The following is a 60,948-nucleotide window of genomic DNA, read 5'->3' as shown; positions in this document are numbered from 1 at the left end:
CACAAACTGATCACCTCCATTTATTGGTCTTACGAAGTATTCTAATTTGTTGAGAAAATGAATTGGTGGGTTTTTGTTAAATGTGAGCCAAAATCATCACAATTAAAAGAAACAAAGACTTAAACTACTTCAGTCTTTGTGCATTGAATTTATTTAATACACAAGTTTCACAATTTGAGTTAAATTACTGATATGAACTTTTCCATGACATTCTAATTTATTGAGATGTACCTGTACTACCCTCAGCTCATATTTACCTTAGACTGAACATCGGCATTGTGGTCATTTTGGAGCAGCAGGGAAGCAGATTTGGTGTCATCCTTGCGGGCTGCAATGTGCAAGGCAGGGAGACGTACTTTGCCCTTTGTATCATTCTCTAGAAGGATGGACACCACCTGATTATGGCCTTGTTGCAGTGCAATAGCTAGAGGCGTTTAAGCCATCCTGCAAAAAAATAAAAATAAATTTATAATAAATTAATAAAATAGAAAATAATGCATTTAGCCTTACATCATGCCAATAATTCTGATACCACAGTATTTGGATGCTATCTGGGTATACTTTAAAGGAATAGTTCACGCAAAAATCTAAATTATGTCATTAATAACTCACCATCATGTTGTTCCAAACCAATAAGACCTCCATTTATCTTCAAAACACAGTTTAAGATATTTTAGATTTAGTCCGAGAACTCTCAGTCCCTCTGACTGAAGCTGTGTGAACAGTATACTGTCCATGTCCAGAAAGGAAAGAAAAACATCAAACATCAAAGTAATCCATGTTACATCAGAGGGTCACTTAAAATATTTTGAAGCATCAAAAATACATTTTGGTCCAAAAATAGCAAAAACGACAACTTTATTCAGCATTGTCTTCTCTTCCGTGTCTGTTGTGAAAGAGTTCAAACAAACAGTTTGTCATATCCAGTTCGCGAATGAATCATTCGATGTAACCTGATTTTTTAGAACCAGTTCACCAAATCGAACTGAATCGTTCGCATCTCCAAAATGCATTAATCTACAAATGACTTAAGCTGTTAACTTTTTTAATGTGGCTGACACTCCCTCTGTGTTAAACAAACCAATATCCCGGAGTAATTCATGTACTCAAACAGTACACTGACTGAACTGCTGGGAAGAGAGAACTGAAGACCAACACCAAGCATTGCCAGATAATGAACAAAACATTGACTCGTTCACAAGTCAAGAACCGGTTGCAATGGTTTTCGGATCACTAGTAGTTCTTTCGGACAGTTCGATTCAATAAACCAGTTGAAAAAAACGGTTCACCGGTTCTTTTGTGCTCAACGCAATGGCGTCATTGGCGATGATTGCCCTTGATTCGAGCTTTCGGTTTACCCGCGCTCATAACATTAGCTCAGAATCAGTTCAGAATCAATCACCAAAAGAACCAGTTCGGTTCAGGTGTCGCTCTGCTTCACGCTGAATCACACATGCGCAGTATCATCAGCTTCACGGTTCTCGAATCTGACAGAAACGGTTCTTGACTCGTGAACGAGTTATTATCTGGCTCGGCTCGGTGTTGATCTTCAGTTCTCTCTTCACAGCAGTTCAGTCAGTGTACTGTTTGAGTAAATTAATTACTCCGGGATATTGGTTTGTTTTAACTCAGAGGGAGTATCAGCCACATTAAAAAAGTTAACAGCTTAAGTCATTTGTGGATTAATGCGTATTGGAGATGCGGACCGTTTAAAATGATTCAGTTCTATTGGGTGAACTGGTTCAAAAAGATCTGGTTACATCGAATGATTTGTTCGCGAACCGGATATGAAAAACTGCTTTGTTTTGAACTCTCTCACAGCAGACATGGAAGAGAAGACAATGCTGAATAAAGTCATAGTTTTTGCTATTTTTGGACCAAAATGTATTTTCGATGCTTCAACAAATTCTAACTGACCCTTTGATGTCACATGGACTACTTTGATGATGTTTTTCTTACCTTTCTGGATATGGACAGTATACCGTACACACAGCTTCAATGGAGGGACTGAGAGCTCTCGGACTAAATCTAAAATATCTTAAACTATGTTCCCGAAGATAAATTGAGGTCTTAATGATTTGGAACGACATGAGGGTAAGCTATTAATGACATAATTTAGATTTTTGGGTGAACTATCCCTTTAAGGTTAAGGTTAGGGTGTTGTTTGGGGTTATTATTTGTACAGCATTTAGGCAATCAGCACTATGATTTACATCAGCAGAGTAATCTTTAGGATCAGCTATGGGGCTTTTTATCAATACATTTTTTTTTTTTTTTTTTTAATTGAGCAGCAAATCGACAAATTAAAATGATTTCTTGAGAATCATATGAAACTGTAGACTCTGCTAATGGCTGCTGAAAATTTTATTTTGCCACCAAATGTCATCACAGACATTTTCAAATATATTCAAATAGAAGACATTAAACATCAGGGGGAAAAAAAATTTAATCACAATAATACTGTTTTACTGATATTTAATCAAATAAATTTTGCCTTTGTGAAAACATAAAAAAATCTTCCAAAACTTTGAAAAAGCCAGTGTAAGTGAATTAAAAATGCAAATAGTACTAATTACAAAGCACATCTGGTTGCAATTGTAGTAAAACTCACATTAGGCTAAAGTTTGTCATTCTATACAATTAAAAAAGATACAGAATATACTGTATATATATATATATATATATACTAAATATAAGCACTTGAACTTTTTACCTCTGTTGCTTTACTCTGGTTTCCACCATTCTCCAAAAGATATCGCACTACATCTAAATGGTTTTCTTGAGAAGCCATGTACAGAGGAGTGAATCCATTCTACAAGAGCACAGATTTTAATGTTTTGTTATTTTATTTCATTTATTTATACTTGGAAAACTTTTGCAGGCATAAATGTTAAACTTGTTTCTACCTGAGATTGGGCATTAATGTCTGCTCCCCTCTTGACCAGCATCTTTACAACCTCTCCTTGTCCTGCTAGTGAAGCGATGTGGAGAGATGTATTTCCTTTCTGTGAGCCAAACAAACACATTCATAATTTTTCAGCTTTTAAAAAAATAATTTGACACAAATGATATCAGGGATGTGCCCAAGGCCGATTACCTAATTCAGAAAGGCATGGATAATTGCTTTGTAAAAAAAAAAAAATATATAATAAATGACACTCTATTTAGTGTCCAGATACATCCCCTACATCTTCTGTTAAATTCTATCCATATTTTGAATCAAAGGAAAATGCTTTAGAGATAAACATATACAGGCATACATACATACATAAATAGATAAATAAATGCTCCATTTACTATTGATTAACCCTCCAAAATAGTCATGAATATGACTTTTCTCAATTCTTATGAGGGCACAATGATCTGTCCATTTTTTGTCCTCAATTCTTATGAGATCAAAAACTCCACCATTCATTTAACACTTTAAAGTAGTCCAAACTACAGTACTTTTTTTTCATCTTTTTTTTTTTTTTTGAGTGTGGAAGCTTCTACACAAAATTATAAATAAATAAATAAATAATGTTTTCCATAACAGTTAACAAGGCTTTTCATGTGCACACATGTATTAGCCTAGAGGAGCGTTAATGGTCCTGCCTTTCAGCTCTTGCCATATTGACTGAAGAACTTTCAGTCTGTCAGAGTAGGATAACACACCCTCAAAATTTCTATATTAAAATGACATCTGTACATGCTTGTTATGTATAAACATGAATTGAAGCAGTAGCATAGTCTGAAATCCCAGCATGAATGTCAAGGGGACCCAACAGCATAAGACTGAAATAAGAACTGACATTCAAACTGATATAGCATGATTTCCCCCTATTTATTTTGTGAGTTTACAGGTGTCCGGTGGATGACTGAAAGGTTGTGAAGTGTTATTAATTACCAAGACTATTTTAAGCTTTCAGGAAAAAGATCATCTGTGCATGGGAGCAGGTTTGATCAGCAAATTCACAAAGCTTTTTCCTAAAAAAAATCCCGGAAATTTATCTCATGGACCGCCAGTGTTGCAGAGCTAGAAGTCATTTGTATTTCAAGCAGCTTCACGTGCTTAATAGAAAATTGATTTACAGAGTTGCTAATTTTTTTTTTAAAGCACAGCATAATGTTACACTATTATTTATTTTAAAACTTGAGTTAGCTCCCAGACAGTCTCTGTAAACCTTAACATAAGTACCATTCATATTTTTCTTGAGTAACTCAACCTTGGTTGCAGAATCGACTGAACACCCCTTGTCCAGTAACTCCTGGATCAGCTCCATGTGTCCTTCCTTTGCTGCCAAGTGCAATGCGTTGAGGCCATTCTGTGGAGGTCACAGAGAGAAGTTAGTACTCTATACTCAACCAAAAGCAAACACAAAAGGGAAACATTATTAAAAAAGATGTATAGGTGTAAGAAGACAGGGACATCATCCTTTGGGGAAAAAAAAAATACAAAATTTGTAATTAGCATATTAAAAAAAAAAAAAAAATACTTGCAGAAATTATGCCATTACTATACTGCATGTGATTTTTTTTTTAAACAGATTTTATAACATTTTACAAGTACAAATTCTAGATTAGTTGGAGATGCTTGACTGATTGCACAGACACTACTGGAAGAGAGCTGAACTGGATGATGACATCACTGAATAATCAATGAATTGACTTTAGCTTAAAAAAAAAAAACTGTTTTCTTATTGTCCTCTTGCATTATCGACAAAGTATTTTCCTGTTTAATTATGCTGCTTTGACAACTGTATTGTATAAAGTGCTATATAAATAAAGGAGAACTGACTTGACTATTAAGAACTTTGCTTATCAAACAGGATGATATCACGTAAACCTAAACCAGTGGCTGTGTGGAGTACAAAGGTTTAAAGAGAAGTTAACATCAGTCATTTAAATAATATCTTGGCTTTACAATTTACTCAATATTTGAAAATTAAAAAATTTACATTAACTCTTTCCCCATCAGCAGTTTTCTTTCAATATTAAAATATATCAAAAGATAAAGTATATAAGAAAGTGTCTCTGCTTTTAAATTGAACAAAACATTTTATGCGCAGTTCATGTCACTTCTTTTGCACGTCAAATTTGTTATTACTTCTGATAACTGTTTGTAATGAAAGAGAACTCTATACTCACCAAATACTCCCTTCACCAGATCCTGTGGATCTTCATTCAGGTGGATGCATAGCCCCTTGAGAATGCACTCTTGCTTGGTCTCCATTCTAAGAAAACAGACAAAAGTTTTAAGTTTCTGATATTTATACATTTGACATAACACCCTCCAATACACATCTCTGACACCTTATGCATTACAGAGCACTATATCAATAGCTTGTATTAGAAAGTAATTAAATAAAAAAAAATAATTAAAGTAATAATACAACCTGAGACATTGGCACCATCACATCCCGAATGCTTTTTCTAAACACTCCACCCTTTATGGTAAACACTGTCAAGCTGATCTTCAGAAAACTGATACAGTTGGGACAGGAATTTGGACTGTAAAGTAGGGGTTGTGATCCGACGAAATTCAGCATTAATCTGAAGACATAAATTACAGAGGTCTTGTTTATGGGCAATTCAGCAGAGAAAAGAAAAAAAGTTTAAAATGCTACAAAGAAAAAAAAAGTATTTAGTACAGGGTCAGGCTGCCAAATTATTTATGAAAAATCATTATTGTCGATTATTCCTCTTGATATATTAATCTCAAGTAACAGAATAACATTAATTTACACGTAATGTACAAGCGCTTGGAGAAACATGATGTTATTAGCTGCCTACACAGACATAAGTCGGTCCATGACCATAATTTAGCAAAAGATATGCAAAACTCCACTTACAATTACTAAAGCAGCGAAATTTATCTCGTACTTACGTCGCTAAAATTCTATTTGTTGTTTAAGACGAGAGACTTTGCGAATGCGGTGAATTCAGTCACGAACACGTGACCTCAACAAGCGTGACTAATTTAAAGCCTTGGATTGGCTGCTGCGCGCTTTGATTGGCATCTCAAATCGTTTTTACTAGCGATAAACTATATACAGTTGATGAAGAACTAAAATATACATTTGAAACGTTTTTGTCACCCTAACAACAGCTGAATGCAGAGTAAGAATTTAAAATCCTGTGGGACAGTTTGGCCATTTCTAATGATCGGGGGTGTCTTATGGCACTGGTTTTATACATTAATTTATGGTACTGAATATATATTTCTGTTCTCTCTGTTCTGCGATTCTTCATGCTAACTTTATTTGATACTTTCAGAAGAAAAAAAAAAAAAAAAAAAAGAGAATGATTTAAATATAAGACTGCATCATGTGCTGAGTCCAGAAACCTAACATCAGCTACAAACGACACACTTAAGAGCTATTTTCATGCAATGCTTATAGAAAAATAACTTTCTGGTACGCAACAAGATGTTAACAAAGCATATTTTAATTAATTTGTTAATTAAATAAGATGGATGGTGATAGATTGAAATGGCCACTTACCCATCTCACATGTATGCAGCTGAACAATCTTTTTTTTTTTATTTTTTTTTTTATTTATTTTTATTATTATTTTTTTTTTTTATTGAACACAGAACAAATAACATACATAGTACAGAGCATAGGACAGTCAGTGTAATATACAATTACATTAATTAGTTACAGGGGATCTAAAGAAAACTTCAGAATATTTTAGGCATGTTAATGACTTTTTGTTTTTTATCAATTTCAATGAAGATATAAAACAATCAAATTCAATTAAAAATACTTTAAATATAGGGGATGAGTTTAAACATTTTTGTTTATGTATGTAGAATTTCGCCAGCAATATGAATAAATTAACAATGTATTCAAGACCTTTGTTTACATTATTTTCATAGTACATAATAATATCCTTTAAAGAAAAATAATATTTATCCTTTACAAGAGAAAAAATAAAATCTGCCAATTCTTTCCAAAACTTTTGGGAAATTTTACAATCAAAAAACAAATGTGTTAATACCTCTTTCTCATTTTTACAAAAAGAACATAAATCATCAATATCAGAGTATCTTGAAATTATTGATTTAACAGGGTAGATGGTATGCAAAATTTTAAAATGTATGTCTTTAGTTTTGTTATTAATACAATATTTAAACGGGATTAACCAAGCAGACTTCCAATTAATATTATCAATAATAGAGTTCCAAAAACATTTTCCTCTAGGTGTTATTTTATTTTGTTTTTGGAAAATAGTGTAAATATGCTTGTTATTGCATTTTTTACCAATCAATTCAAGACCGTTTAAAATTAATTTTGGTTTTGTCCTTACTATAGAGTTGTAGTGAATATGACTTTTAACCAGATGTACAAGAGTAGAAGGAATAGCTTTAATGACCAAATTAAATTCCTTAAAATGCACAGGGAAATTGTGGATTCGCATAAATTGTTCATAAGTTAAAAGATTTCCAAAATTATCAAACATATTAATCAGATGATTAATATCCCTGTTAAACCAATTCCTTAAAAATAAAGATCTATTGGCACTCATTATATTGATATTATTCCATATGAAGGCAGTGTGAGGAGAGAAATTGTGTGAGTAGCAAATTTTCCATGCTAAAAGCACTTGCTGGTGGAATTTTGACAATTTAAGAGGGAGTTTAGAAATATTAAAGTCACAAGTTAACAGAAATTCTAAGCCACCTATTTGGTCAAAGAGACTGTGTGGGATGTGGTTCCAAAGGGAGTAACGATCAATCAAACATTTTTTAATCCAATTGATTTTAAAAGTTCTATTAACATCTTCAAAATAGAGTATTTCCAGACCCCCTTCAGCTTTCTTGTTAGTAAGAACTCTTTTCTTCAGTCTTTGGGATTTGTTTTTCCAAATAAAAGAATAAAACAGATTATTGATATCTTTAGAATAAGAATCTTTAACATATAAAGATAAGGCGGGATAGACAAATCGAGATAAGCCTTCTGCTTTACATAATAGGACACGACCATAAACAGAAAGATCACGTTGTAACCAACAGTTTAATAATGCTTTGGTCTTTTTTAATCTAGAGGAGAAATTTAAGCTTTGTCTTTCTGTAACATCCTTTGTTACAAGAATTCCTAGGTATTTGACAGAGGATTTCACTGGAATATCACTTATAACTTTATCATTTAAATTGTGTAAAGGAAGGATTTCACATTTGGATAAATTTAGAATTAGGCCAGAAGCCTTAGAGAAAATGTTGATGAAAGAGATAGCAGTAGGAATAAGAGATGAGCTCTTTAAAAATAAGGTTGTGTCATCCGCCAATTGTGAAATTTTAATTTTTTTACCAAAAATTTTGAGACCTTTAATTTGTTCATTATTAGCAATACCAATGGATAATAACTCGACAACCAACAAAAATAAAAAGGGGGAAATTGGACAACCTTGACGTACTCCTCGGTTAATGTTAAATCTTTTAGAGGTGGAAGTATTAAGTATTACAGAACTATTAATATCATTGTAAAACATTTTAACTACATTCAAAAATGTATTTCCGAATCCAAAAAGTGTTATAGTTTTAAATAAAAATTCATGTTCAATTGTATCGAATGCTTTATAAAAGTCTAAAAAGAAAATAACGGCTCCTTCATCAACATTCTCAGCATAATCCAAAAGGTCAAGCACAAGTCTAATATTGTTAGTTATGTGTCGTCCTTTCAAAAAACCTGATTGACATTCACTAATAATTTTATTCAAACCTTCTCGTAATCTGTTAGCAAATACTAAAGTAATTAATTTATAATCAATTGTTAGAAGAGAGATTGGTCTCCAATTTTCTATCAAATTTGGATCTTTATCCGGTTTAGCAATTAATGAAATTATACCTTGTTTCATAGTATTAGTCATTTCACCACTGTTAATACATTCATTATACATATTATAAAGAGGTATTTCGATCAGTTCCCAAAAATGTAAGTAAAATTCTACTGTCAACCCGTCTATACCTGGTGCTTTCCCTTTTTTCATTCTTAACAGGGCATCTTTAATCTCAGAAGAAGTTATATTGGATTCACAAAAATCATGAAAATCTTTATCAATAATAGGAGAATGTTGATTGACTATTTTAATGAATTCTTCACAATTATATAAATCAAATTTGGAATCATATAGTTCTTTATAAAAAGAGTAAACAAAGTCAGAAATTGTTTTCTGATCCATACAATGATTCCCGTTAATATTTAAAGCAGTTAAAGCATTTCTTTTAACATTTCTTTTTTCAAGTGCGAAAAAATAACTTGTATTTTTTTCTCCCTCTTCAAGCCATTTCGCCCTAGAACGAATAAAAGCACCTTTAGCCAGGTCTAAATAGATCAAGTCTAGCTGGGATTGAATTGCGACCAATTCAGCTTCTTCCTCCTTAGTAAGATTGTGCTTATGTTCCAGTATCCCTAACTTATTAATTAACTCTAACTCATTTTGTTTATTAATTTTTTTTAGTTCTTTACTACGTTTAACTGCAATCCTTCTGACATTATATTTAAAAAATTCCCATTTACATTTAAATCCTTCCTTTACACCTCCCAAAATGTCATTTGCAAATTTTTTAACACTATTATTAAAGTATTCATCCTTAAGAAGATTATTATTAAATTTCCAGTACCCTCTAAGACTAGAATTCTCTTTTGTGCCTATAAGGGTTAAAGAAATAAGCTTATGATCAGTTAAAGGGGCATACTTTTGAACGATTTCCTTGACATATTGCAAGGCAGATGTAGAAATAAAAAACATATCAATTCTAGATTGCAAAGATTTGTCTTTGTTAGACCAAGTATATTCGGATATTCCAGGGTTGTAGAATCGCCAAGCATCAGTAAGAGATAAATTGGCACATAGAGAAGGTAAATTTGATTGTGCATCACGTTGAGAAGAACGAGGTGGATATCTATCACACAGATTATCCACGCATTCATTAAAGTCGCCTGAAAATATAACATATGAAGCTTGGAATGCATCAAATTTGCATTGAATAATATCAGAAACCTTTGCAAATAATGACTTATTCAACGTATTGGAATTGTGACCATAAATATTACAAAGTATAAATATAGTATTGTCTAATTTCACAGTCAAAATAACCCATCTTCCGTTTTCACACGCCACAGAGTTCAGAACGTCTCCTTTAAATCTGTTCAACAAAACCAAAACTCCCGCTGAATGCGAAGTGCCGTGACTGAAAAAAATTGATTTTCCCCATTGAGATTTCCAAAATTTTTCATCCAAATCTGTAGAATGTGTTTCTTGACAAAAAATAAAGTCAGCATCTGTCCGTTTTAAAAAAAGAAATAAAGCCTTTCGCTTCGTAATTTCTCGAACGCCCCTTACATTCAGTGACACTATGCTCAGAGAATTAAACTTAAAGTCCATTCCGAAAGAACTAGAACAAGAAAAAGAAAAAAGAAAGAAAAAATTCACAAATTACCAAGCTTCAAGACCTAATGTCTTGAAGCTGAAATTTACTATTCTAAATTAGAAGCCCCGGAGATGCAACAGGCAGTAAACAATTGTAGGGGAAAAAAATTTATAATTCGCCCGGCAAGTAAGAAAATTTGAAGATGCCTTTAATGGTTTTTCCATCAGAAATCCATCAGTCATTAGTGTCAATCCTTTTCCCCTCGATGTATGCATGTGGACCACGAAATATAGCCCTTTTGCCTTCCTCTCTAGCCTTCTTCACCCTCGGCCACAGTTTTTCTCTTGCCGCTTTGTCTTCAGGCGATAGCAACTCAGAGATGCGTAGCGCATTGTCCAGTAAAAATCTGGAGTTTTTGGCTGCCCTCCAAATCGCGTCCCGGTAACGGCGCATCGAGAAGAGAACGATAATGGGTCGCTTATTTGGTGGCGTTGATTTGCGACCAATACGATGAACTACGTCCACCACCCGATCAAGCTGGTCTTGAACATCTGGAGCAACCTTCGCAAGAGCATCGATAGTTATCCGTCTGACATTTTCACCATCAGCCTCCTTCAAGCCATGCAATTTGAGAGACCAACGTCGAGTGTAACGTTGAGCCTCTGCTATATTAGACTTCAAAGTCGCGTTTTCGTCCTTTAAAGTTTGGATTTCTTTCTCCATCGGGGATAACCGTTCGTCGTGAGAGTTAACTTCGACGATGAGATTTTGTACTGAGGTTGCTAAACTATCCACCTTGGTCGAAGTGAGCTCCGTGGTTTTCTCAATCGCCGAAACCTTTAAGTGCATTTGATCAAGTTTCAAGCCTAGTGCATGAATAGCTTCAAGCACTTCCGAGGTGTTCTCAGAATCAGGTTTTGCACCAACTCGATTCCTTTTTTTGGCCGGAGAATCATTTTTTTGGGGTGTTTCAGGCAGACTAGGGAAATCGGCCAGGCAACAGGTCTCCATAACAGACTCGCAAGGAAGTTCCATCTCGTTTGCAACAGCGTTGTGATGAGAGGAGTGTTTCCTACTTCTCCTTTTGCCCATCCAAAACGTTTATTCCTTCAATACCATTGAGACGTAAGAGGTATCTTCGTATTAAAGAAAGTTAAATAGAAGCTGGGACATAATTTCCAGCTGCAAACTCCGCGTCTACTAAGGACAGAGATAAAGCATGTCTGATTAGAAGGACGCCATCTTGGCCCCCCCAGAGTTCATGCAGCTGAACAATCCATCTGCATCCGTTTCAGCTGATGACGTACATCCGGTTAAGACGAACGAAAAATATTCTTGTTGACTCAATTTAAAAAAATCTTGTAAACCTAATTTTTTGAAAATTACATTGTTTATGTTAAATAAAATTAAGTTGGGATCATTTTTACCAAGAGTTGTGTTGTATGTGCTCATTTTAATTAATTAAATTGGACAAATAGCAAAAATCATTTCTTTGAGTCTACAAGATCAAAACTTTGCATCCAGATTCTCATTCCAGGTCAAAGAAATGCAAGTATCATACATTTAACTACATGAAACAGAGGTTTAAGCTAGACCCGTTATAAACAGCGCTGATGGTTTTACACAGGGAGTTCACTGACTCTTTTCATAGCTTAATTCTCTGGTTTTCCTGATGGTACCATCAAATCCCATTTCCCCTTTCCCCTGTATGAGTGACTGTATTTTTGCTTGTTTGTTAGACTAGTTTGCATAAGTGTTAAGTTAATATAACTCTTGTGCACAAATTACATGAGTTTCTGATTCTGTCTTACAAATCAATGTCCCCTTACGAATCCGATTTTGCTTACATGCTGTAATGCATTAATACTGTATGAAAGTATTTTCTGTTGCCACGAAAATATCCTTTCTTAGAGTTTATATGAAATTATGCTAAATGTTCACTGGACGAACAGATTAGTTGATGGCAAATTAATTCTGCTACAGTTACCACTGGAAGCTCATAGAAATCATTTTAATTAATCATAATTAATTGTAATCATTCATATACATTTCCCTTTTGAGCTTAAATTTGCTACAGATTACTGGACTGCCACAAATACTGCCCTAATAAAATACAGATTTTTTTTGTGCACTTTTTGCTTGTACCAGTATTTTAAATTGTCCTTTGAACATTACCTTGCCAAAGCATTGACAGAACCCATTGATCTAATAGTATTGAAAAGCGCTCCAAATGCAAATCTTTGATACTTATAACATTATATGTGAACAGTAAAGTATCTGTGGTGAAGCTAGCAGCTCTGACCATGTGAACTGAATTGCCGAGATAAACTGTACAAAACTGTAAATAAGCAATTTAATCCACAGCACCACACCTATATACCATGTGGTTACTGACACTGTAGAAATAGGGCATCAATTACATTTATTAATAATATAAAAAAAAATTATAGGATACTTATATTAAATAATGAGTAAAATAAAAGCAATAAGTCACTTTTATAGAGGCTTACTGATACTATAAAGTTAACTCTGAATTCAAGAATTACAGTAGCTGTTCATTAGGACAACCACAAAGATTTTAATACAGCCCAAATTCACATTGTTGTGACATTTTGTAAAGTGTAAGAATCTGTGATTTGTTAATTCTCTTTAACATTTATTGAACTGACAAAGATAGATTTCCAATGTTTTCACTGACCAACTTAATTGTATTTTGTAAATATAAGCAAACTTTAATTTTGATGGCTACAACGTTCTCCAAAAAAGTTGGTACAACATTAAAATTAGTTTACTGTATATTTACAAACTGTCCCAAAAATTTTGGATTTGGGGTTGTAGTTCTACAAAAAAAACAAAAACAAAAAAAAAATCAACCGCATGGTGTGGCCATATGGAAACATATTCTTTGTTTTTTTTTTTTCTTGCCACTGTCTCTTTTAGAGAGCATTATCGTTTGTTTTGGGGTTTTTTTTGGAAAAAGAAAACCTTAGTTTAGCCAATGATGTGCTTTGGTTAAGTCACATGTCATCCAGTTTTTTTCTGTGGGGAGATTTTTCACAGACTGCCTTCTCTTGTCAGTAGTTGCTGAAAGCATACTAAAACGTCAGTAACAAACAAGGACCAGTCAGTATTACTTCCAGAAAAAAAAAAAAATTAATAATTGGATGACAACTCCTTATGTCATCACAACATAACTCATAGTTACCGACAGATAGGGAACTCATTTAATACAACCTGCCTTGGCCCAGACCTTTACATCTTCTTACAGTGCATGCAGTTGCTGGCAAACCCTTATGATTTTTTGTCTTGTATTTCATATCATAGGATAAAGTTTAGAAATATCACACAAGCAAGAGTTCTGTTTTTACCTGAATATCTGCAAAACTGCACATGTAATATTGTTTTTATAAAACAGTTCACTAAACAAATTTATTTTGTGTTTTAGACACAGTCATGTCAGTATTGTTTTTGCTCCTTTCCAAGCAACACACGGCTGTGTGTGTTTTACTGATTGAATCCACGTTTTTGGTCAAACAAAGTTCAGTCAATGGCTTTGTTTTTTTTTTTATGTATCAGCAGTTTGAACTAACTGGTTGAATGCCTGATACTGCATTCTATTCTGAAGGGCACATCCCTTCAAATGGTTTGCTATTCAGAGTAAGAGATTCAAAAGGAAAGAAGGGTATAGAGGACAAAAAAACAGCATTTTTTTTTCTGCGTCATCTTGTAGAGGCAGTTAAAGAGGCGCCATTGTCAAACAATAAGCCAAGTGACCATCAGTTGTTCGCTTCAAAATCCTTAATTCCAAAGTGCCCTTTCAATTTGCCAGTTTGACTGGAACTCTAAAGAACCCCTTTAGAACCCCAAAACCATTCAGGAGCTGACCCTGTTCTAAATTTTATTAGAAATACTTATAGGAAAGCTATACACATATTTGACATAATATACAAGGATTTTATTGAGTATCTAATGGTGCTTGTCCATTGCATGGTACGGCTCTGCTTGGCTCAGCATTGCAAAGTACGGCTCGGCTCAGTTTGCATTTCCATTGCAGTTTAGTACCATTTTAGTGTGAGCAGGATTGTAGACATGGCATTATAGTTTTGCCACCGTGACCTCCTGAAAACTTTTTTAATTCCGGATCGTATCATTAAGCTCTTGCTGGATACACTCCTCTGCAAAATAGGCATTATAAAAAAAAAATAAAAAAAAGTTGCATTTGTTAGAAACTGTTGCTATGTTGCAAAAAAGTGGCTATGATGATATAATCATCATAGTGTGTCAAGTGTCTAGTGTCACGTGTTGCAAATTCAATGATTCAGGTACTGACAATTCTCTCCGGCAAATCAGTGATCAGCAGGGTTTACACATCACATTTGGGCAGTGGTTGATAGTAACGGAGTAGCTTTACTTCGTTACTGTACTTAACTACATTTTTCAAGTATCTGTACTTTACTGGAGTATTTTTATTTTGAGTAACTTTTACTTTTACTTCACTATGTTCCAAAGCATAAGATCGTACTTTTAACTTCACTACATTACATACAACATATTGTTACTCCCTATAATATATCACGTGCTCCGACACGCAGAAGCAGTGTCTAATTCATCATGAGCGAAATTAGTCTTTTCAAAATAAACTTTCAAATCGGATCGTGAATCGCACCAAACGATTCGTTTACGAATTAGAATTAACCGATTGCAGCTGTTCCGGAGTCGATCACTAACTGATTCAAATGAACTGTTTAGTGCGAATATACAGAAGCAAGAACCAGGATATCTTGTGAGCGCGCGTGCGTCTGATGTTGCTAAAACTAAGTTATTAATGTCGAAATTTAGGATTAATTATTGTAACTGAAAATCATATTTAGTTCAAAATTTTCAGTTGTTTGGGAATTAAATCCGCTGTAAAGAGTGATCTATTTAAGCCCACTGAAATGCTCGAGTGCAGACGATTCCCTGCTGCCGTAATATTAACAGTTTTATTTAAATGCTACCATGTCCTATGTGACGTCTGTTTTTATATTGTTTATCAACAGTAATGTTATATTGTTTGGATTAACTAGACGAGTAGACAGACATGAATGTTTATTCATAACCGTACTGAAAATAAGTAAATATTGTTAGCTGATACTAACTGTCTAGCTAACAAGCTTCCTGGTGCTAACTTGAGGTAATTTTTATAAATAATGTCCAAATATTTTTATTCAACCACCTATATATATATATAGATTACATCTGAGGAGAAAAGAAAGTATGTGATGTTCAGAACATGGTAACTACAGTAATTATCAAAGTGGGAAGAGGGTTGGGGGGAGAGATGCACCCCATTTGGCCATGGGTGTTTTTACACCACAGACAAGGTTTGAGAAACATTACATTACATCACAGTGTAAGCTTCACATTGAACATTACTCTCTTCAATGTAGTCTATATCAACAACAAAAATATCTTGACTCCATTTAGTGGTTATTTTGGAGAAAATTCCAGGTATTTTGAGCAGTAGGATTATATATAAAAAAAAATGTGCTAATATAGAATTAAATTAAGTAGCCTATATAAAATTATAAAATCTATCTTTCAGTACTTTTTTTACTTAAGTACATAAAAAATGTAGTACTTTTGTACTTTCACTTGAGTAAAATTGAAAAAGGAGTACTTTTACTTTTACTGGAGTAATATTTTATTATACGTATGTGTACTTTTACTCAAGCACTTGATTTGTGTACTTCGTCCACCACTGCATTTTGATAATGGTACGACTCGCTTTAAACCTCAGCCGAGGTGGTACTGAAAAAAGTATCAGGTACCCAGGTACTGTACACAGAGGAAACCCCCCCAAAAGTGAGACGTGCCATGCAATACCATGCAGTGCAAAAGCACCAAATAAGAAAGAGAAACCTACCTGATTACAAGTGCTGATGTCTACTCCGCTCTTCAAATACTCCAGAACCTTGTCCATATTTCCTGCTCTTGCTGCTCAAAGGAAACTGGTGTTGCTGTCCGACTAGAAAAATATGAAAATTACATCATTAATACAGGTTAACATGTTTGTTTACATTTATTTATTTATCAGACAGTTTTGTGATTCATCAAGTGATTCATCTTAAGGAGACTATAACACAAGTGCTAAGCAATACGTGCTAGAAGTTTCAAATATCTTACAGGATGGTACAAGCCAGAACATGAATGGATATAAGAAATAGTGAATGTATTTTTTTTATTTTATTCAGAATGATACAGTTCCCTTTCAGTCAGGCACTTTCACATCACATCACATTGGCAGGCAATGATTGCATCCATCTGCAGCTGATCACAGTGCGAGTATAAATACGCAGTAGATACACTGCATAATAGCTTTTCGCTTAGGAGCTGAGCAATATCATCATTCTGCTCCTGTAAAGGAAAGTGAATGGACAAGTTCAGTGCACGTTCTGGCAGTTTCTTGTGTTGGCTGAACAGCCCTACAGTGGTGGTCGTTTTTCCTGTGTTGAGTGGGTTGTACAGTACACATCAGGCTGCACTACAGATATGCTTTCCCCCAAATGAACCTTCTTGCACAGACACTGGATGAGGATAAGGAGCAGTTCCTACTTGTGGCACCCTACTGGCCCACTCTGACCTTGTTCATATAACTGATACTCCTTGTGATACATGTTTCCACCGCAGGAACTTTACCCAGGAACCTAGGGACTTTGGCCTGGTACTCAGTACGTTTCCACCGCAGGAACCAGGAACTAAGTAAAGTTCTGGGTAAAAAAAATGCCCCTCAGAAAGTCCCTGCTGGCGAGGTGGTACTTTTTCAAAGTTCTGGAACTTTCGGGGGGCGAGTCTTGGACGCTAAACATCCTGATTGGTTGAGTTCACGCAGCATTGTTTGGGTTCAACCACCATTTATTCGGATCATTTTCAAAATATTACTGTTATTGTGTCATGAAATGTAATTTTAAAAGTATTTCAGGCAAGAATGTAGTTGTTTAAAACTAAAATATGTGGTTTATTTATAAAGACAGAGCCTATTTAAAAATGTGTTTCACCGATCCCGGAGACGGTGAGCTCCACGCGATCAGCGGGAGCTCAGTGCTTATGTATCCGCCGAGAGCAGCCTCACCTCGGCTAGACCTTCTGATGTGTGCCGCTGGCTTTGATGTCTCTTTAGTGGTTAAACATAAAATATAATTCGTTTTGGGTAAATCTAACAGGTTATCTTTGGTCTGTATTTAATTTATCTATATGTTAAAATGAAAATAAAAAAGGCAAATTTATATAATATTTTGTTTCATTGTAATGGCTGTATATACACATATCCCTGAACTAAGTACACTTCTGCAGCTGTTATTATGTTTAAATGAAAACGAAAGGAGGCAGTGGTATTTGATATCCTATTTCGTTTTATTGTAAATATACAGAGAGGAAAATTGCAGTAGCCATGGTCACCTGACGGAAGTTATAAGTACGCTGCTGTTTGCAGAATTACCGGATTTGCATCGTCGCGGACATCACACTACCGAGTCGAATGCACAAAGTCCGAACTACCGAGGACGCGCGTCCAAAATCAGCATACTTTGTATTTAGAAACGCGCGCAGACCTAGGTCACCAGACTATTTGCCTAATCTACCCGGTACTTTACACCGTGGTGGAAACATAGAAAGCAACAGGTCTGGGGGGAAAAAAGTTCCTGGGAAAAAAAGTTCCTGGTACAAATGTTCCGGGTAATTTCGGTGGAATCTCTCTGCTCGCGTGCGGAATATAATGTGGCTGAGCGCGAATCTCTCTGCTCGCACATGGGAACTGGGTGCGTGCTCTCAGATACATGTTGCTCTTGTAAGAATTTTCTCTGGGCTTGCTCAGAGAGTATGCCAGCACTTAAAACATGTTCAGTGCAATCGCGAATCTCTCCTCTTCACTTAAAGTAAGCGTGTGCTTAGACTGTGTCCCGTGCATTCAGCAACGGCAACAACCAATCAGAAATAGGCTTCAATGACTGACCAATGAAAATGCGACATCGTAAATGCAATCTTATTGGTTGATATTGAACCGCACATGGAACACATGGAATAAGTTCACTGAAGTTGGATCTGCCGAATCGACGATCTCATTTAACCAGTTTTATTTGTTTTGAAGTTAAATATGTCAAATGTATCTTAGAAATGTATGGGAAGAGGGTGGTTAGATTTTTTTTTACATATTTACTAGGGGTGTAACGATACGCGTATTCGTATTGAACCGTTCGGTACGACGCTTTCGGTTCGGTACGCGGTACGCATTATGTATACCGAACGGTTCGTTGGAGTAATTAATTATATTTGAAAAAAAAAAAAAAAAGAGAGAGAAAGAAATATAATGATATGCGTTCAACAAGGTAGCCCAATAACCCAAACAACGTAACAGGCAACGCCCCTGACACTCCCGAAGAAGAAAAAAACACCATCTTATATGTTTATGTTAGGCTACTCAGCAGGCGCTCGCTCACTCAGTACACGCTGAAGGCTCGTTGCAAAATAGCCAATGCGTTTAACAGACTAGAAATGAGAAGATCCTCCAATAACCAACAGGTCTGGTGTTTGGGTGCACTTTGGATTCCCTTTAAGCTATAATGGTGATGGCAAGAGAGTGGTGGATAAAAAAACAACGGTATGTCGCATCTGCAACATGACAGGGTACACCAGCGGGATTACAAAAAAAAAAAAAAAAAAAAAAACCAGCGGGAATATCTGGGATATATGCGTCAGTACTATCTGGGAAAAGACGAAAAAAAGGAGAAACATGCACGCAGCAAACTATCCCTGCAGCATTTAGACACTATAGCTTACAGGGAATCCAACCCAAACACCAGACCTGTTGGTTATTTTAGGATCTTATATTTCTGGTCTGTTAAATGCATTAGACATTTTGCAACGAGCCTTCAGCGCGTGCTGAGTGAGCGAGCGCCTTAGGGGCCGTTCACATATCGTGCCTAAAAACGCATGGAAAACGCTAAGCGCGTCTTTCTCCTCCTTTCCAAAGCGCTCGGGCAGAAGCGCTCATGAGGCGTCTGTCTTTGCTAAGCAACAATGACGTGCTCTCTCCATGAGACGCGGAAATTTCAGCGAAGGATAAATGGATTTGCAGCTCTAAAAATCGCTTGCAGTAGCTCTGCTACTGAATTTATTTCAAAATTGCAATCCATATACAACTATGATCAGCTGTTCCTTCATCTTGGCTGAGCTCTCAACGTTGTTACGGGAAAGGATGAAGCTGATTGGTTGGTTCTTGTCACATGACCCGCGGTGCGCTTGCGGCATTCTGAAAAGTTGAGATGTTTTTACATTTTGCTGTATCTAAAACGTATCGAACCGAACCGAACCGAACCGTGACATCAGTGTATCGTATCGAACCGAACCGTGAATTTTGTGAACCGTTACACCCCTAATATTTACAGATGTTAGACATTTAATATAACAGTTACAAATGGTATTTCTTACAATGAATAACAAAATTCCAGAACTACAAGTAATTGTTAGGTTTAAAGACACTATAATGACCAGGGCTGGATTTCCCGATAACGTTGTCTCTTAGCGTGCTACAAAGACTCTAAAGGTATATCTTAAATGAAGATATACCTTTTCTAGACGTGTTGTTGCTTAAAGGGATATTCACCAAAAAATGAAAATTATTAAAGTCATAATTTACTCCCCCTCAAGTAGTTTCAAACTAGTATGATTTTTTTTTTTATCTGCTAAACACAAAGGAATATATTTGGAAGAATGGCAGTAATTAAACAGAATGTTAGTACCCCGCCACCACCACGTACTACTAGTAGAATAGAAAAAATGTGATATCGATGTATGAAATATGACAAGCGTTGAGTGCGTTTGTCTCTGGTTCAGTGCAAAAGCACATCTGAATTTAGCAGTGAACATTTGTATTTATTCTTTGCCATAATCCTAATTGAACACTGGGTGTGTTACAGCTTCAGAATTATATTTGTATATATCAACAGTGATATGGTACAGCTAAGAGTGGTCCAGACCAACCTTACTAATGAATGACTTACAGAAGTTATACTTAACTAAGAACATTTTGGGAAACATGTATTAAGGTTAGATACAGCTTTAGCTTAAGGTATAATTAAAAAACGACGAAGAGTTAAGAAGGTTTTAAGGAAATCCAGCCCTGTAACATTTCCTTTCAGATGATTTTGGAGTCTGGAGTACCAATGTTTACAATACATATTGTGCAGATAGACAGTCTTGGTAATTTATATGTAAAATAATCCAACCGCCCTCTTCCCAGACATTTCTAAGATACATTTGACATATTTAATATCAAAACAAATAAAACTGGTTACCTGAGATCGTCGATTCGGCGGATCCATCTCGGCTTGTCTTGATTGAACTTCAGTGAACTTATTCCATGTGTTCCATTACACCAATAAGAATGCGGCATTAAATTAAGATCTTCTCATGTTATGCCGTATTTTATTTTAGGTGTTCTTACAGTGTTGCGCATTTTAACCAATCACACACAATTCAGTTGAGTTTAGGAATGCAATGGCAAAACAGAAGTTTTCAGATGAGTCCTCGCTGAAACTCACCCATTTTGTTGAGCACATGCACGTTTGCTGACTGAATTCCGGACTCCTGCAGATTCCCTCATCATGAACAACAAAGCGCAGATGTATGTACAAAGTAAGAGATTCATTTCACATTTTATACAGTTTTAGTGATTATAACGATAGTTTTGTTTTGTTTTTTGAGAAAATCACCCGAAACAATAACTATAACAATATCTTGAATCTTGAGAGTGCTTAAACTCACGATAGATCAATTTAAGTGATAATGTATCTGTATAATTTATTCACTGTTTGAATAATCGTGGAAAGGAAACATTACATAATTATACATTTCGGACATTATTATTAAATTGTAATCTCGTTAAATACAAATGATGTCCCATTAAAAAAAAAAAAAAAAATATATATATATATATATATATATATATATATATATATATATATTATTTACCTACATGACACCCTACAAGACACAGTGGCGGAGCCAGGATGTGTTTGATAGGGGTGGCCAGGGAGGCACCAGCAGCCAGTCAGGGGTGGCACAGAAAATCTTCATTATTTCAATGTAAAAATATGTTTGATTATAATGTACTGGACTGTTTTAGTGCCTAAAACACAACTGAGTACAATTAATTTCTACTTAACTGTAATTGAGATATTTGTAAATTAGTTCTAGTGATACAAATTTGAAAAAAGGCCAAAGTCAACATTCATAAATGCCAGAATATAAAATGAGTTATTTTATGCATTTAAATGTTTAATTTTTGCATATTTTCTAGTATAAGCGCACTGTGCTCACATTTATTTTTGCATTAAATTACACATAAAAAATACATATCATCTTGTGCCTTATATGGTAATCTCGAATTGCAGAATATATTTTAGTACATGCATTTGAGAGACTTTCTTGTGTGCTGCATACATGCGGTTTGCAGTTCTAATCGACTTTTTGGTGATTTCATGACTTAGCTGACGACAGAACGAGGTATGTAGCCTATGCTCAAAGATTCTTGTACGGGTTATTTATGATGGTGTGATATAGACTAGAGCGTGCGCCACATATCTGCATACTGTTGAAGAGTGTGCTGGGAGCACAGTAAAACGGCTGACGTGACAGGGAAGTGTGATTTACTGACTAATAGTCCAACAATATCTCATCAGGCCACAGTTCACAGTTGTTCTATTGAAGCTCATTTGGCTGCTGTAGCTCTTCTGCGCTCGTTTGACTCTGAGATGAAGCTGAAGTGTGCGTCTGAAAATTCTCCCATTTGATGTGATCATAGCCAAAAGAGATACGATGGTTCTTCATCTAAATAAATGTATTTCTTGTCAAGAAAAAATGGACAAAAGCTCTCACTAGTGGTGGCCACCCTATTAATACATTTGGATACTTTTAGCCTTACCCTGGAGTTGGTTCACCCTCTGCCTATGATTGTATCTACTTGCCAGGTTTGAGCGACCACGTGGCATTCCCAGCTAGAAATATTTAGTTTGGCCTTTGCATTATAGATTTACAACAATCGTATATGCCTGTGGAATAAATCTGATCAGTTGTTTACTATTTTTGGTTGTCACAACAGGGCTATTGCTGCTATGAAACAAAGGACATTGCAATGGGTCAAACAAGCAATTTATCTTGGTATGTGGGTTAACTATGTACTCTTGCCAGGATTTTTAATTATACAATGACTTGGCTCGTGGTTTCCAGGTTTGATCTGTATGAAGAGTCATCAGTTTATATTATTCGATCAGTCTATGCATACGTTTGCAGACTGATAAACTGGTGCTCACTAAGTGGTATGACACTGTGATAGAGTATCCCAATAGCATCAACTTGTGATGTACAGTAACATCAAGTGAATTGATTTATTGGTAACGTATGTAATCCCAGTTCTCTGAGTAGGGAACAAGATGCTCGGCAGTTCTGCCATACTTTGTTATTACTGCTACAACTCCTTTGAAGAAAAATCTAAGCATGAACCTCAAATGTAGCATAACAAAAAATCGAATTTAACCAAAAATTTTAGCAGTGGGTAGAGTAAAACCATCAAAATGGCATTATTTGAAGCTTTCTGCTGGCATTTTGTGGGTGTAGAGTCTGTGCAGACTACTCACCCACAAGATTAAAACAACAAGCATTTAATTCACCTACTGTTTTGTATCTCCTTCTGGCTCATTCTCGTCACCACCCCCCTCAATACTTCATAAACTAGAAAGGTACAGCAGATCCAACAATAGCTGTTTATCAGTTCAATCTCTGCACAACATGCAGTCTATGTGCAACAGAGTTTTTGACAACATTTGTGGCCTCAGTTAGCCAATAGCTGTATTTGACTCCACAAAATATGTAGCATATCTGCTTTAACTTGACATCACAATTTTTATCCCACTTACATTCAGTCATTCCAGGATTATAGCTGCCATGGAAAGAGCCTTTTTAAAACCTTACAACACAAAGAACAAAAATCCATGTAGTAATCCATAAGCTACTATTGATGAAAACATCGTTGATACATTTATTCAAAAACTCACACGAGTGCCAAAACAAATTAGTCAGTCATTTTATCAACGAGACTTATTTTCAAATTTGACTAAGTGATTAACTAATAAGTTTTGTTATTATATGAAATTCCTAAATACAAATTTTGGGAAAAGTGAAATAAGGCTCAACTTGCTCAAGCATCAGTTGTTTTTGCATTTATCTTGCCAGCCATAATTATCTTAGAAGCATTAGTACCCCCAGGGGTTATATCAGAGTTGCTTCCTTGAGCCCTTCCAGAATGGAAATAAGTTTAAAATCAATAGTTTAACCCTCTGGGGCCTGTTCTTCGTACGCCGCTAACTCAGTTAGCTGGATTTGAATGTTGACGATTTGGCGTGATCTTGGATCATTTGCTTCTTCGAAGCTCATCCCGGAGCTGCTGTCACAGCAACAGGTCCGTAAGCTTAAACCTGCTTGGGAGCAGGCTTATTTCATGTAAACAGGATTAGATAGCTTCTTTTCAACCAGAACTGATACTCAAAATATGTCTGCTACCATCGCTACTTTATTACAAGAGTATCGTACTGATCCAGGGACAATAATTTAAAATAATAATCATTAAAAAAATCATTTAAAAATAATATAAAAATCCTGTGTAGTACATAACAGCCTACTATAGACAGCCAGTTTTACTCACTGAAATATTTATTTGTCATAAAATTATTACTTCATAATTGCATTAGAGTCTTAATTACATGCTATACAGATAATAGAGTCGTGCATTATTTTGAGTGATGACTGCTATTATAAGAGTGGCTTGATGGAGCGCAGGAGATGCAAAAAACATGATATTGACCCTTAAGAAACTTTCATTAATGCTGTCACGTAACAAATCTGTCCAAATATAAAATGAAATGAATAGATAATTTTCTACATTGAAATAAAAATGTAAAGAATGCACAACTTATAAATTGCCAATCTAAATAATTGGGACTCATGAAAAAATAAAATAAAATAAAAAATATTTCTAATAAAATAAAAACATGTATCTATTATCTGTTTCATGTATCTATTATAACATTTATGTAGTTTTGTTTGCTTGGCTGTTTCCTTACAAAAGTCCAGAAATTTGTCAAGTTTTCGTCGGGTGTCATTTTAACTTATATGACGTCATTACATTGCCATCTTGCCACCAGCCAATCACTGCACTGCTGATCATGGTTTCAAGTATCGATACATATCCCCTTTTAAGCCAACACATGAACGCGCAATTATCTCAGATAACTCAATCCAGCCATACTAATCATACACAACAAGTGTGTTGTGAACCCAATTAGCCGGATCAGGATTAGCACGATGATATCATCTTGGATTTGTCATTTGATCTCGGATGTAATAAGCGACGTACGAAGAACGGGCCCCTGGAGTCTAAGGGTATTTTTGGGACATGGAGAAGTTTTGTCATGCCCTGACATTTGTGCTTTTTCAGTTTCTTATAAATATCTAAATGGGTAAAGTCTAATCTCACTGTGATCAGCACAAACTGGGCTATAATAATATGTGAAATGCATGTATGTACATGATTGTATTTTTGAGAAGAAAACAAAATGTTATGCGTTGTTAGTGAAAAACTAAAAATGTTAAAAACTTGAATAAGGCAATAAAACACATACATAACATTGGTTCCCGGGACATTTGAGAACTGGAGCTTGTAGCCTAGAATTTTTATTTCTAAATTATGTGAAAATCATCTTGTTTACTCACTTACAGAAAACAATATATTGATTTAAATTTTCTAAGACACTTTTTGTTGGTAAAAGTCATATGCGAGTAGGCTTCAACTATCATGAATATCATTGTGATTTACACCTGAGAAGACAAAGGCCTGCATAATGAGCTGCATAATGAGCCTTTAAGTCAGCTTGTGTCACTGAGAGGGAGGAGTTACAAGAAAGAATGTGAGAACAAAATAAATGTATATCATTTTATGTTTGTAGTTTATTTAGAATATATTGAATTATCCCACAACATACTTTAATATCCACTTAGGATAGCAGTTAAACAGTTTATCAGGAACAATCAAAGCTGACTTTCAAACTAATTTGTTTGCATCATAACTCCAGTCAATCCTTCAGAAATCCTTTTAACAATCTTATTTTCTACAAAAAACATTTATTGTTATTATTATTATCATTATTATTGTTATCTATCTATATGAGCAAAAACACACATAATAGCATTACAATACATGGTGTTATCAAAATACTGTGTCATCACATTGCTTATAAGAACACTACAATTATTTTTTTTTTGCATGTTTTAAACACCATATATATATGTAAACCATGTAAATCCTGGGCCTCATAAACTGCTGAAGTTTTGCATCATATCAATAAGAATCGCATGATCAACTGTATTAAAGGCATGGAAGATGCATGGCATAAAAGGTTTGAAATAGGGTACCTTAGTCTTCATTGATTTGTCAATAATTTAATAATACCTGCAACTAAACTTTCAGGGAAACATTCAGCATTGTAGAAAAATGTACAATGAACACTAAGGTGCTAATTCTGCACTCCTACAAGATCCAGATTTGCCAACAAAATTCATGTCTGCTCAGTAATAGAATAGAAACACTTTGCAAAAAGCTCCTTCACTGAAACTCTATGAGATAGGTAAGCAAGTATGTATCAAAAATCTTAAATCTTACCAATGCGTTCATGCTGTCAGTTTGACCTGATTCAATATTTATAAACATATCTTGTGAAGGATTTTTGACTCAATGTGCCTTACACATTGCTGCATTGCCCAAGGTGGATATACAAGGATGTATAGAGAAATTCAGAAACAATCAATTAAGACTTTTCCTTTGAGCTCCCATTTCTGAGCCAAACAGAGAAGCACCAGTCTGTCCTACCAGTTTATCTATCATTTAGACAGACAGCTAGTCTCTTCCATGACCATTGGAGCTCTACAGCAGTAGAGTAGATACTCTAACCACTGGATGCTAATGCTTCTCCTTCATTGCTAATTTGAACCCCTGGCTATTTTTACACCCACAACCCCAGCTATGCATGTCAGTGGTGGCATGTTTGAGATGTTGGAACAGGGAGGATGACATGGTCAAAACAGGGTGGTAAGGTGGGAAATTGCAGGTAGGATTGCCACCAGTACCTTAAAATTCAGAATCATCCCGTATTTTAAAGGTAAAATTATGCCTCCCATATCAATTTGATGTGATTTGTCCCTTATTTTACAAAGGACAAAGATTTTGCAGGGTGGATAATTCTAATAGCAATTAGAATAAAATACATTTCATAAGAAGTATTGTAGAAGCTCATTTGCACATGATTGCATTTTGGCGTTTTTGTTTCCATAGTGATGGATCCTTCAGAATGCGTGTGTTAAGGCTCTTTCACATGGAACGCTGCATGCGGGAAACGTGTGGCTCACCTCAACCCTTTGAACACAATAGGCTCTTCAGATGAAGGGCTGAATGGGAAAGTTTTCAACTTGTTTGCAGAGAAGCATTTCAGTTGCTCACGGTGACTGACTTGACAAACAATAATAAAATGATAGGCCAATAGCTTTAGAAGCATGGATGTGTCTTTCACTTTAAAGGTATGGTTCACCCAAACATGAAACTATACCTTTAAAGTGAAAGAGACATCCATGCTTCTAAAGGTATTGGCCTATTGTTTTTTTTTAAATGTGGATAGTCTGTTAAAACAATATTCCATACATTATCAGAACTTGGTAAACATAATTATTATATTATTGGACATTATTAGACAGATTTATTAATACAAACCAGATTCCAGAAAAGTTGGGACACTGTACATTGTGAATACAAACAGAATGCAGTGATGTGGAAGTTTCAAATTTCAATATTTTATTCAGAATACAGTACAACATAGATGACTTATCAAATGTTTAAACTGAGAAAATCAGTATCATTTTAAGGTAAAAATAAGTTGATTTTAAATTTCATGGCATCAACACATCTCAAAAAAGTTGGGCCATGTTTACCACTGTGTAGCATCCCCTCTTCTTTTTATAACAGTCTGCAAATGTCTGGGGATTGAGGAGACAAGTTGCTCAAGTTTAGGAATATGAATGTTGTCCCATTCTTGTCTAATACAGGGTTCTAGTTGCTCAACGGTCTTAGGTCTTCTTTGTCGCATCTTCCTCTTTATGATGCACCAAATGTTTTCTAGGGGTGAAAGATCTGGACTGCAGGCTGGCCATTTCAGTCCCAGGATCCTTCTTCTATGCAGCCATGATGTTGTAATTGATGCAGTATGTGGTCTGGCATTGTCATGTTGGAAAATGCAAGATCTTCCCTGAAAGAGATGACGTCTGGATGGGAGCATATGTTGTTCTAGAACTTGGATATACCTTACAGCATTGATGGTGCCTTTCTAGATGTGTAAGCTGCCCAATGCCACACGCCCCCCTGTACAACCCTATACTGATCTTCTTTCAAAACAGCCAGTAAAAGAGACACGGCATTAGATCTGGCTTTTGTTCACACAGAGCTTGTCTTGGGTTGAACCCGGCAATGTTACTAGGTCCCCGACCCGGGTTCAATGCCGGAATCAATCCCGGGACGTGGTTGCTTTCACACAGAAGGCGACTCGGCAATGTTCCGGCAATTTGCCGGGTCCGACATGCAGTGTGAAAGGGGCTTATGTGATGCAGTGCCGTCTAAGGGCCCGAAAATCATGGGCATCCAGTATGTTTTTCCAGCCTTGACCCTTATGCACAGAGATTGTTCCAGATTCTCTGAATCTCTGGATGATATTATGCACTGTAGATGATGATAACTTCAAACTCTTTGCAATTTTTCTCTGAGAAACTCCTTTCTGATATTGCTCCAGTATTTTTCGCCGCAGCATTGGGGGAATTGGTGATCCTCTGCTCATCTTGATTCTGAGAGACACTGACACTCTGAGAAGCTCTTTTTATACTGTTGCCAATTTACCTAATAAATTGCTCTCATGAAATCCAAAATGAGCCAATATTTGGCATGACATTTCAAAATGTCTCACTTTCAACATTTGATATGTTATCTATATTCTATTGTGAATAAACTATAAGTTTATGAGATTTGTAAATTATTCTATTCCTTTTTTATTCACAATTTGTACAGTGTCCCAATTTTATTTGGAATCGGGTTTGTAGATAATTCAAGTAAGGCCCTATTTATTAATTTACCATTTATATTAATCATAAATCTATACATAATAAATCATCATAATTGTCACATACAATGTAGTCCTAATTTAAGCAAATTTTAAAAAAAAATATAATAATAATAATAATTATCAGCATTCAGTGTTCCAATGTCCACCCCAAGAATTGTGTTAACAAAAGTGGCTCTATCCAATTAACATTAAACAAACATGCCGATTTGAGTATTTCTGATATCAGAGTTGTGGGTGGGATGTAAAGAACATTCAAGTTTATTTGCTCACATTACAATAAGTTACTCAGTATTACTTGTTTATAAAACTTTTGTAAGATAAAAAAAGAGTTACTTATGTGCTTGTATATCTGCTTTTATATGCTTACATACAGTATGTGTGTATTGATCAATTTATTGATTTAACCTTCATGATCAATGATACAATTAATTTGTCATTCTTTTACATGTCCTTTGAGTTGCCATTTCTTGGTGTGCATGTTTGTGTGTGTGTGTGTGTGTGTGTGTGTTTGGAACTTGTGAAAGTTTTCCTATTCTACATAATAGACCAGCTGTTTTGGCTAAAATGTTTCCCATTCAGTGAAATATTTTAGCATGGAGCCCATTCAACAAAGAGCCCATTTGAAGGTCCATCCACTTCAGATAACCACAAACCACATAATAGTGTAGTGTAAAGAGACATTGATTGTCAGATTGTCATCATTATAAACAAAATTTTCCTTACATACAATTTTCATTCTGCTCCCTACATCAAGGTTGATGAAAGGTTACTACCCCAGTAATAGTTTGTAACTTTTTCTTAGAGTGTAGCAACACTTTACTAAGGTTAAGGTTAGGGTGTATGTTAGGATTATTTGTTTTCATTACTGCATAGACAAATTTTAATTTCAAATCCTGCATTTCAGTCAGAGCACCATTAAGCAAAAACTTTACACCATTTCACTTTCCTCAGCACAGTGAAGTACTATATAGTCAATTATGCTGATCACAACTGTGCAGAAAAAAAAAAGTTTGTTCATAGACCAATTACTTTTGCCATATTTCATCAAGACTGATGACCTACACAGTACAATTTTGCTCACAAAACATTTGAAGGACTACAATGCATAGCTGGTCCTAATATGAACATCATTTCTGGACATAATGCTTTCACACTTCTTATAAATTCTATGTTGTGTCTGCTGATACATAAAGGTTTTTATTGCTAAAGTGGCCATGTTTTACAGCATCTCGTTGGAAACAAAGAACAGATTCTCTAGGGGCAGTAATTATTTAAAGACAGTAGGGGTGCTCGATCACAATCGGCCGATCGTTAATGCGCATCTCGTCAGTAAAGCCGGTTCTCTAATCAGCCGTTAATTCCATCAGGTGCGTGATTTCACATAGAGCAGCTGTTACTACACAGAGCTGTTGTTAACTGAGAAGATGCACCAAAAAACGCTGAAAATGAAGTGGATTTGCGCATCTACTCTATTAACAATGGCTATGTGTAGTAACAGCTGCTCTATTTGAAATCACGCACCTGATGGAATTAACCGCTGATTAGAGAACCGGCTTTACTGACTAGATGCGCATAACGATCGGCCAATCGTGATCGGAGCACCCCTAAAAGACAGTGTCAAATACACTCAAATGCTCACATATTAAGATGCATTAACAGACACTCTCTGTGCTTCCACAACAAGAAAGCATGATAGATACACCAAACACACATTGCTTCTAAGTGCCAAGTCTGTTCTATTACACTTCTGTGCTGACTACAGTACTAAGACATGTCTTTGATTTCTCTTTGTTACATGCAGATAAACCATTTTGGTTTCTCACACAACACAGCACTGGGTGGATAGCAGGAGCACTGTAAAGATGCAAAAAATGTGTTGCATCAACAAATAGGCAATGATTATAACTGGATGCAGTGCATTAGAATGCCAGAAAAGTATGTGTGCAGATTCAGAGGGATGTGAAAGAGATTAAAAAAAAAAATGACATACATATTTCTGATGCATGAACTACAGTATTCATAAATATCATGGTTTGGGTGTAACATCTGCCTGAAAATGTAAAAAAAAAAGGCTTTTAAAGAACCGAAAGATGAATACTGTAGTGAACATCATGCATTAGAGAGTTGAAGTGGTATGAATATAAACTACAGGCTTTAACTTATAAATAGTGACAAATGAAAAAGCTATCCATTTAAACTATTAATTAAAGTACTACATGATCACAATCAATAAATAAATAAATGCATCTGCTTTAATTGCAGCCTGCTTGAAAAATAATGTTCTTCTTTCTTAGGCAGGTGCATCTTAAGTCAGACTTGAACGCTGATGGATAGTTGATGAATGGTTGGATGGGAGGATGCAGGAGGTTTTTTGAGGGCCCGTATCCATAGTGCTCTGGTGGAGATAAGGTGAGATGGAAAATGCCGATGCCTGCATTACCTTACACCTGCGTTCGGCCCTTTCACGCGAGTGCCTTCGTTTCTCACAAGCTTTCTCCAATGCTTTCAAATCGTTTGAAATTCTAACACTCATGGGTGCTTTTGAGTGGTTTCAATTAGGTATATCCAAAAACAGGAATGCTGGAGTAATAAAATAAAAATAGGGAACAAGGGTTTGTGAGGATGTCTACTGAAGAACAGTCACCGTGGATAGATGGATTACTCTGCGCCAGGTTAAAAGTAGTACACTGTGATTACATGCACGCACACACACACAAACACTGAGATGCTTGCAGGAAAAAAAAAATCCTTAGAGGATTAAGAGGCTAGAATTAGTGGAGTCTTCAACTGACCCAGAATCAGATCTTAGTACAGGTATGTGACAAAAAAGCCCTAAGGGAAGTACACACACCATCTCAAAAGGCGATGTCCAATGTCCAAACTATCAGTGCAGAGGGGCAAATTCACACCATTTTCTGTTATTCTCTCCAAAAGAAAGGTTCCTCAGTATTAGCTTCTTGTCTAAAACTAGTGCAGATTAAATTTGGACAAGCCTGTTAATCAAAAAGGATTAAGATCCACTGCAGTGGATTTGTGTGGTTTATAGCCCTTAAATCTTACCAACCCTGAGCCAAAATCTCTTTCAGTGATATTATGTCCTATATTATGTTCGAAACAATAGTTGGCTTGACCGAGAGAAGAGAGGGGGGAAAAGCAAGGCAAAGCCCTGTCTGATTTTTTCATTTATTTGCATGTGTGAAATCTCTCTTTTATGAACATTGCTCTAGTTCTTCTAGAGTTTGATTAAAGTTTCTGATTATGAATATGATTTTGACCTGAAGAATGAATGCTGTATTAAATGCTGTTAATCACACTTGCTTAGTCAGTCTCTACCCTACATATTACAAATATGTAAATATCTGAGATACTTTTTCAAATAAGTAGCACATTTGTGCTCCCACACATAGGCATACTGATATTCAGAAAAGTACATTGCTTATGCAACACTGTCAGGGGAATGTTTTGAAATTCTAATAAAGAAAACAAATCATACTTTCTGTTGTCTTAATTCTTTTTAAAGAAATGTAAAATTTGCGCTACCACAACCCTAAACCTACACTTACAGTAATGCAAATACAGTAATTACATGTTATATTCACGTTGTAGCTAGAAGGGATACAGCTACAGGAAACCAACAATAAATATTCTTTTCTACCAATTAGATTCCATTTTTATTAAAGTTTACACCTACCCCAGCCCTACACCTACCCTTACAGTAATGCAGATAAATTAATTATCGTTGTTTAGCATGCGAAAAAGGACGCGATATTGATGTGCACATGCACAGTAAACTCGGGTAGGAAAATCGCTGATTTTGGTCGGAGGCCCCTCCCATGATTTTTTGATTGACAGCAGCGTTTCAGCTCAGATTGGACAGACCCGCCCTGAGTGAGCTGTCATCAGTCCAAGATGCAGACAAGCATGACTCCTAAGTGATTGAGGTGTTTTGTTGTTCGATGTAATAATGAACATAGTAGTAGTCATTTACTAATGACATCTGAGCGACTGAAATCGCTGAGGATTAACTTATGTTTGGATCTGAAAGAAATGCGCCCTTAATCTACTTAAATACATTTATGTTCGCGTGAATCATTCATGATCCAGCCTCATCTACAGAAGCAGTGAGTATAATGTATTTTAATGAATCATTTCAAATCGTCTTTACGAATATGCTAATTAGCTGTACCAGTTTCACTATGAATGTGGCTAAAGAATAACAATCGCTCAAGAGCAGTAAAAGAGGGGCAGGGTCAGCAGAGGTCATTAACATTAAAGGAGAATTCCACAAATCATTGTGTTTTGAAAAGAGCTGTTTTTGACAGTGTAAAAAAAATTTTTACACTACCATTGAGAAATTTTAAACAAACTATGTTACAGACTTTTCATTAAGAGCCTAAAGAATCATAAAACCTGTGAAAAATTGGCATTATATGACCCCTTTAAGGGTCATCTAATTGAACAGGATAAAGCACTAAAATGTGAATTGACAACCGAATGTGTATGTGGCCATTAAGTTGACTCAACATACCCCCAGCTGTGTTTTTGGAACTGATAACTGCGAGTAAGAAAGTTCTTAGTTAATCAACCAGGAGTTTATGGTTTATGTGATGGTAAGTTAAGGTTTTAGTACGTTTTTTCTTTTTTTTTCTTTACAAATGACACTGCAAGTAAGCGACAGCTGTCTGTTGATGTCACTGTTTGTTTTGGTTCAAGATCTTGTGCAGTTGATTATCATGATATATTGTTAGTTCACCAAAATTTTCAGTTGTGCCTGACCAGTCATAAAGTGTGTTATGTAGTGGACTGATTACCGTATTTTTCGGACTATAAATCACACCTGAGTATAAGTCGCATCAGTCAAAAAATACGTCATGATGAGGAAAATAACATATATAAGTCGCACTGGACTATAAGTTGCATTTATTTAGAACCAAAAGAAAACATTGCAGTCTACAGCCGCAAGAGGGCGCTCTATGTCTTCAGTGTAGACTACAGGAGCACTAAGCAGCTGTAGACGGTAATGTTTTCTCTTGGTTCATATCTCTTAGTTCATTTCTCTTAATCAATTAATTAATTTTGATAAATAAGTCGCACCTGACTATAAGTCGCAGGACCAGCCAAACTATGAAAAAAAAGTGGGACTTATAGTCCGGAAAATACGGTAAGTCATTAGATTTGTGATCTTCTCTGAATTTTAAAGACTAGAATCTGTCCCGGTCAATGGAAACAGTCTTTAAATGTGTTGAGCTCAATCTTCTAATGTTTCAGATGGTTGAGTAATGTGTCTCCAGCCTGAACTGTCAACATGAGATTTGATTCTGTGATGAAAGATTTCTCTTTTTTTACAATTTAAAAGGAAGTGAAAGATGGCACAAACTGCAGGCTGAGTCCATCACAAAGCACACACACACACTTAAATAGCGGAAAGGTGTCGGTCTTTATAGGGTTCCAATTTAACTTCATAATAAAAGTCCTTTAACTGCACCATACAAAAAAAGGTCAATGCAATAAAGACTTCATTTATTTGATTTAACAAATTTGTTACAACAGTTCATAATTGTCATCTCAGACCTTATTTCTCAAAGCCACACACAAAGGGAATTCCTCAACAATGCCATGTTACAGTATATTTCCCTATGAAACAAGCATACTGTGTACCATTAAAATTATTGACAATGGGGTGGGACATGATTTTAAGCTCATTTCAATGTGTTTATTTATTATTTTGCAATAAAAGGGATGTGACATTACAGTTTGGAGTTTATTAAGGTCTCTAAAGGGAGTCAATTTCGATGCGCTGTGGGGAAAACCAATGGAAATCCTATACAGAGATCCTCCTACAGATTCTATTAGCCTGTGTCGTTTTGTAAGCTTGGAGCAAAATCAATAACAGCCCAGGGGACGAACTGTGCTGTTGAACAGACCAGAGCCTTATGCAACTCTTTACAGCTTGTTTCCAACTCCATTCCAAATAGCTACATGATGAATTTATTAAACTATATATACAATAATATGTATTATGTGATTATGGACAAATCAAAACTTATTAGCATTATCAATGTGTACAATGTTCTGAAATGCTCTGAACCTTTGTGTGTGGAATAGACAGAATTTAAAGATGTTATTTACTGAAAACCATGCCTGACAGCTGTGTTCACTGTTTACTATCATTGTATAGAAAAGAGCATTCTGCTAAGGTATCAAAAATCATAAGGGTCTGTACATGATGACAGAATTTTTGTTTTGGGGGTAACTATATTCCTTTCTGCCTGCCAAAAAGCAGACAGGTTTGTTTAAAGCATCAGACAGGAAATCACCAAAACTTAGTGAAAGCGAATCACCATCTGAAAAGTATTCAAACGCATTTGTGGAAAATCAATCAGCAAAATGTCATCTGCTCCACCACACAGGTCAGTTCTCTCCCTAACAATCAGACACAAATAGTAAACCAACCGAATTCTCTTTCTCTCATGAATAATTGATAAAATCCTAAAGGGGTAGATTGGTCCATTATTCAGTACAGCCTGAAGCTCACAAAGGCATGGTTCATTAAATTTGGATATTGATTTATATTTTCAACTTTTGTTTTTTATACTGATAACAAGAACATAAAGAACATAAAAAGAAAAAAAAAAATAACTAATGTGGAGACATTGTGTGGCATGGTTGAACAAAAAAGAATATGGAGGGAATGGAAAAGACTTGAGGAGACATTAGGAGAAAGTTTCCAGGATCTTGGTCAAAGATTCCAGTCTGACACTTTTGTAACTGTTTCAGCTTCCATAGCTCTTCCTTAGATAACAGAAAGTTCATAATTGATTATTTAACAGTAAATAGAGTCTCTGTTTATCATACTCTCTCTCTCTCTCTCCTTTCCACCCAACCCCCCAAATCTACATCCTCTCCAAAACTGTTTCATCTTTATTTTTTCCTTATTCACACCCCCATATGCACACATAAACTTGACTGTGTGACTTACATTACCTTTTTAATTAAATTAGTGTATTTTTCCTTTAAGTGAAAGTATCACATTTAAGGCAATACAAATTTACTAGGCCTATCATTGTTGATTCTACTGTGATTTTTGCACAATGTTCACTTTGTCTTTGTTTCTGGGTGGCTTTGATAGGTAACTGGATTTTCCTCTATCTACAAGATTTTGTGGTAAAAGCAGTGGGCTTTCCTGGCCACAGACGGACACAGCGAGAGAACGACACCTGGAAAAGGAGTAAAAATTATGGTGAAGCTGTAGCCAGCTCGACAAATATCTGGTCGTGCCTCCATCTGAACTTTCCATCAGCCAGGCTAGCTTGACATGATTGACAACACATGTTCAAGGCTTGCCAGTTGTTCCAAAAATACTCCTTCATGTGATGTTGTCATCAAACTGCACTTTCCACATGTACACCTTAAAAAAAAAAAAAAAAAAAAAAAAACGACGACATAAAGTGGAGCTTAGTCATTCTCGAAAACCGCTAAGCAAATATATACAGTTTCAATACATACTACATAGAGACGTCCTGCTGTAGTCGTTGCTGCTGCTACACTTGTTCAATTTCAGCCTCTGGATCTGATTCTGGTTCATAAATATACGGCTGAATCTGACTGTTAGCCATGGTTTGTTTTGGACGATGTTTTTTTCCTCACGGTAATGTCACAGCTTCCAGACTTTCAACGCAAAAGCCTACTCGCGCTTGTGATTCTTTAGCTCCGCCCATTCTTTAACTTCCGAGAAAAAACGGTACAGACTTTCTTTCTCTTCTAAATATAATAAAACTAAAGACTTTTTGGAGTTATGAAGGATGCAGTATTACTCTATAGGTACTCAAGATTAACAGGATATTGAGGGAAACGAGCATTTCACCCCCGCTTTAAAATAAGATTTACCCCCCAAAAAAAATCAGTCCAAAACAAAATCTGTCCGGCTCACTCATTAGTATAGTCAGCAAAGAAACAGATGCCTGCTTAACAAATTCCTGCTTAGAATAAACTTCAGTCAGCCTACATCGCTCTTTGCCACCCCATCCAGCACCACCCGAGTGGAGCTGGGTTAGAAGGGGAGACAGTCTATCAATAATGCAAACATCATTGATCTTGCATGAGCCCTCATTGCCTTCCTGAGTTCAAGCATGAAAGCCAAACCACATTGCTGAAGCGCTGCTACTTCAGCTCAAAGGCCCTTTTTGACAGTGCTACAATACCATATTTAACAAAAAAATTCACTGAATTGTGGGTAAATTAAATTTTGTATCATTATTTGCTTTATTTTAACATTATTTAGTATGTTTATTTAGCTATTTTCCTCATGAGGACTATTGATTGGTGCCCCCAATGTAGGTTGTACTTGTGGAGACAAACACACACACACACACTTTCATTTTAAGGTTCGCTAAAAATATTGTGGTAAACAATAATATTGTTTATTTTATTGGACAGATATGTGTAGAGCATACCCAAGCATACACAAAGGGCAGCAGACTCACCCCTCTCTCAATGTCAGACACATGGAACAAAGGTGTTGCTTAATGCTTTTGAAATGATTACACTCACAACAGTTGCACACGATCACTCACAACAGTCTTAATTCTACACTATTTAAAAAGGCCCTCCATATGTTCTGTATGTTGTATTTTTGATAATTTTTGTATGTAATTGTTGTGAGTAGCAATACAACATCTATACTGTATCATTTGGAAATCAAATGTTTTGAAAGTCTGACTAAACATGAACCTGATTCAAAGGAAAATAACAATGGAAGAAACAAAAGACAGATTGGTTGGGCACCTGTCAGTCAAATCACTGTAATCAGCGGATGAGCAGTCCTTGTACGGACTTCTCAAGGAGTGGAGTGAGAGAGAGATTTCCATGTAACAATACAAATCTAGAGGAGAAACCGGCTCAGCACTTCTCTTGAACGCACACACCCATCTTCACCTCAACACACAGACCTCGTAAAATCAAAACCATTCAGCATGCCTTTGCAAAATCAAGGAACCAGCCCACGGGAAAAAACAGACAGACATAAAAACACTATATATGTTACGTAACACAGAGACAGGATGTAATCGCAAGGCATGTTTATCGACCAAGCTCAAAAAGTCAGAAAGTCACAGAAATAAACAGGGTAACACAGGGGCGGACACAAGGCTGATGGCACAGTGACACAGGGACCTCGGTGGGCAACGATGACGGTGCTTGCTTCGGTGATGATCCCTCGAATCCCGGTGAGTGTGCAATCCTCGTGAAGGTGAACGAATAATCCAGAGAAGGTGAAGATCCAAGACGACGACACAGGAAGACTCAGGCAGGAACTAGGACACAGGAAACAGGTACGGGAGCACACCGGGGCGAAACAATGATCTGACAGCATGAAACACCAGTTACTGAACTTATATAGGACACAAACAATTGAAACCAGCTGGCGCTGCTGATTATCGCTGATCAGTGACCAAACCATAGACACACACATAACAACACGATAGACGAGAGAGAGAGAGAGAGTGAATTCATGAACGGTGACAGTACCCCCTCCCCTAAGAACGCCTCTTGGCGTTCCCTGACGATTGTAAACATCGATCAGAGAGTGATCCAGAATGTCTCTAGCAGGAACCCAACTTCTCTCCTCCGGACCGTAACCCTCCCAGTTCACCAGGTACTGAAATCTGCCAAATAAGTGGGTTCCCTATCAACGAGACGCGGTGGGGAAGGAACCGGGACAGGCGGATTAATGGGTGCCCAAAACACAGGCTTGATTTTAGATACATGGAAGGCGGGGTGAATTCTCCTGTACGTTTGAGGCAGACTGCCACCAGACTAATGATCTTGGTGACAGGAAACAGGCCAATAAATTTGGGAGCAAGTTTATTAGAGACGGAGCGGAGAGGAATGTTCTTAGTTGAAAGCCACACTTTTTGACCAACGACGTATACGGGAGGCTTTGACCGGTGGTGATCGGCCTTGGCGCGCGCCCCCACTTGGAGAAGAGTCTCACGGGCTCTAGTCCAAGTGTGGTGACACCTCTGGACGAAGGCGTGAGCGGAGATGACCGCGACTTCGGATTCCGTACTGGCAAAATCTGGTGGCTGGTAACCTAAACTACACTCAAACGGAGTAAGGCCCGTAGCTGACACTGGTAACGAGTTGTGTGCGTACTCCACCATAGAAAGTTGTTGGCTCCAAGAGGAAGGATTCTTGGAAACCAAACATCGCAATACTCTCTCCAGATCTTGGTTGGGCTTCTCTGATTGACCATTGCTTATGGGATAAACCCCGAAGAGAGACTAACCATCGCCCCCAATAATCTACAAAATTCTTGCCAAAATTTGGACACAAATTGGGGACCCCTGTCGGAGACCACGTCCATCGGGAGGCCATGTAAACGAAAGACGTGATCTATGACAGCAACCGCTGTCTCCTTGGCTGACGGTAATTTGGGTAAGGCGATAAAATGAGCCGCCTTCGAGAACCGGTCAACCGTCAAAACGACAGTCTTGCCCTGGGGGGGCGGTAACATAATCTAGAGCGATGTGGGACCAGGGTCTCGAAGGGACTGACAGCGGTTGTAGTAACCCATCAGGGGGTCGGTTGGACATCTTACCAGTGGCACAAACAGAGCAAGCCAAAACAAAACTACGGATATCACGAGCCATTAACGGCCACCAGAATCGTTGCTTAACCAAAAAACTGGTACGATTAACTCCTGGATGACAAGCTATACTGGAGCAATGACCCCACTGAATGACTTCGGACCGATAATCCTCAGGCACAAATAACCGGTTCGGTGGGCAATCGGGCGGAGGCGTTACCCCTTCTAAGGCCTTCATGACCTTCGATTCGATCTCCCATCTGAGAGTGGAGACCACTAATGTCTCAGGTAAAATACATTCGGGAGTGGACGGGCATTCAGAATGGTCAAAAATGCGAGATAAAGAATCGGGTTTGATGTTCTTGGAACCCGGGCGGTACGAAAGAGAAAAGTCAAAACGGCCCAAAAAAAGTGCCCACCGAGCCTGCCTAGAGTTGAGTCTTTTAGCAGTTCTGATATATTCTAAGTTCTTATGATCAGTCCAAATGATAAAAGGTACCCCTGACCCTTCTACCCAGTGCCGCCATTCCTCCAGTGCTAACTTGACTGCCAATAACTCTCTGTTACCAATGTCATAATTGCGTTCAGCAGGTGATAAACGATGAGAAAAGAACACGCAAGGGTGAATCTTATCGTCTGTGGAAGAACGTTGGGAAAGAACTGCTCCTACCCCCACCTCTGACGCATCGACCTCCACCACGAACTGACATGATGGATCAGGGGCAACGAGGATGGGAGCCGAAACGAAGCGACTCTTGAGTTTGGCAAATACAGCCTCCGCTGTATCGGACCACCTGAACGTCGTTCTGGGGGAGGTCAAGGCGGTCAGAGGAGCGACTAGTTGGCTGAAGTTACGAATAAAACCTCGATAAAAATTGGCGAATCCCAGAAACCTCTGTAGGGCCTTACGGGAATCTGGACTTGGCCAATCTATCACAGCCTTAACCTTGTCAGGATCTATACGCACTCCCTCAGATGAGACGATGTACCCTAAAAACGGGACGGACTGTGCATGAAAAACGCATTTCTCCGCCTTGACAAAAAACCCATTCTCTAGCAACCTCTGAAGCACTCGTCTGACATGCTAAATGTGTTCCTGGAGAGAAGAGGAAAAGATCAATATATCATCCAGGTAAACATATATGAATTGATCAACCATATCTCTCAGCACATCATTGACGAGTGCTTGGAAGACCGCGGGCGAGTTGGATAGCCTGAAGGGCATAACCAAGTATTCAAAGTGCCCTCTGGGGGTATTAAATGTAGTCTTCCATTCATCTCCCTTTCTTATGCGGACCAAATGATAAGCGTTATGTAAATCCAGTTTAGTGAAGATGGATGCTCCCTGCAACCGTTCGAAAGCTGAAGACATCAACGGTAATGGATAAGTATTCTTTACCGTGATGTTGTTCAACCCTCGATAATCAATGCACGGTCGCAGAGACCCATCCTTCTTCCCCACAAAAAAGAACCCTGCCCCCGCTGGAGATGGAAGGTCTAATGAATTTGGATGCTAGAGAATCAGAAATATATTTCTCCATAGCCTCCCTCTCTGGAACAGAAAGTGAATATAACTGTCACAGTCATAGGGACGATGAGGAGGAAGAGAAGCAGCACAAGACTTACTGAACACTTCTCTCAGGTCCTGGTACTCCCTGGGCACGTTAGACAAATTCACCTCCTCCTCCTGGAACACAGACACAGGTACAGACGAACAAGCAGACACTAGACAGGACTTATGACAATCGTTACTCCACATGGAGATGGAATTGTGCCCCCAATCAACTCTGGGATTGTGACGTGTAAACCAAGGATGTCTGAGTACAATAGGTGCCAGGGGTGAATGCATGAGTAGGAATGTTATTGTCTCAGTGTGGTTGCCAGACGTGATGAGGGTGATGGGTTCTGTAGTTTGAGTAATGTTAGGAAGTTGTTGTCCATTAAGAGCACTGACAGAAATCTGGTGTGTAAGGGGGGTGATAGGAACGTGGAGGTGGTGAGCCAGTTCAACATCAATAAAATTACCTTCCGCCCCTGAATCCAATAAAGCCCGGGGGTCATGAGTGTTGGTTGCCCACCTTAGTCTTACCGGAAGGAGAGTAGCTGATGATGGTGAGGATGAGGTCTTCCTGTGGAGATCCCACCCGATAGTAGCCTCATTGTTACTACCGGGCTTGGTCCTTTAAACAGGCACGAGTGAACGAAGTGGCCCCCCCCCCCCCCCCCAGTACAGGCATAGTCCTTGGGATCTCTGCTGTTCCTTCTCCTCCCGGGAAAGCCGAGCTCTCCCCACCTGCATGGGCTCCGGATCGTAAGAGGAACTGACCATATCCAGGACTTCAGGACGTCTGGTCTCCATGTCGCGAACCGGAAGGTCTTGTTGGAAACGACCCATCTTGCTAAGGCAAGCATCCACTCGAAGTGCTAATTCAATAAGTCCATTGAGACTAGTAGGAAGGTCCAGCATGTATATCTCCCTCTGGATACGGTCAGCTAACCCATGCAGGAATCTGTCCCACTGCGCCTCCTCGTTCCATCGGCACTCTGCAGCCAGGGTGCGGAACTGGATGGAATATTCCGACACCAAACCGTGACCTTGGCGGAGATCGGCGAGTAGTCTGGCCGCCTCCCTACCCGCCGCCGCCCGATCGAAAACCCTCCTCATCTCCTCGGAGAGTGCCTGGAACGAGGCGCAGCATGGGTCTTGGTTCTCCCACACCGCCGTTCCCCAGAGAGCCGCCCTCCCGGATAATAGCGTTAGTACGAACGCCACCTTGGATCGTTCTTGGTTGAACATAGAGCACAGAGTAAGAAATGCTCTACAAAATTCTGGTTCACCTGAATAACCCTCTGGTGTAGGCAGTCTCGGTTCTCGCCGCGGCTGTGGCTCTGGAGGGGAGGGTGGGCTCGGCAGTGTGGGTGGCGCAGTGGAGACTCGTAGCTGTTGGATCTGCTGGGTGAGCTCGGACACCTGCGTGTCCATCCTTGCGATACTTCGGGCTGCAAACTCGTTCCATGTAGAAGCGCCTGCTACATCCATGATGGGTCAGATCGTTCTGTTACGTAACACAGAGACAGGATGTAATCGCAAGGCATGTTTATCGACCAAGCTCAAAAAGTCAGAAAGTCACAGAAATAAACAGGGTAACACAGGGGCGGACACTGGGCTGATGGCACGGTGACACAGGGACCTCGGTGGGCAACGATGACGGTGCTTGCTTCGGTGATGATCCCTCGAATCCCGGTGAGTGTGCAATCCTCGTGAAGGTGAACGAATAATCCAGAGAAGGTGAAGATCCAAGACGACGACACAGGAAGACTCAGGCAGGAACTAGGACACAGGAAACAGGTACGGGAGCATACCGGGAAGAAACAACGATCTGACAACATGAAACACCAGTTACTGAACTTATATAGGACACAAACAATTGAAACCAGCTGGCGCTGTTGATCATCGCTGATCAGTGACCATGCCCATAGACACACACATAACAACACGATAGACGAGAGAGAGAGTGAATTCATGAACCGTGACAATATACATACACAAGACCTGCCACTTGTCCATTAGCCAGCCTCTTGAAAATTAAGTCATTAAAAACACTAACACCTTTATGTTGTTTTTCAAACGTACTAAAATGCTTGGGTATCTAAGCCGGTTTATTTAAAATAAATCATCAACAACTACAGCTCACTCAATTCCAAACTCTATTTAAGACACACATTTATCAAACAAACTGTATTGAATTAATACTGAAATTTTTACATAAACAGCTCACATCAGGAACTTCCACAAATACTTAAATCCTCTGATACTACATTAAGACAGAGCAGGTCCTTAAAGTGAAGCCCATGTTTACCTTCTTTGGCCGCCTCCTCCTCCCTCCAAGCCCGTTAAGTTTGTCTGTAGCCTCCATCCTAAGATGGGACTAAATGTCTTCATTCATTACCTTTTAAAGAAGTCAGAGTATCCCTCTTGTTGTCTTTTCTTAAAAGTTAAATATTCAATAAGTCCTTGGTTCAACCATCCAAAAGAGATCCCCTCCACTCTCTGTAGTCATCTAGTTCACAGTGATGGTAGTAACAAATAAAGAGCGAGGGACTGGAAAGGGGGAGTGGCCAAGAGAGGGGGAGAGAGAGGGAGAGAGAGAGAGCGACAGAAGCTGGCCCCTAAAATAAGGAGGGTAATGGGTTTGGAGGGAGGACGGAAATACTGTGGTATAACCATGGTAACATCTCCCACCAGTGTTTACTGGGGAGCACAGCAAGTCCCATTTGCCACCCATTTGTGTGTGCATCTCTATTTTTTGTATCTTCATGGCTAGGAATGGAATAATAGGCATTAAAAAGGTAAAGGTCTTAGTTGTACTGTGTTTACTGTATTTTTATTTTAATAAGTCATTATATTACTGAAAACATAGTACATATAAACTTTATTACAGTAAGGTGAATATTACACTACTTCTATTCAAAATAAGACGTACTTCAAAAAAGGGAAAATGTGCAGATGTATTAAACAAAAGCATTTCCACAATAACAAACAGTAAAAACTGTGAAGGGTGGATGTGTAGATAAATATCAACAATTTTTTTTTTTTTTTTTCAATTCAGAACAGTGTAGTTTTAGCATACTGGCTGCAATGTTTTTCTTACCCAGTGAAAAGAGCTGTGTGTGATTCTATACAGAAGAGATGCTACTCATTTTAATGATTGCCCCTGGTCATGTCCCACTGCAACACTACTGACAGAACATCATTACAAATCACAGCTGCTGCTTTAACAACAGTGGTGTTGAGGAAATTATTATATTACAATTCTAAATTCAATTTAAATTAGACCAAAAGTTAAACTGTCATCATACAACACTTTTTGCCACATTTAATTTTTGTAAAAATTAAAAATGATGTAAATAAATAAATAATGCTCATGCGAATGGTTCTGCTCAGCCTGCCTGATCAGGGTTCGACCCCATTTAAACACCAGCAGAGGAGGTAGGTGCTCTAACAAGGAAGTTAAAGACCGCAGCCTCTAGCGTCAGTACTAGCATTCCTCCTCAAGAGGAATTTAGGTTTACATGCACACCTCTTAGCTGGCCTCCGTTATATACATTTTGACTGTTTTCAAATTGAATTAAGTTATACCACACTGGGAATTGGAAACGGATAAAAAAGCCATGTTGTATTTTCTGTCCCCTTCTATTTTCAATATACATGTTGCCCCTTGGTAATATTATTAGAAAATACGGAATTAGCTTCCACTGTTATGCTGATGATACTCAGCTATATATCTCAGCGAGACCAGATGAAACTTCTCAATTATCTAAGCTAACAGAGTGTGTTAAAAATGTAAAAGATTGGATGACAAATAATTTTCAGAGATATTAATTATTGGACCAAAAAACACTAATCTTGTAGATTACAATCTGCAACTAGACGGATGTAGCCTACTGTTACTTCCTCTACAGTCAGAAATCTGGGTGTCATATTAGACAGCAATTTGTCTTTTGAAAATCATGTTTCCAATGTTACAAAAACTGCATTCTTACATTCTTACATCTGTTTCTGATGCAGAAAAGCTAGTTCATGCATTCATGACCTCCAGACTGGACTATTGTAATGCACTTCTAGGTGGTTGTCCTGCTTCTTCAATAAACAAGCTACAGGTAGTCCAAAATGCAGCAGCTAGAGTCCTTGCCAGGTCAAGAAAATATGATCATATTACCCCAATTTTACAGTCTCTGCACTGGCTACCTATTAAGTTCCGTATCAGTTACAAATTATCATTACTTACCTATAAGGTCCTAAATGGTTTAGCTCCTTCGTACCTAACTAGCCTTCTACCACGCTACAACCTATCACCCACCCTAAGGTCACAAAACGCTGGACTTTTGGTAGTTCCTAGGATAGCAAAGTCCACTAAAGGAAGTAGAGCTTTTTCACATTTGGCTCTTAAACTCTGGAATAGCCTTCTTGATAATGTTCAGGATTCAGACACACTCTCTGTTAAAATCTATATTAAAAATGCATCTCTTTCGCCAAGCATTCAAATAATGTATCCCTTAAATTGTGAGTGTAGTTGCATCTGATCAAATGTGCATTTTTATTCATTAGGTTGGGTTAATTTTTAGTTTGTTGGATCAGCAGCTACGCTAATGATGTCTCTATTTTGTTTCTATGTTTTGCCATGGGTTTTACATCCTGTGCTAACTAGGATTTACACAAGCTACAGTCTGGATCCAGAACACCTGAGAAGAGATGATGCTGACCATCAGAGGACCTCAGATGATGCTAACCCTGAATCAACAAACAGAACTAAAAATTATTGCTACATGTGTGACTGCATCATATAATAATTATTAATTAATAATATTAATAATGTTCATCATCTAGCCGACTATGTCTTGTATTCATTTTTTCTAAAAATCCTGTCAAACGTGCACAAACTGACAGTCGTGGTGACAGTCATAAGCTACTACTAAATATTGTAGAAACATAATTTTCTGTAAAGTTGCTTTGTAACGATTTGTATTGTAAAAAGCGCTATACAAATATACTTGAATTGAAAAGTCTGTAAACTTTAAACATTCTGTAAACTAGACAAATTCAGTGAACCGTGGTTTTATGGATCATTAGAATAAAAGTCATATTTATAATGTGTAAATTAAAGCTAAATGAGGGGAAAACATTTATATTTGCCTTTCATTTGGGGGGGGGGGGGGGTGAAATGCTCATTTTCACTCAATCTCCTGTTAATCTTGAGTACCTATAGAGCAGTACTGCATCCTTCATATCTCCAAAAAGTCTTTAGTTTTATTATATTTATGAGAGAAAAATAGTCTGTGCAGATTTTTTTTCGGAAAAACACGAGCTGCTGTAGGCGTGACGTGTGGGCAGAGCTAAAGAATCAAAGCGTTTGGAAGTTGTGACATTACCGTGAGAAAAAAAAAACATCATCCAAAACAAACCATGGTTAACAGTAAGATTCAGCCGTTTATTTATGATCCAGAATCAGATCCCGAGTCTGAAACTGAACGAGAGCAGAAGCAGCAATGACTACAGCAGGACGTCTCTATGTGGTATGTATTGAAACTGTATATATTTATTTAGGGGTTTTGTAAAATTACTAAGTTCCACTTTATGTCGTGTTTTTTTTTTCTTTAAAGGTGAACAAGGTTTACTTGATGTGCTTACGCACCGATAGCTAAGTTAACAACACAGAGATATTTGAAGCAGTTTTACTCACCGCATGTGGTTCCAACACACGATCGTGACCCTTTTTCGTTAGGATTGCATCATCCTTAAGAAATAAACGATACGCCAATCTGGCGTCAAACTCGGCCTTGTTTGTAAAACAAGCATCTTCGAAATGCAGGGAACAAACAAAAACACTTGCACAACTCCGTCGATGCTCTGTAAAAATAAAGTCTGTCCACTGGTCCCTTAATGTTTTTTTTTTTTTTTTTTTTTTGGTAATCTGTGCAGGGTTGTCTTGCCCTCGCAACCAAAATTGTGCAAGTTCTCCAATTTAAGAAGACTAGAGAGGCCTGTAATTGAGTGGAGCCACTGCAGCGGAGCGTGGTCCGAACAGAGGGTGAACTCCTGTCCCAGGAGATAATAGCGGAGGGTGAGGACGGCCCACCTGATGGCCAGGCATTCTTTCTCAATGGTGCTGTACTTAGCCTCTCTCTTTGAGAGCTTGCGGCTAATGTACAGTACCGGCCGTTCCTCCCCCTCTATTTCCTGGGACAGGACCGCCCCCAGCCCCCTGTCCGACGCATCTGTCTGCAACAGAAAAGGGAGAGAAAAATCAGGAGAGTGTAATAACGGCCCGCCACATAGAGCAGCCTTGACCTGGGTTAAAGCCTGCTGACACGGCTCCGTCCACTGGACCGTAACTGGCACCTCCTTTTTAGTAAGGTCAGTCAAGGGGCTGGTGAGGTCCGAATAATAAGGAATAAATCGCCTATAATATCCCGCCAGCCCCAAGAACTGCCTCACCTCCTTTTTGGTCTTGGGACGTGGGCAGGTCGCAATATCGGCTGTCTTATCAATTTGGGGACGCACCTGTCCATGCCCCAAGTGGAAGCCCAGACCTTACCTCCACACGCCCAATCGCACACTTCTTTGGGTTGGCCGTGAGCAACGCTCCCCTCAGCACCTCAGAACAGCCCTCAGATGCTGCATATGCCGCTGCCAATCATTACTGAATATAATGATATCATCCAGGTAGGCAGCCGCATATGCAGCATACAGCTGTTTTTTCTCGGGATAATGGAGACAAGGGGATCTGCCAATAACCCATCGTAAAGTCCAATGTCGAATAGAAGCGAGCCGTGCCTAACCGATCAAGCAACTCGTCAACCCGCGGCATTGGATACTCGTCGAATTTCGACACAGCATTCACCTTGCGATAATCCACACAGAACCGGACTGAGCCGTCCGTTTTCGGAACTAAAACTATCGGGCTCGCCCAGTTACTGTTGGATTCTTCTATTACCCCCATGTCAAGCATAGCACCTAATTCAGCCTGAACTACTTTTTTCTTGTGCTCAGGTAAGCGATACGGCCCACTGCGAACTACCACGCCCGGCTCAGTCTCGATATGGTGCTGAATTAGGTTAGTACGGCCCGGTAGGGGCGAAAAGACATCGGTAAACTCTGCCTGTAATTTCGTTAAATCAGTGAGTTGGCACGGCGAGAGGTGATCTCCACCTGGAGCCAGGGCGAGGGATTGTGGTTTGACATTCGCCTCTGGACCGAGATCATCCTCCCCCCCAATCACCGTTGCCAACATCACTGATTCCGCCTCATTCCATTTTTTAAGGAGATTGAGGTGGTAAACCTGACGAGACCCGTTCCTATCGGACCGTATTACCTCATAACCGAGATCCCCGACTTGGCGTGCGACCTCAAACGGCCCCTGCCACTTAGCCAATAATTTAGAGCTCGACGTTGGGAGTAATACAAGTACTTTCTCTCCCGGTACAAATTTGCGTAACCTAGTTCCCCTGTTATACAGCCGACTCTGGCGGTCCTGGGCTTGTAACAAATTCTCCATGGATAGCCGCCGCAATGTGTGGAGTTTTGTTCTCAAGTCCAGTACGTATTGAATTTCGTTTTTGCCCTGAGATGGTCCCTCCTCCCAAGTTTCTCTCAGAACGTCAAGCACCCCCCGGGGCTGGCGTCCATAGAGAAGCTCGAAGGGGGAAAACCCCGTGGAGGCTTGTGGGACCTCTCGCACAGCGAATAACAAGGGCTCTAGCCACTTATCCCAATTTTTGGCGTCCTCCTGAACGAACTTACGGATCATGGATTTAAGAGTGCGATTAAATCGTTCGACCAGGCCGTCAGTTTGTGGGTGATAGACGCTAGTTCGAATCGATTTAATGCCCAACAATCCGTATAGTTTGCGTAGCGTACGTGACATAAACGCCGTGCCCTGATCAGTAAGGATTTCTTTCGGAACCCCCACCCGGGAGATAAGACGAAACGGGGCATCCGCAACACTTTTAGCGGAAATGTTGCGGAGGGCCTCTGCTTCAGGATATTGTGTTGCATAATCAACTATGACTAATGCAAAGCGATGTCCTCGTGCCGATCGCTCTAATGGCCCGATGAGGTCCATACCAATTCTTTCGAAGGGGGCCTGCATTAATGGGAGAGGGCACAAAGGCACTTTTGGGGCGGCCGGTGGGTTCACCAACTGACATTCCGGACAAGACGCGCACCACCTGCACACGTTGTCATGAATGCCCGGCCAGAAGAATCGGGTCATGAGGCGATTTAGTGTTGCTGCCTGTCCCAAATGGCCTGCCATAGGATTAGAATTAGTATTCTTTGGAATTAACAACTGGGTTGTATTTACTTTTGTCTGAGCGTCTTGGGTCACTCGATACAACCGGTCTTTTAAAATGGCAAAATATGGATAGGAGAGCGGGAGGGCAGGTTGGAGAGACTGTTCTCCAGAGGAAAGTCATCTGGCTCCGAGAGAATTAGTCTCCCAATTCCGCTCGGTTCCCCTGAAGCAGACCTCAGCGGTCCTGGCTCAGTTTCCCCACCTGAATCCGCGCGGTCTCCTTCCGTGCCTTATTTCCCCAAGAGGCATCCGCACATAACGACCCCAATAAAACCGTAAACGCGGGCCAATTCGTCCCCAAAATTATTGGATGCCGGAGGTGGGGACTAACTGCCACCTCCACACTATGCTTTTGTCCCCGAAATTGAATCAAAATTGGGACGACCGGATATTCCACCACATCCCCGTGTACGCACCGCACCTTAACCACGCGGCTTGTATCCAATGCCCCCGGTTGAACCAGGCTTTGATGGATTGAGGTTTGGTTGCATCCTGAATCCACCAAGGCCGGATATGTACCCCCCTTGATACTCACAGGAATTTGGTACTCGCCAGCCTGACCGGGGGTGGCCTGTGGGTCATCCGGGACCCGGATCATCATCTCCACCTCCATCACTGGACACCTGTCCACAAAATGCTCCGGGTCCCCGCAACGCCAACAGGCCAGCCCAGACCTACCCGCCGCCCCAATGGCAGGGAGTGGAGAGGGGAATTGGCGCGGAGAGAGCGGAGAAACGGAAGCACTGTCCCCTCCGGCAGCCACAAGCTTCGCTAAACCACGCCCCCCCTGCCACACAGTGCTTTGGTAAATGAAAGATGGTATGAGACAGACTGTTCATATGTGTATAAGAACTTGTCTAGGCACCTTGATCCCTGCTGGGAAACTTTCAGGTCTCGGGAAGTTGTTGCCATAGAGACACATCTAAGTTAATACCCATAGCAACTGCCATGGAAATGCATGGTCAATGTCATAATATTAGCAATATTAGGGAAATATGGCAGGAAGACCACGACAGCTCTTATGGTAAGTCAAAAGCCAGGGAATAAAAATGTGTTTTTAAACGAGATTTAAAAATGTGGAGGGTGGGCGCAACTTTAATATTCAGTGGTAAATCATTCCACAATTTGGGAGCAACTGCTGAAAAAGAGCACTTGCCTCTGGTCTTTAGCCTGGTCCTGGGCACGTTCAGCCGCAGCTGATCACCAGACCTCAGTGACCTTGACGGGGTGTAAATTTGCAGGAGCTCTGAGATGCACTGAGGTGCTAACCCATTTAGGGACTTAAAAACAAACATTAAAATCTTAAAATGTATTCTAAAATATACAGGTAGCCAGTGGAGCGAGGCCAAAATAGGAGTAATGTGTTTCTTGTTTCCGGGTTCCTGTTAACAGACTAGCACCTGATATTTGGACCAACTGTAGTTGTGGAAGGGAAATTTGGTTCACGCCAATGTAAAGTGCATTACAGTAGTCCAAACGAGTCGAAATAAAAGCATGAATCACTTGCTCAAAAATATTAAAAGATAAAACAGGTTTAATTTTGGATAAAAGCCTCAATTGATAAAAGCAGGATCTAACCACCCTGTTTAGCTGCTTGTCAAGCCTAAATTCACTATCCATTTTAATGCCTAAGTTTGTCATTACTGGCTTTACATATTGCTGCAAGGACCCAAGGTTTACGGATGTAGAGTCACAATCCCTGCTGGGTCCAAACACAATGATCTCAGTTTTTTCTTCATTTAAATAAATTAAAAAAAAGACATCCAGGTTTTAATATCCTTGAGACATTCAAGTAACTGAGTCAGAGAACCGTTTGCATCTCTTCTCAGTGGTAAATAGATTTGCGAGTCATCCGCATAAAAATGGTAAGAAATACCATGTCTTTTAAAAATATTTCCAAGAGGGTGAAGGTACAAAGAAAACAGTAGTGTTCCAAGGACTGAACCTTGAGGGACTCCACAAAGAAGGGGGGCGATAGATGATGTAGAGTCACCAAGTTTTACAAGATCGGTCAGATAATACCTCAAATGCCTACACAGTGCTCTAGTCGAGAGATAAGAATAGCGTGATCAATACACTCTATGCACGAACTCTGCTTACGTATTTCCGGTAGAATCTCAGACCGGGTCTTTACTTCCGTTTAGCACATTCTACAACGAAGTGTACTACCGGCAAAACTCATTCATAATTTTTCATTCATAAAACGGCGATTTATAATTTAAGTATTATGTTATATTATATTATATTAATATTATATTATATTATAGTATCATATAGTTAAGCATTACTAATGGCTTTCAGAAAGTTTAAATATCAACGTCGTGAGGACAGTAGTTCGACTGACCATTGTTGTGTCCCGTTATGTGTGGCCTCCTCAAAGTTCAACTCTGTACTAAGTTTCCGCACTTTTCCTGTGGACGAAGAAATACGCAGAAAGTGGATTCACAGCATTCGACGTGAGCGATTTAACATCACTTCTCATACAAGGGTCTGCAGTCGTCACTTTATAAGTGAAGACTTGATCGAGCCATCCACCCCTAAAGGGCGCCGCTTGCTGAGGAAGGGAGCTGTACCAACCTTATTCCAGTGGAACGGCTACTCCGTTGCTGAACCAAGGCGCACCGGGGTATGTCAAAGAAGGGAGGATTACACTCCAGTGGATGAGGATCCTATGCCAATGGATGCCCAGCATCTGGAACATGATTATTGTTCAGTTCCAGAACCCGCGGCAGTTGATCATGCACTGGATCAAACTGAGGATCTCCGTAAAGAGGTGGACCGACTAAGGAGACAGGTGGAGGTGTTGTCGGTCAGTCAAAGGTTTTGTTTGGGGCGATTTGCTGCTTCCGACGATGATGTAAGGTTCTACACTAGGTACGATTTAAACCCTATATATATATATATATATATATATATATATATATATATATATATATATATATATATATATATATGTGTGTGTGTTTGTGTGTGTGTTTAAGTAATTAATTTTAGTTTGTGATCTATATGATATAACTATATATGACGCATGACGTGTATGTATATATGTGTGTGTGTGTATACGTGTATATATGTATGTGTCTATATATATATATATATATATATATATATATATATACATACATATATACATGTGTCACTATTTTACAGTGTCGTTACGTTACATGTACTTACCATAGTAAAAACAGTAAATTATGCAGTATTTAAGTACTATAGTAAGTACATGTTGTTAATTAATATTACTATTAATATTCTATAATTACACTGTAACAATGACACCTTAAAATAAAGTGTAACCATATATATGTGTGTGTGTGTGTGTGTGTGTTTTCCTTCAAGTAATTCATTTTAGTTTGTGATTTTATGATTTATATTCATGTAAAAAAAAAGTCCTACATCTCATTTAGGTTCGTGACTTACAGCCATTTAATGGCTTTCTGGAAACTCATTGAGCCTGCATCCCACAACATGATTCGTGTGTCAAGAGCAAGAGCAATAAGGAGTGAAGCTGGAACAACAGGCAGTGCATGGGTAAAGAAATAGAAGAACAAAACTTAACTTTACATTTTCAGTGGAAGCCAACACATTATATGTAAATAAATTGCAAATCTTGTTATTTTTACAGGGTCAGTCTCTGCAGCCCATTGATGAGTTCTTCCTCTTCATGGTCCACCTCTCTGTTGGCTTAAAACAGCAGGATCTGGCCCACAGATTCAACATCCATCAGTCCACTGTTAGCCGAATTATTACAACCTGGGCCAATTTTTTGTACACCATTCTTGGGTCTGTCCGCATCTGGATGTCTGAGGTGGAAGTCAAGGCTCATCTTCCCAATGAGTTCCAGGACTACCCAGACACACAAGTGGTGATCGACTGCACAGAGTTGCGTTGCCAAACTCCATCCTCTCTCCTGCTTCAAAGTGAAGTCTTCTACACTTACAAGTCCCACTGCACCTTCAAGGGATTAATCGGCATGGCACCACATGGTGCAATCACCTTTGTTTCATCCCTGTATGCAGGTTCTGTCAGTGACAAAGAGCTTTTTAAGCAGTCTGGGATTGTGTCGCTGTTGAAACATGGAATGGCGATAATGGTCAACAAAGGTTTTCTTGTTGATGACTGTGTGCCATGCAAAGTTTACAGACCTGCTTACCTGTCGAAGCGGGAACAGATGTCAGCCGATGAAGTGAGGGAGACACAGTCCATTGCTCGGCTAAGGGTCCACGTTGAGCGTCTCATCCGCAGGGTGAAGCAACACAAGCTGTCTGACACAGTCATCCCTCTTTCCATCACAGGGAGTATCAACCAGCTGTACACTGTTGCTTGCCTCCTTGTAAATTACCAAAATGGCCCCTTAGTAAAAGCATGGGCAAAGGATTAAAGATGAGATAACATTGGTTGGGGATCGAATTTGGATTTATTCTTGTTCAAATAGTAACATGTAAATATATACAACTTTGATCATTTGCATTGCAGTAATGTACACATGTAAATATAAATAACTTTTGTACAGTGATGCCTGCAATGCAGTAATGACTGGGGGAAGTCGTGGCCTAATGGTTAGAGGGTTGGACTCCCAATCGAAGGGTTGTGGGTTCTTGTCTCGGGCCGGACGGAATTGTGGGTGGGGTGAGTGCTTGTACAGTTCTCTCTCCACCTTCAATACCACGACTTAGGTGCCCTTGAGCAAGGCATTGAACCCCCAACTGCTCCCCGGGCGCCGCAGCATAAATGGCTGCCCACTGCTCCGGGTGTGTGCTCACAGTGTGTGTGTGTGTGTGTGTGTTCACTGCTCTGTGTGTGTGCATTTCGGATGGGTTAAATGCAGAGCACAAATTCTGAGTATGGGTCACCATACTTGGCTGAATGTCACTTCACTTCACTTTCACTAAACATGTAAATATAAATAACTTTTGTACAGTGATGCTGGCAATGCAGTAATGTAAACATGTAAATATAAATAACTTTTGTACAGTGATGCCTGCAATGCAGTAATGTAAACATGTAAATATAAATAACTTTTGTACAGTGATGCCTGCAATGCAGTAATGTAAACATGTAAATATAAATAACTTTTGTACAGTGATGCCGGCAATGCAGTAATGTAAACATGTAAATATAAATAACTTTTGTACAGTGATGCCTGCAATGCAGTAATGTAAACATGTAAATATAAATAACTTTTGTACAGTGATGCCTGCAATGCAGTAATGTAAACATGTAAATATAAATAACTTTTGTACAGTGATGCCTGCAATGCAGTAATGTAAACATGTAAATATAAATAACTTTGATAAACATTTCCTGTACAGTGATTTGGTGTTAATACAAAAAACTTTGATACATATTAAAACACAATTAAATGATTGTCAGATTTTTTTTGTTTGTTTGTTTACATCTGTAGGCATCTTGGCAGGTAAAAGTAAAAAAGAAATGGTCGGCTTTCTCTCGAATGTTCTGAAACATTTTGAGGTCTTTGTAGATGCGCTGGACCATCATGTCATCCTGTGCATAAATGACAAAATCACACCAGTCCAATCGTGAGATCAGCATTTGTCCTTGAACTTGCCAATAGTATGCATGTTGTTGTTTCAGTTCTGGTGTGCCATTGTTAAATTTAAGGTAAGGACAGTCCACGTAACTTTTGACATTTGGACATTTGATTTCTAAAAGACCAAAAACATGGTGCTCTTTAGGGTCAAAAATAATCCCATCAGGAGAGGCCCCCAGCCAAGGTGCATCGGGGTGAATTAAGAATCCACAAGGGTGTAGTTTACTTCTCGCAGCAGACAGTATTCCTCAATTGCAGCAGATTCCATTTCAAGACCTCTCTTCATGTCTGCTGTCTGGCAAGTTCCCTTGTAGATTCTTTCAGCCAGGTGTTCAGCTGAGCTCTGGCCACGCACATGACAAACCTCCCTAAAGCGTGACGCTGTTACCCGGGGCTTTCGGACAGAGTGCCAATCAAGTGATGCACTTTGTTCTTTGGTGGCATGCTCTATCTTATGTGCCATATCCAAGCTTACTGCCAGTGACTTCATGTGTAGTTGTCCATGTTCACTATGGACAAACAAGCAAACAGATGTGTCAAAGCTGTGACCAACTAGTGGCAGAGGTGGCGGTGGTGGGGCATCCTGATGGTGAGTAATGTTGGGTGTTGTTGCTGCTGGCTGCTGGTATGACAGCACACTTCCATACTGAACTTTGCCAAAGGCAGAATCAACCAAAGGATCATCATTCGACATCTCCATAGTGGTGACCAAAGGGGCTACAGCACTGGCAAAGTCCTTATATGCCTCTGCTATTTGGAGGACTGAGAGGTCAGGCAGCTCACTGGTGACACCCTTGTAAAGGGTACTCCTGAAATTAAAAAATAAGTATTAAGCAAAAAATACATTTCCTTAGTTTTAATCAGTCTAATCTTTCATATTTTTCTTTTTAAATTAAAATTTTTCAAATGTTTCATTTTATATTAATCTTCTTTAGTATGAGCTGATGAATTTGACATGAATAGATGTAAGTGTTTTTTATACGATTAAAAAAACATGCCCTTAAAATGCTGTTAAAAATAAATTCTAAGCAAATATTGCAATACTTAATTCTAATATAATAATATAGTTGCTGTAATAGTAAAAGATTTCAACAAAAATCAATTTGCGTCCAATGGTTTAATTATTGTTTACACTTTTTGAAGTGTAAACGTGTAAAAAAAATAAATAAATAAGTAAAATACTACATTGAAGAATTTTTGTGTTGTACCTTAACCCCTCAGCAAGCTTCCTCTCTTTAGGTCTTGCAGACAGAACCAGCATTCTGTTGACAGGACCAGGCTTGAAGCCCTAGAAAACACACAGGGGCCATAAAATTAATAAAATCATTATTACAACAAAATTTGTAATACTAGATTACAGGATTTCTAAATAATCACTGTCCACAGAAATGCTGTTAGTGACTAGTTATGTAGAAAAAGTATGTTTCCTAAAAAGCAGTGTTTATGTTACCTCCATAGTAGTACCTACAAAGCTAATAAAAAAATCAACTTAATGCTCAGTGCATTTATTAATGTATTGCATTTCCAGTAGTTCAGTTTTTATATAATTTGTATATGCAAATTCAATTTAGATTACCATTGTTCTGGGTTTGTGCCAGCTCTGCTCCATTTCAGTACAGCTGTGAACTGGAGGAACTGCACTGATGCCAAGCTGTGAGTAGTGGGCTGCTTGATAGAGTAATGCAACAATGTGGTTGCACAGTGCTGTCCCAGCAACACAAGAACAACAGCTCTGTGACAGTATTACAGGACGAGAGTCCTTTAATACAATCTGTGAATATAATTAAATTAAACAAAAACAAGAATTAGGAATTAATGTTATATGTAAATAGATTCTAAACCCATATACTGTAATTACTACTATCTTTAAATTGAAGCACGTATGAACCCATTTACTGACTATGCCTGTCTTTGTACAGCTGTAGAACCCACAAACAACTTCTGTTTAAAAATTGCATTTCATTTAGAGTTCAGCTGTCTTTTGTGTTCTCCTACTCTCAATCTATGGGGCTTCTCTGACTTCCTCATCGACCTGAAACATGTCGCCCTCACGCTGACTTCTCCTGTGAACTGATCCTTACTGGAAACTGAGAAATTACTAAAAGTCAGTAACAATTCGTTTTCCATAATTTGTATGTACACTGCACAAACAAGCACTTTAGGCATAAGGGAAAACACGTAAAACTATAAATTTACGTTTAACAAAATATATAAATAATACAAAGACCGCTATGACAGGTCAGGAACGGAGACGCTAAAGTTAGTCGGATTTAGCATGAAATGAGAGAATACTCACCTTCAAAGTTGTCGATGTAGCTCGAAATATATAATTTGAAGCCCTTCTCCTTCTTACTGTTGGGTGTGACAGCTGACTGCCTCACAATACGATTAACATCATTCACCGTAATCGCGGGAAGCTCTTGTAAACACCGAGTGTAATTTGCCATCGTCTCCACAGAATTCTTCACACAGGCGCAGCACCGGATGTAGATGAGCGGACTGAGACAAAATGCGGAAGTAATCGTGCATAGAGTCTATTGTGTCGAAAGCAGCAGTAAGGTCTAAAAGCACAATAATAACTGAGTCTCCATGGTCTGTAGTTAATAAAAGATCATTAAAAACTCTTAAAAGTGCAGTCTCGGTACTATGAAAAGCTTTAAAACCAGATTGAAAAATACCATTTGTATCTAAATAGGATTGTAGTTGTGCAAAAACTATTTTTTCTAAGATTTTAGAAATAAAAGGAAGCTTTGATATCGATCAGTAGTTAGCTAAAATAGTAGTGTCCAGATTTTTCTTTTTAATTAGAGGTACAACAGTTGCCTCCTTGCAGTACGCAGGAACTATTCCTGAAATCAAACTGCTGTTAATAATGTTTAGGACATTTGGCCCTATAGTGGTCCAAACCTCCTTAAAAAGGCAAGGGGGACAATGTCCGTAGGACATACTGAAGGATTGAGGATCCTGTGTCTGAATATTCAAAATGGGCAGACCATAGGATAACACGAGATCTAACGTGTGTCCCTGTTCCTGAGTGGGTCCACTGACATGTTGAAAAAAGTAAAAAAGTATCAATCATATCTAAAAAATCCTTTGTAAGTGGTTTGGAGGGACAACAAACATGTACATTAAAATCACCAACAATTAGAACTCTTTCATAGTCTGTCATAATACTGGCCAAGAAGTCTGAGAACTCTTTTTTAAAATGTTTGTTATATTTCGGCGGGCGATATATCACCGCTAGGGCTGGGATAAACGATTATTTTTTAAACGATTAATCTAGCGATTATTTTTCCGATGCATCGATTAGTCTAACGATTAATTTTTTCAGACCGATTCGATTTCGATCTCCCCATTAATTGACTAATAACAATTTATACATGTTGATTTTCATATCAGAATGAAAAAAACATGAATTCCTTAACATTGCAATATATGTTTATTGCTCTTAAAATTACAATATAAAAGACTGACTAAGAATGCATTACTTTGCACTTGTATAGAGATAGCATTCAATAAAACCTTGAAGCCTTGACAACACATAGCTTACTGAAACAAGCTTACTGAACACATAGGGCCTAGCTTACTGAAAAAAAGTTCTTTTTTCAGATGAAAATAACATCAACTTGATGTCTAGCATTCAATAAAAATGTCACCCAAAATACTTGTTTAGAGCAATTAAAAGAATACAGTAACCAATGTAAACTTGAGGGCTTTAAGCTAGTACAGAGAGTGCTTTTCCCAAAAAAATAAATAAATAAAAATTAACAGTGGGAGCCAGCAGCCTGTCATGGAGAAAAAAAAATATCCGAATGCTCCACGTGAAACTTTGGCATTACGCACTTTTTCTATTGTGTCTAATGACTTTGGTTATGCACGAGGGAGAGAAAGAGAGAGAGAGAGTGAGCAAGACAGCGCTTGTGTAGTTTGAAGACTGTGAGTGCGCGAGCGCGCCTGCAACTGTTGTTTCCCTTTTTTCTATCGTGTTTAATGATTTTGATTATGCACAAGGGAGAGAGAGAGAACAAGAAGCGCTCGTGTTGTTTGAAGACTGTGAGTGTGCGCGCGCAGCCGGGGCTCTCTCTCGTACGTGCCCTGTCAGGTACAGCGATCAAATAAGGCTTTGACAGCCGCCAAAAAAAACAAAAAACAAAAAAAAAGATCAATGCAGAAAAAACCCTGGATTGGTTATATAACGTTGGACAGAATGTTGATCCGGCCATCGCGTATATTCAGCGCACATAAGGTAAACGTTTTGCAAACGTTTTTTAGGAAAATAAAAACACGTACATATTTTGCAGCCACGTATTTTTTGCGTCGACGTCATCGATGACCTCGATGCGTTGTCCCAGCCCAGTACGGGATCCAAACGGCCTAAAACAAACAAGCTCAATTCAAATGATGAAAAAAGAGATGGTGCCAAAAGCTTACAATATAAGCTGCTCTTAAGACAGTCGCTATTCCTCCTCCAGGTCCAGTGGTCCTTGGGGAATTTAAAAAAGTACAGTCAGGAGGTAAGAGGTCTGTAAAAGCATCTGACTCACCCACAGCAATCCATGTTTCTGTTAAAAACAGTACATCCAGAGGCGGCCGGCGCAGCGGACGATGATGGCTGCTTAATATTGACGCTCTACCTCAGTCGTCCTTTTTTTCGGTATTATCTATCCCTACTAAGTTTTCGGCCGAATCCTAAGTAAAGTCCTTGTTTTAGTGGCACTTTAGATGGCATCTAAACGAGATTTAATACACTCCCCGGCGAAGAAAAAGCATAAAGATGACGAGCACCTTCACGACGCCATTGCTGAAATGCTCGATAAGCAACTGAGCGCCATAAAACTAAGCATGTCGACGATCGTTCGCGAGGAAATCTCCACGATTACAGCACGATTGGACTCATTGGAAAAGGATGTTAAATCGTTCGGCAATAGATGTGATGACATCCAGGCTACGGTGCGGGATGTTAAAAGGGACTCGATCGCTAACAAGTCTTGCCTAGAGGAGCTTCAGGAGAAACTATCTCTTTATGAAGATAAATCCAGACAAAATAACCTAAGGTTGGTGGGCCTACGGGAAGGAGCTGAAGGAGGGAACGCAATTCAGTTCTTGCAGACCCATATTCCCAAGTGGATTCCTGCTCTGCAAGGGAAAACGATCGAGATTGAACGGGCGCACCGTCTCTACGCAAATGAGGATTCCTCCAGGAATAGAGCGCGCACTCTGATTTTCAAACTCCTTCGTTACAATGATCGACAGGCGATTTTACAAGGAGCCAGAAGCGCATCACCGCTAAGTTATGAAGGGGGTATTTTACGGTTCTTCCCTGACTTCAGCCAGGGAACGTCCAAAAAAAGGAAAGCTATGGCCGAAGGGAGGAAACGCCTACAACTACTAGGCATCGAGTCATTCCTGCTTTACCCGGCATCGGTCAAAGTACGTAATGGTCAGGAGCATTTGCTTTTCAAAACCCCCGAAGACCTGGAGCGGTTCATCGCGTCTCTGAACGCCACTACGGAAACGGTCAGCACTGCGCCCATAGAGATGTCTGATGAGTAAATTCGGCCTTCTCTGTTTCGTATTATAACACTTTGAGTAGGGATATAGGTTTAATCTTAGCTGTGATGGACACTCAGGTGAGAGATGCTGATGTTTTGAGTATCTGCTGCCACTTATAGTCCGAGTGCATGGCCTCGAATATATTTTCTTTCCAGGCAGGTAAGAGAGTGTGTTCTTCCTCTCTGCAAGCTGCCGATCGTATTTTGTTTTTTGGATTTCTTTTATTGTTTTTAACCAGTACAATGTTAGAACTTCCAGGGTTTGCTGTTTTTGTTGTATTATTTATGTTTCATGGGGTGAAATACTCATTGATGTATGTGGTTGCTATGGTTACTTTTGTCTCATGTATAATTATATTGTGATTGAATGAGGGATGTTAATGTGATTTCGTGGAATGTTAACGGTCTAAACTCTCCCATTAAAAGATCCAAATGCCTAGATTATCTGCATCGCAAACGAGCTGACATTGCCCTAATACAAGAATCCCATCTCAAGGCTTCTGATGTTACCCGCTTTCAGAATAGACATTTCAAAGTGATAGCTTTCTCGTCGTATAATAGTGCCTCAAGGGGAGTTATTATTCTTCAGAACAGAAAATTCCCGTTTCTAATTGAGACCGCGGGAGGGGATGATAACGGGCGGGTTACATATGCGTCAGGTTCATGGAATAATTTGAAAATGGTACTTTTCTCAGTATATTCCCCTAATAATTATGATGTAGATTTTTTTCCATCTCTTACCAAATCCCTCCTTAATTTTGTTGACTACAACTTGGTCGTAGGAATAGATGCTAATGCAGTTTGTAA

General features: G+C 38.5%; 1 protein-coding gene, 1 long non-coding RNA gene and 1 pseudogene across 2 annotated transcripts; 1 reads left to right on the top strand and 2 right to left on the bottom strand.

Moving 5' to 3' along the window:
* Positions 1 to 242: 242 nt before the first annotated feature.
* On the bottom strand, positions 243 to 43,131 carry LOC113098909 (ankyrin-3-like; annotated as a pseudogene).
* Positions 43,132 to 51,842: 8,711 nt separating this feature from the next.
* On the top strand, positions 51,843 to 52,834 carry LOC113098907 (uncharacterized). The gene is made up of 3 exons (XR_003289221.1): positions 51,843 to 51,912; positions 52,446 to 52,569; positions 52,664 to 52,834. It is a non-coding gene; the product is annotated as an uncharacterized LOC113098907 (long non-coding RNA).
* Positions 52,835 to 54,788: 1,954 nt separating this feature from the next.
* Positions 54,789 to 56,045, bottom strand: LOC113098908 (uncharacterized). The gene is made up of 3 exons (XM_026263965.1): positions 56,040 to 56,045; positions 55,798 to 55,877; positions 54,789 to 55,398 (listed from the first exon to the last, which is right to left on the bottom strand). The coding sequence occupies exons 1-3, from the start codon at positions 56,043 to 56,045 to the stop codon at positions 54,789 to 54,791; spliced, it is 696 nt and encodes a 231-aa protein (XP_026119750.1).
* Between the last annotated feature and the right edge of the window lie 4,903 nt (positions 56,046 to 60,948).

Source organism: Carassius auratus, unplaced genomic scaffold (genome assembly GCF_003368295.1).
Source record: "Carassius auratus strain Wakin unplaced genomic scaffold, ASM336829v1 scaf_tig00216729, whole genome shotgun sequence".
NCBI lineage: Eukaryota > Metazoa > Chordata > Actinopteri > Cypriniformes > Cyprinidae > Carassius > Carassius auratus.
The sequence above is the reverse complement of the archived record's forward strand: the minus strand, read 5'-3'. Positions and strand labels throughout refer to the sequence as shown.

Bases quoted from the DNA above. Each gene is read 5' to 3' on its own strand.
- LOC113098908 (XM_026263965.1), bottom strand. The intron at 55,399-55,797 runs GTACAACACAAA...TTTTAATTTCAG, and splicing joins AAGCTTGCTGAGGGGTTAAG to GAGTACCCTTTACAAGGGTG.